This window comes from Hemicordylus capensis, chromosome 1 (assembly GCF_027244095.1).
Source record: "Hemicordylus capensis ecotype Gifberg chromosome 1, rHemCap1.1.pri, whole genome shotgun sequence".
Classification (NCBI taxonomy): domain Eukaryota; kingdom Metazoa; phylum Chordata; class Lepidosauria; order Squamata; family Cordylidae; genus Hemicordylus; species Hemicordylus capensis.
In genome coordinates, this window is record NC_069657.1 from 457,129,415 (window position 1) to 457,198,959 (window position 69,545).

Sequence of the window (69,545 nt, forward strand, 5' to 3'; positions counted from 1 at the left end):
TTTGATCCGGAGGGTGATAGCACGTCCCCAGTAGCACGTTCCCTTTCAGGCCTTGTAATGTCACCCACAGGATTTCTGTGGAGGACCCCGGTCCACTTCTTTCTATATTTGCTGGTATAGAAAAGGTTTTCTAGCTTGTGAGATTCTATCCCTTCTTTAACATACAGTGCTACTCCACCTCCAAGGCGCCCCTCCCTGTCCTTTCTATAGAGCTTATATCCAAGGATAACAGTGTCCCACCGGTTCTCACTGTTCCACCATGTTTCTGTTATGCCCACTATATCTATTTCTGCATTAGCCACCAAGCACTCCAGCTCACCCTTTTTGGCTCGGAGGCTTCTGGCATTGGCATATAAGTGTCAAGGTCTGGCCCAAGGCCAGCGAAGTACACGGCTCGGCTGCTTGCTGTGGGTGAATGACAATTGTTGAAACTCAGCAATGAGTGGGAGTCAGAGGCTCCAATTTATGGAGCCAGTCGAAAGCTCCCAGGTGTCAGGATTTACGGCTTGTCAGCCTTCGATAACAGGCGCTTGCTCCTCCGCACCGCCTCCAGTTGTGACCTGCGTTTGAAACACCTGCGTTGCCGTGGCGTCGGTGGAGCTCCAATGCCTAAATCATCCCCCGATTGGTCGCTGACATTTTCTGCTGGTTCAGGCTGTTGAGTCTGTTCTGAACCGTCAGCTAATTCCACTGCAGTCGGGCTCTGCCCTTCAGACATTCCAGACTCGGCTGAAATGCCGACAGCTTCCCTTTCTTCCTCGCTGTCAGAGCTAGGGGACATGACAATAAGCACCTATATGCTGAATCTCTTCGCTGGTGTGTGCTATCTTTCTTTTGACTTTTTGGCCATCTAGCACAGACTTCTGTCTGCTCTTTATGTGGTTCTGCTCTGACCCCTTCTGTTTTATCTGAATCCTTTGCACCCTTGCACTTTAAAGGATGGCTTTTGCCGAACGAGATACTGCCCAGCTCCCTTTGGTTGTTCCCCAGGTGTCATTTTAAAAGCTGCTCTGTAACCTTTTTTATTTTAAGCACCAGCAGTCTGGTTCCATCTTGGTTCAAGTGCAGCCCGTCCCTTTTGTACAGGCCTTGCTTGCCCCAAAATGTATCCCAGTGCCTAAATCTAAACCCCTCCTCTAAACCCCTCCTCCCGGCACCAACGTCTCATCCACGCATTGAGATCCCTCAGCTCTGCCTGTCTCACTGTACCTGCGCATGGAACAGGTAGCATTTCTGAGAATGCTACCTTAGGGGTCCTGGACTTCAATACGCTACCTATCAGCCTAAATTTGGCTCCTAACTACATTTCCCCACATTGTTGGTGCTGATGTGCACCACAACAGCTGTCTCCTCCCCAGCACTGCCTAGATAGGCTGTTAGACATACCTGCAACCTTCGCACCAAGCAGGCAAGTCACCGTGCGGTCAACACGCGGGTCACAAACCCCTCTCTCTATATCTCTAATGATCGAATCACCCACTACAAGGAGGCCCCCACACCCCAGAGGAGTATCCCCTGTGCGAGAGGATCTGGGGTCATCATCCACGGAAGGGGTCCCTTCTAAAGGAGCATTTCCTTCCTCAGACTGATATCCTCCTTGCCCAAGACCTTCATTCTCCCTGACAGCAGAGGAGCTACCAGCCCTGGAGTGGGATGCCTCTATCACATCCCTGAAGGTCTCGCCCACATGCCTCTCTGAGCTTCTCCAGATCCACCACCTTGGTCTCTAGGGAACAAACTTGTTCCCTGAGAACCAGGAGCTCCTTGCACCGAGCACACACCCATGACTTCTGCCCATGGAGCAAATAGTCATACATGTAGCACTCTGTGCAATACACTAGAAAGTGCCCCTTCCTCTGCTGACTTTCTATCTTCATACTAGTTTTGTTGGCTGTTTACAGGATTTAGTGATAGTCTATGTACATGGTCATCAGCAAAGGACCTCCCATTGCAACAAACCTAACAATCAACAACACCCAAATTGAAAGGGTTTCACATTATAAATACTTGGGAACATGGTTAAATGAACACAATGGCAGTATACAAGAAATAAACACTAGGATTGAAATGGCGAGAGTGGCTTTTGTAAAAATGAAGCATCTGCTCTGTAATAGGGATTCCATTACAGAATTGAAAATTTGTATGGTGAGGTGTTACATCTTTTCAGTCTTGCTTTATGGAATGGAAGCTTGGACACTTAACAAGCTGAATATGAACAAACTATAATCTATCGAGCTCTGGATATAGCTACGTATATTATAATGGGTAGACAGAATTACCAACGAGGAAATTTTTAAGAAGAATGGCAAAAGAGATGTCTCTTAACATCATTAAGAGAAGAAAACTTGTGAGAATATCTTGGCCATGTTATTAGAGGAGGGAAATACTCCTTACTGCAGTTAATCATGCAGGGAAAGAAGAAGTGTCAATGAATCAATCAATCATATTTATTACAGTCAAAGACCAGCACAGGACATAAGAAGAAGTGTCAAAAGACAAAGAACCTGGCTGAAAAATTTGCGGGAATGGTTTGGATGCACATCATCCTTACAGCCTTTTAGAGCAGTGGCAGCCAAAGTCACAATAGCCTTCATGATAGCTAACCTCCTAGTAGGAGATAGCACCTGAGGAAGAAGACTCTAAAAAGAACCCAAGGGGGACACCTGCAACAGCCACTGGCTGGAGGGATGCTGTGCTGGGGCTGGATAGGGCCAGTTGCTCTCCTGCTCAGGGGTGTAGATACTATTGGGCAACCGGGTTCAAAGAACCTGGGCTGCCGCACCTCAAGGGCCGCGCCTCGCGGCCCTGACACACCCCTTGCGTCTGACATCAGATGCAGGAGAGCTAGTTTCGCTGGGGCTGGATAGGGCCAGTTGCTCTCCTGCTCAGGGGTGTAGACACCATTGGGCAACCGGGTTCAAAGAACCTGGGCTGCCACACCTCAAGGGCCGCACCTCGCAGCCCTGACACACCCCTTGCGTCTGACATCAGATGCAGGAGAGCTGGTTTTGCTCCCGAGTGGGGCCATGCAGCCCCGTTCGGGACTTAAATAGCCATCGCTGCGAACGCAGCATGGCCAGGAGCTGATCTTCCCTGCCTTAAAGTTAGGGAGAGCCTCTCCTGGCTGCAGTGCGAATGCAGCACTGGCCTGAATTTAACTCCCAAATGGGGCCGCACGGCCCCGTTTCAGAGCCAGACCTCGCCCCCATGTCTGACATCAGATGCGGGGGCGTGGCTAACCCCACGTCTGATGTCAGATGTAGGGGGCAGGATGAGTGGGGCTGTGGCCGCGGCAGCTGTACACAGGCTGCCGCTGGTCTGGCCCTGCTCCTGCTCCTGCTGCTTCAGAAAAATAATTGCTACTTGGAGAGGTGCCTCTTTGTCCAGTTAGCAGAAGTTATAGGCTATTACTCTGGACCCAACCATCTAATTCCATTGACATGAAAACTCACTGGATATTTGTGTTCACATGAATAACAGTTCTTAGTGAGGTAAGATTCCATCACAGTTTTTAGAAAACGTGTGAAATCTTGGCGTTTTACCCAGGCTTTTATATGATTGTCTCTGCTGCTGCTGCTGCTGCTGCTGCTGCTGCTGCTGCTGCTGCTGCTGCTTTTTATCTTGTATGGTCATATTGTGCATGTATTTTAAATCTTTTTAGTCATATTTATGTTTTTATATTCTAGCTTAATATTTTAATTGTGTAATTTTTATAGTCTTGTTTTAATGTTCCTATGTGAACTGCCTTGAGATTGTTTTAATAAAAGGCAGTATACAAATTTAACAACAAAATAAAATAACAAATTTGATAGGTGTTCAGATTTCCCTTCTTCCTGCAAGCTAACAATACAAACTCTGACCAAATCCCACCTAACCTAAATGGCCACATTATTTTAACCTTCTCCACCTCAGACCTCCAACCCATCCTACAACCGTCGCTCTGAAGGTCCTCTTCGCTCCCACTCTCCTCATCCCTGAGCAGAAGACCCCCCTATTGGCTAGATGGGCCTGATCCAGGATAAGGCAGCTTCTTCCATTCTCGGGGGCGGGGGGGCCTGGGTCCCAGGAGGGATCCCTGCTTCCTGTGGGAAGGTTGCAAGGTCAGCCCCTGCCATCTCCCTTTAGGGCAGGGCTGAGGAAGACCCCAGTTCTGTGCCAGAGGGATGAGAGCTCGGGCTCAGGAGGAGGTCCCGTCCTTCTGCTGTGCACTGCCCTCTTCTGCTAGCAGCAGGTCAGCGCTTCCCAGCTTTGGCTTCCCGGGGAGGAGAGCCACAGAGCACTGCATGCCCAATGTCAACAGAACCTCAAAGGGCTATCGATGCTTCTGAACTCCTGGCTGGCCTTCAGCAGGAAGGGCCGTGGATGGGGCCAGTTGCTGTCCCAGTTTCTTCTGAGACGTCCTCCCCACCCCCCCATAACTCTCTCTTGCCAACGCCATGTCCGATTTAAGAGCATTCAATATATTACTGTTAGGTGAAATATGACTCCCGGGAGGGGGGTTGTAGAAAAGCCCCACCTCCCCCCAAAAAAACCTTTCAGTGGTGCCTATGATGCTGCATACATCTGAGGAGGCCCCCAACCTCACTTTGCAGTAGGCCCCCATATCCCTTTGTCCGGCCCTGCTTCGAGTGGGCAGGTGGAGCTCAGTTGCCCCCAGTCCAGTCGAAAGGGATGAATTCACAGGATCCATCCTGCTGCTGGCCAGAGCTCACAGAGGGGGGCCCTGAGCCAAGCAGGGTGGGCTGCACAAGACATTTGTGATGCAAGCATGACCTCGGGAGGGGAGCCCTGAGACCTCCCAGCCTGGAGGCTGTCAGAGCAGCTGCTGATATTCCAGCCTGGGCCCAGGACCATGCTGACGATCCTGCTGGATGTCATCCCAAACAGCTGCCAGTTGCTGCTGGTCTGTTTGCTCCTTCTTGTCGCTCACTGGACCATCCAGAAGTCTAAAGGATGCTCGGTAAGAGGCTGCTTTTGTACTGGGGCCAGCCAGGGTTTGGCATCCCGGCTTTCTGCACGGAGAAGAGCAGGCCACATCAAGAATACACACTGGCTAGGAAGGGTGGTCTGGATTCCCAACCTTGGAGGTCCAAATGTTGTTGGACTACAACTCCCAGCATCCTCAGGGGCTGACAGTCCCCCTGATCTCTTGCCTAGATGCAGATCCTTCAGCCTCAGGCTATAATAATTATAATTATAATACAATCATCTTTGTTTATTAGTCGCCTCATAACAAATTCTTCTCTGGGTGGCTCACAATACCACATTTAAAAATAAATAAATAACACATCACAACACGACACAAAAATACAAAATGCAATACAAAACATTTTTAAAACTAAAAAAAGCCCCCAATTTTAAAAGTCAATTATTAACAAGCCTGAATGATCAGAAAGGTCTTCAACTGGCCTCTAAAAGAACAAAGTGACGGCACCAGGCAAGCCTCGCTGGGGAGGCTTTTCCATAGATGGGGTGCCACCACCAAAAAGGCCCATTCTCTAATAGCCTCCACCCAGCCCACCTCGTTTGGCAGGGGCACTTGGAGCACAGCTTCTGAAGAAGGTCTTGAAGTTCAAGTTGGGACATCGGGGGCAAGGCACTCTCTCGGGTAACCTGGTCCCAAGCCGTTTAGGGCTTTACAGGTTAAAACCAGCACATAGGGTGGGTGGAAGGAGCTGCCCAGGGTTGCCTGCCCTCCACAATTAGCCTGGGGTCCCCAGGAATCCACATCAATCTCCAGGTAACTCTTGAAAGCAAATCTGGAGGTGTTCATGGCTTGAGATTTATTTTATTATATTTATTTATATTTATATACTGCCCCAAACCTGCGTCTCTGGGCAGTGTACAACAAAAATACAAATTAAACAAAATTAAAAATGATTAAAATGTTGAAATCATTTAAAACCCAACATTAAAAACTATTAAAACTGTAAATCTGGGTGAACAATTGTGTCTTCAGTGCCTTTTTAAAAGTTGCCACAGATTGGGGAAAACATTGTGGCAAGAATCTCCAGGAACAGCTTCGGCCAGAGGAAGCAACCCTAGACTGCCCCTTTCCTTCTGCTCCTTCTGCCAATTTGATATTTCTGTTGGGGAGAGAATGGCTTCTTGGAAAGGGTATTTGTGCGAAGATGCTTGCAGGCCAGTGTGGCATCCGCTCTCAAGTTCAGCAGACCCAGGGAAGGACCTCTTCATTCAGCAGCAGGTTCTGGGAGCACCAGCAAGAGGTGGTGGGCCAGTCCCTCCTGGGGAGCCTTTGTTTTGACTTTTCTGGTCTTCCTTTTATTTCTCTGTGACAGGTCCCATGTCTCAAGAGGAAGAAGCAGAAGAAGCACCACACACCATTGATAAGTATGCAGCCATGTATGGCTTTGTGATGAGGTGGCCTTCAGGAGCCCCCCTTCCCCCCACCCCCAAGACCCCCCTCTCTTTAATTACCTAACCTGCTGTAACCATAGGAACATAGGAAGCTTTGCTAACTGAGCAAAGAGGCGCCTTTATAAAGTGGCGATTCTCTTATTTTTTAGCGGGGAGAGAGTCACTGGCCCTCTCCACCTCCAGCACAGCATCCCTCCAGCGGCTGTTGCTCTTATGCTTCTTTTTTAGATTGTGAGCCCTTTGGGGACAGGGGGCCATCTTATGCATGCATGTATGTATTTATATCTATGTAAATGGCTTTGGGGACTTTTTGTTGAAAAGCGGTATGTGCATATTCTTCTTCTTCGTCATATACTGAGTCAGACCCTTGGTCCATCCAGCTCAGTATTGTCTACCCAGACTGGCAGCGGCTTCTCCAAGGTTGCAGGCAGGAGTCCCACTCAACCCTGAGGTTCTGAAGGTTCCGCAGACTAACAGGCACCTTCCAAAGTGGGGATTCTCTTACTTTTTAGCAAGGGGAGAGCAAGTGTCCATGTTCAGCCCAGCCCAGCCTCCCTCCGGTGGTTGTTGCCAGGGGTCTCTTTTTAGATGGTGAGCCCTTTGGGGATAGGGAGCCATCTTCTTCTTGGTCTTTTTCTATGGAAACTGCTTTGCTTTGTTGAAAAACCTTTCAGTGTAGGCCTTAGCCTGTCATGCCTGACGCAGACCTTATGGAAAAGGAAACCATCCAGCATTATAAATGAACTACGTAAAGACTGGAACAAAGTGAACTCTCCACAGCCCCTTTTTAGAGAGCTGCAACATTTACAGTGCAATCCTAAACATGTTTACTCAGAAGGCCCTCTGGTTTCAGTGGGTCTTATTCCTGCTAAGTGTGTCTCTGGGACTGTAGCTTTAATTGGTTAGATCTGGGGTTTCCAACCTTGGGTCCCCAGATGTTGTTGGACTACAACTCCCAACATCCTCCAGCCACAATCGCCTTCCCAGCCATTGCAACTGGGGATGATGCTGGGAGTCCCAGAGGATCTGGAGACCCAAGACTGCGAACCCTGGGTTAGATTAATAAATTAAGATGGTTAATTGACTCAGTTAATTGGGCAACACATTTCAAAATAGACATATTATTTTTAATACAGGTATTTCTGAAAATGACTGTTGGCAATTAGCTCCTTAAAAGAGGCATTCCTGCTGTTTTCTCTCCCACTGGCAGGAAAGCCTCTCTTAAGGAGAAGTCTGCTGCAACACGTTCATCACCTAAAAGTCAAGTGCGGGGCAGCGGGTGGGGGGGGGGTGCTGCTGCTTAGTTCACAACCGTTGTTCTTCTTGCCCATGTGCAACTTTATGCAATTGATTACTTGCCTAAAGCTCATCGTGTAATTCATCCACCAAAGTTTCTTTGATCGGGTGCTGCCCCTGCCTTTCTCTCCCACTCACAGCTCACATCTCTCTTGTCTCATTTGCAGCACCTCTGGAAGGAGCAAAGGACATGAGCTCAACGTACACAGAGGAGAGGTGAGCGGCCCCCACCCCACTGCCCAAGGCCCCACTCAGTGTGCCTCTTCTGCTGGGAACACTCTGCATCCCCGGGAGCACGGAGTGGACCAGTCCTCTCCTCCTGCTAGAGACAAGGAACACACACACACCACAAACACCCAACTCCCTGTTGTTTTCTAGAGGAGCAGAGAGAGCCCACAGGGCATGCATGACAGATCAGACAGTTCAACATTTCAATAGATGGGACAAGATGAAGTCAGGCCCTGAAGCCCAGCTTAGTCTTGGGGACCCCTTGGGGGGATTTGCTCTTAAATGGGTTGTTAAAACCTCCTTTTCCTGCTGGGCTGGCCGGAGGGCTCCTCTCCTTTCCACTTTGGTGCTGCTGTGCCTGTGGCTTAGCTTGCCTGCTCTGTTTTGCTTGTTGATGTTACACGCTGAGGCTGTTCACACAACGGAACACTGGGTGGGTCAAGTTTCCTACCAGATTTGGGAGCTGTGTGGCTCTTCCAATTTTTGGCGGTGTGGGAGCAAACAATGAGGGAGAAGTGATTGTGTGGGAGTCAGGAGCTGGGGAGGACAGCTTTTCTGTCTACCTTGGTCAAATGCTCGGCATGGAAGCTGGGTAGTCTGGGGCTGCCCTGCCCAGCTCCCCCTTCCTCCTTGTTTGCTCCCGCACAAGCAAGAATTGGGGTCACGCGCACAGCTCCCAAACCTGAGTAGGACACGGTTGTGTGGACAGCCTCACTGAAGACGTTTTGTTTTGCGTTTTGTTGCGCACCACCTTGAGTGCCTTTTTGGCAGGAAGGCAGTTTAGAAGTTCTTGAACAAACAAATAAAGCAGATGAGCAGAGGAAGGAAACCACAGCCCTGGGCATACACACTGTTGTACAGGTGTCTGCACACAGGTACACGTTCCTGTGTGAATGACTGAACATGCATTCATTTTAAAACTTGTGTACCTGGGTGCCAACCCTCTCAAACACAGCAGGTACATCTAGGGTGTACTACCCTACTGTACATGCATTGAATATAATGTGTGCATAACTGTACATGCATCCAGAACTGTACATGGGCACACAAATAGTACATGTGCTGAACATAATGCGTAAGGAGAGCTTATGAGTCCATCTAGATCCGTATTGCCTGCACGGACGGGCAACAGCAGTGGTGCTCCAGGGTTTCAGGTACAGAGAAGCGTCTTTCCAAGCCCTCCCTGGAGCTGCCACCAGGTGATTGAACCTGGGGCCATCGGATTCAGCACGCCCTTCCCCAGTGTCTAGAACCATCATCACTCCAGGCAGCTGGCCCCTGATAGAAGAGCTCTTGAGGCCCTCCAGCTCCAATGTGGTCTGACTCACAGGACTGCAGAGGAGAGGGGGCTGCCCTCCCCCCCTCCCTCCCTGGGGTCCCCAGTCACAGAGAATATAGAATTCTTGGTCTTTGAGGCTCCTCTTGGAGCAAAATCATGGCGCGCGCGCGCACACACACACACACACACACACACCCCGGCCAGGCTTCCCAGCTTACACCCCAAGTCTTGGTGAATTGGTGCCAGTCCAGCTTTGAAGGCTGTCTTGGGGGGGACCTTGTCTTTGGATCGCTCTCTTGGCTGGTGCCATCTGGGCTTTGGGCTCAAGCAAGGCAAAAGCAATAGTCGGAAGATTCCGGGGAGAGAATATGTATGTGAAATGGTGGCAGTGAGACACACACCCCAGATGAGTGTGCGTGTGCAGTTACCTTAGCAATGGGAGAGGGAGATGAATTTAGGGGAGTGGAGAAAAGCAGGGACGGTAGACACAGTCAAGTGGCAAGCAGTGCGATGATGCTAGCCCCCTAACCTGCCCCCCTCTCTCCCATGTCCCCTAGGCTGCTATCCGAGGACCGGAGCCTGCTGCTCACTCTGCAGACCCTGGACAGGAATATCCACTATCTTGCCTGGCAAATGCAACGCCTCAGTCACTCGTAAGGACACCGAGGGGGTCGGGCTGGGGGCTGCAGACACCCCCCCGACTCTTCAGCATGGTCTGGGCAGTGGTGGGCCAGTCCCTAGGGAAGAAAGGGGTGACCCCAAGAGCCGCGGGGTTTGGACAAGCTGCTAATGAAGGCACCTTCGGGCTACACCCACGCCCACCAATTTTCACATTAGGCGCTTGCACCAGGCCCTGCCCGTTTGCCCCCAAGTAACGCTTCACAAAAGAGGCACGAGGCTTATGGCACTTGCGAAAACCGTTTGGGCAACCTTTGGTGACCACAGCACTGTCCCACCCTCTCCCCCTCCTCCCAATTTAGCAGTGTTTTTCTAAGCCCAAAACATTCGCTCCGTGTACATCCACCCACCCAACCTCTTGTGCTGGTTTTGCACACAGCTGCCTATTTTGCAGCCCTTGGCAGCCGTATGGTGGCCCCCTTTTCCGGATTTTGCAGAAGTGAACAATGTACCACCCTAGAGAAGCCTGCACTTCCGTTTGGCCCTTGGGCCTGATCCTGCAGAGCCCTTTCTAGGTGCTGAGGACTGAAGGGCCGCATCTTCCCAGGAGGGCCAGGTCCCCACATGCTGCTTTGCTCACCTCGTGCTCGTTTCAGTGGGACCCTCATAGATCCCAGGAGGCTGGATGCTCTTCAGCAACACATGGACGTTGTGTCGGTCCCAGAGGAAAAGCAGCCGAGTGCGACGATATGAAAGTGGAGGGAGCCTGTGTGTGTTTTGGAGCTACACAGAAATCTGGGGGACAAAACTGGCTTTGAACTTATAGATATTCTGGGGACCTGAGTCTGTGCCGTCCAATGCCAGGGCTCTGAGCTCGTCAGTAAACAGAAAGTGCCTCTGAGCCTCACGCACAAGGGCGGATTAAGGCAGAGGCAGAGGAGGCATCTGCCTACAGTGGCAAAATTGGGAGGAGCAGCAAGTTTGCCGCTCCTCAAATTTTGCTGTGTCTCTCTGGGGGCGGCGGTAGCTGTGGGGAGGGGGGGCACGAGGGGAAATCGCCCCCTTGGCCTCTAAATTTTGTCGCTGCTGGTGGCAGGATGAGGTGGGGTGTCGGCGGCTGGCTGCAGGGAGGGGGGCGAGGAGGGAATAGTGCCCCCCCTTTTAACCCTCAAGCCCCAGGAGCAGCGGTGGCCTGTCTCTGGCCCCACCAGTGGCCCCTCCAGTAACACCCCATGCACAGGGGCATGGCTTGGGCTCTGAAGCCAAGCGAGCTCTCCCCCGGTCTTGCCCAAGCCGTGCCCCCACGCCCCCTCCCTGCAGCCAGCCACCGACACCGCACCTCATCCTGCTGCCAGCAGTGAGAATATTGAGAGGCCAAAGGGGGGATTTCCCCTCGTGCCCCCCCCCCCCGCCCGCCCGCAGCGGCAAAAGCCTGTTTGCCTATTGGCAGCAAAGAGGTGACTCCGTCCCTGCTCCCGTGTAATCTGGAATTAGGGGGCAAAGGTTTCTGAAGCAGCAGCAGCAGCAGCAGCAGCAGGCGTCCAGGCAGCCTTCAACCCTGGCCCGGCCCAGTCCGCTTCGAGACCCAGCACCGGGCGGGCCAGAGGGCTGCTTTCTCTGGGCTCCGTCCCCCCCTTGCGCACACAGCAGGCCTGCGGCCGTGCTTAAGGGGCAGGAGGCTGGGCTGGGGCTGAGCTGCCGTCCTGAGGATGTCTCCCCGCTTCCTTTTCTGCCTCCCTGTCCAGGACGCGGCGCTCTGCCTCCAGCAGCTCGGCGGAGTCCGTCACCTCCATCTGCAGCTGGACCCGCACCTCGGCAGGAGGAGGCAGCTCCCCCAGCCGGCCCAGAACGCCCCCCTCGCCAGCGCCCGGCTCCCCGGCAGAAGCAGCTCCCAGGAGGCCGGCGGCACCCCCGGCGACTAGGCCCCAGAAGGCGGCCCACCAGGGGCCCCCCGCTCACCACAAGGCGGACGTGGGCCTGTGCCAGAAACGTCAGCAGCCACGGAGGGGGGCCACAGCCCAGCGGGGGTGCCTGAGCCCCCCGGCTCCTTCCTCGCACCCACCAGCACCCCAAGGCACCCGCGCCCGCTGCCCGGGCGGCAGCAGCAGCAGACTCGGCTTCCTGGATTACAAGAACCAAGAGCTGCTCGACTGGCACATCCAGAGGAAACACCGGCACAAGGAAGCAGCCCCCTCCTCGTGCCTGGCCGCTGCAGCCCCCCCTTGCCCGGAGCCGAAGGCCCTGGTGTGCAGCGTCAGGTCTCCCCCAGGTGGGACGCCGCTGCCTTGGGTGAGCCAGCAGCCCCCTGCAGGGCAGAAGTCACGCAGCCACACACCCCCTCCAGCCGCCCTGCAGGGCCGGTGCTCGCCACCCAAGCCCCGCCCTGCCCCGAGCTCCCCAGAGCCCCTGGCCTGCCTCCCCTTGGCTGCCTCCGAAGACTCGCTGCTCGCCCCCCTCCTGGTCTGCAAGAACGAGAGCCCCAGCTGTGCCCAGGGGGGCCCGCCGGAAGGCAAGACGGGCGGGGTGGCGCCCAGCAAGGAGCTGGCCCAGATCCTCAGCCTCTTAGGGCGAAGCAAGAGTCCGGTGCGGCCCGCCACCCCCAAGGAGCGAGAGAAGGGGGCCTGCAGCAGCAGCAGCGGGAGGCCCAGCACCCCCAAGGAGGGCCGCTGCAGCGCGGGGAGAGCCGGGAGCCCCAAGGCCAAGGGGGAGCCGCTGGAGGCGGCCAGCGTGCTGCCGGACCGGAAGGTGCGCAGGCTGAGCTGGGCCGACGCCATGCCCGAAGCCCAGAGACCGTGCGGCGGGGCCCGGGAGCAGCCTGGCGCCGGCCACTGCCAGCCCAAGTTCCTGGAGCCCTCCTTCATGTGCCAGAACCAGCTGGAGCTGCCCTGCCTGGCTGCGGCAGCCCAAGCGGAGCTGCCCCCCCAGGGCTGCCCCCCGCCAGCCAAGGCCCCCCGTGCAGGAGCCCCCAAGGCCCAGTGCCTGGCCCACTCCATCGTGCATTCCCTGGACCTGGAGCAAGCCCGGCAGCAGCTGCACCTGGTCCTGGCCAAGGGGCTGGAGAAGCGGGGCAGCCGGCCCAGCGTGGAGTACCCCGTGTGCCTGCTGTGCGGCCGCTGCACCCCCTACTGCCCCCACCACCCCCGCCGGCGGCACAGCCCCTGCCTGCTGGTCTACCCGCGGCTGAGCGTGCAGGCGGGCGAGGTGCGCATGAACCTGGGCTTCCTCCTGAAGATCAAGCGGTCCGAGGCCGAGGAGTGGGGGCTGGCGCAAGGCCTCCCGCTGCCTGAGGCGCGGCAGGGCAAAGAGCCGCCCCCCCGCAAGGAGAGGAGCCGCAGCAGGAGCCGGCGGAGAAGGGCTCGCGGCCGTGCCGCTGCTGGGCACCACCAGTCCCCCGCCCTGGAGCAGCCCCGGCAGCAGCGGCCCATCGAAGGGGAGGAGCCGCGGAGCAGGGGCCGGCGGCGAAGCAGGGGCCGGGGGGGCGTCCGCAACAAGCGCCCCGCCACCCCCGCCCCAGCGGCAGCAGCAGCAGCCACCTCCCCACGCGCCCCCAAAACGAAGCCTCCCTACACACACCCGGGCAGTCCGCCCCCGCCCACAAGCGCCAAGCGAGCTGGGGAAGGCAAGCCCCTGCTGGGCAAGCAGGCCTCCTCCCTGCTGAAGCGGGTGCTGTCCTGCCTCAAGCACGTCTGGGCCAAGGTGCGCGGGGCCAAGGAGAAGGAGGGCGCCACCACCGCTTCCCCCAGCAAGGGGCGAGGGCAGCCCCCGCCCGCTGCGGCTCCTCCGCCGGCCTCCCCAGCCCCTGGTGGGCTCAAGAAGAAAGTGAGCATTTTGCTGAAGAGGCAAGACTCCTCCCCTCTGGAGGTCACCACCATGCCGGGGACCTCCCAGCAGCCGGGGACGCCAGCGCCCGGCTCCAAGAAGGGCTCCCCCAAGGCCCGCCGGAGACCCACCCTGCACTTCACAGAGGCCGAGCCTCTGTGGGGCCCCAAGAAAGAGGACGGGCGGCGGAAAAAGCCCGCTTCCCCGGGGACGCCCAAGAAGCCGCCTCGCCCCCCCTCCCCGGCCTGGTTAAAGAAGAGCCCCTCCTGGCAAAGCAGCCGCCGCGGCTCCAAATCGAAAGGCTTCGACTAGGAAGCCCGGCCCGGCTGCCTTTGGGGCGCCCTCTCCGGCAGGCTCCCCCCACCCCTCCACCCGTAGCGCACAGCCGGCCTGTGTGGCCTCCTCCCTTCCCAGCTGCAAATAAATTGGCTGGACTTTTCCATCGCCCTGTCCTGTGCGCTTCCATCGCCGCCCATTTCGCTCAAGTCTTCCCTGGCACCGGGGTGGGAGCACAAACTAGGGCCGTAGGAGGGGGGGTAACTCCTCAACTCCCCCCCGGTCTTTATCCAGCTGCTTCTGGATGATGTAAGGCTGGGCTGCTCCAGTTTGGCCCTCCTGCAGATGTTGGCCTACAACTCCCATAATCTCTGGCTAGTGGCCACTGTGGCTGGGGTGATGGGAGTCAGGGCTGTCCTTCAAGAGCCCGGGCTGGGTATGGGGCCCGGGGCAAATCAGCCACTGCGGGGGCTCCTTCCAGTTAATTCGAATGGGGGGTTAAAAGAGCAGGGCCCGGGGCGTTCGCCCTGCTTGCCCTGCCCTAAAGACAGCCCTGATGGGCGTTGTAGTCCAAAAACAACTGTGGGGCCTAAGTTGAGCAAGCTTGGCCTAAGGGCTTCAGAATGTCCTATGGAGGAAAAGGAGGAACCTCTGAGTGGAGAGGAAGGCAGGTTGGAGGCAGAGGGAGGGAATGGGGGCTCATGGCAGGAGATCAGGGAAGCTTGGAGGGTGGAAGGGCAGAGCCACTGTGAGCCACTTTGGATCGGTGACTGATAAAGGTTTAAAAATGTGTCCCATTTCCCAGCTGGTGGCTCCCAATAAAAACACAATCTGCCTGTTTCCCACACAATGCATAATCAACCTATGGAATTCTCTGCCACAAGATGTGGTGACAGCCAACGGCCCTGGGTGCAGGTGGCTTTAAGAGGGGTTTGGATAACTTCATGGAGAGAGGTCCATCAATGGCTACTGGTCTGGCGTCTGCAGGCCACCTCCAGCCTCAGAGGCACGATGCCTCTCAATACCAGTTGCAGAGGAGCAACAGGAGGAGAGAGGGCATGCCCTCCGCTCTTGTCTGTGAGCTTCCCAGAGGCATCTGGTGGGCCACCCTGTTAAGCAGGATGCTTGGGCCAGATCCAGCAGGGCTGTCCTTATGTCCTTAACCGGGTACCATGAATAAACCCAGAATGAAATACATTTAAAAACATCTGCAAAAAGCCCGATTATGCAGTTTGTCAAAACATAGTCTAGAAATCTCTGAAATAAATATATACTTTCTTGGCCCCAGGAAAAGCCTCCCTAGATAGATCTTAGCTGCCATTCTTCTGAGGGCCAAGAGTATGTGAGGCTGCCGGCTGCCCCAAGCAGGGAGTTCTAGCAGGAGGGAGGGAGCCACCACTGAGAAGGCCCTTCGTCTTGTGCAGACCTGTATGTCAGGTAACATTGCCACTTGGAGCAGGTTCTGTATTTATTCAGTGCCATCTATAGGCATGCTGCTTTGCAAAGAGTGAGAAAAGAGGCCTCTGCCCCAAGGCGCTCACAGTCCAAAACTCACACAAGGTGGATGAATGTGGAAGCAGGGATAGGCCGGGGCAGACTCTGCAGTCACTTCATTGACAAGGGCTTTGAGCTAGTTAAGACCCCCTTGGAAGATCTTAAAGGCTGCAAGGGGGTGAATGGTCCCCTAGGCATTCAGGTGCTTGCTCTGCCATCCCAAGGGTGGCTCTTTCGTGCTGCCAGCAAGGACGGTGCATGTCTTCTCCCTGAGCCAAGGTGGGCTGCGTTGCTCGTGCACGTGGCGCCCAGGTGCTTGGGCCAGCACTTTCTGGTGCCTGTAAGCCGCCTGGCAATCTTTGGATGATATAGGAACATAAGAAGCTGCCTTACTGAGTCAGACCCTTGGTCCAGCTAGCTCAGGATTGCCTACACTGACTGGCAGCGACTCGGGCAGGACAGATGGATCGCTCGCTCCACCCGTTGTGAAAGCCTGCACGAGCACCTGCGCACACGGCCCAACATCTAGAAACTACAGTTCCCGAAAGGCATTGCGCCAGCCAGGGAGCGCACGTGCGGGTTCTTGCCGGAGGCGGTTCTCTTAATCCTCCTATTGGCACGTCCAGACTGGAACTTATCGTCTGCATCCTCCTATTGGCCGGGAGCCAAAGGCGGGTTTCTTTCCTTCCGTACCTCTGAGGTGACTAGCTCAAACATTGGTTAATACCGTAGCCAATGATCGTTGGGGAGCCCAGAGTGGCGGGAGAGCTGGCCAATAGCGACGAAGGCGCGAGCGGGGAGCCCGTTTGACTTTGAACGCAGCCTCTCTGGACTGGAGCCGTGAGGGGCAGAGAGCGCCTGAGAGGTGTCGAGGAGCCCCGCAGAGCCCGCGCTTGGCCGCCGCCCCGCTGAGGTAAACCAGGACCGGCCTCTGCCGGAAGCGGAGGGCGGCTGAGGGGACGGAGGGATGGGGACGCCACCCGGCTCCGGGGTCCTGGCTGACGCGCGTCTCCCCGCGCTGGGCGCCCGAGGAGGCAGCTCGGGGTGCGCCTCTCCCTCCCGCCCTGCGCTGCTCGCAGGCTGGCCATTCGCCAGGGAGAGCTGCGCTGCTTCGCTAGCTGAACCTGACGAACGGCCAGCCTGCGAGAAGCGCCGCTCGAGGGAGGGCGAGGAGCCACCTGGGGCGCCCCCACCCCCGACTTCCTGGGAGGAAAACCCCTGGAGCGGGCGAGTCTGGATGCTCCCCTTCTTGGATCAGGCTCCCTCCTGCGGGTAGGAATGGAGCCAGGGGGCTGGAGAGAGGCCCTCCTTCCTGGCGGGGGGGGGGGGCTCCTGGCCAAGACCGGGCTGGCGAAGGCACAGCGCTGGGGGCATGTTCCCCCTCGCGGGGATTCCCAGTTGATGTGGACTACAACTCCCAGCATCCCCCCAGGATCGCCAAAGCCATTGTTAGCTGGGGGTGCTGGGAGTTGTAGTCCACAACATCTAATCCCTGTGAGAGGGGACCCTGGCTGGGGCTGCTCTCTAGTCTAGGGGGAAAGAAAGGTGGCTGAGTCATGAAGACATGGTTGAGGGTCAGACTGCTGTGATGAATGCTCTCCTGCTGCTTTCCAACGAGGAACACTCGAAGCAGTCTGCGTGAGAAATGCAGAAGAAATAAAACAGCACCCTGTCCCAAGAAAGCTCACCACTAAAACATTAGGAGGCAGAAGCCAGCAACAGCCACTGGAGGGATGCTGGGGTTGGTGTGCGGAGAGATGCCATTTGGTGCTCAGCACACTGGTTTTGTTGGCTGCCACAGGATGTGGCAATGGATGTCGGCTTGGGTGGCTTTAAAAACTCCTGGATACATTCATGGAGGACAGATCTAGTAGTGGCTACTAGTCTCGGTGGCTAACATGGAATTTCTAGATTGAGGGAAGATTATTTATTATTTATTTATTTATTTACTGTATTACATTTTATTTCTGGCTCTTCCTCCAAGGAGCCCAGAGCGGTGTGCTACATACTTAGATTTCTCCTCACAACAACCCTGTGAAGTAGGTTAGGCTGAGAGAGAAGTGACTGGCCCAGAGTCACCCAGCTAGTATCATGACTGCATGGGGATTTGAACTCGGGTCTCCCTGGTCCTAGTCCAGCACTCTAACCACCACACCACGCAGGCTCTACACCAGATACCTCTGGATATCTGCTGCAGGGGAGCAAAGGTGGGAGAGGAGTGTTGCCCTAAACCAGGCCAGCTCAAGTCTAACATCTCTAAACCAGGCCAGCTCAAGTCCATCATCCAGCTTCCACAGTGCCCCCCCAGCTGTTTTTGGACTACAACTCCCATAATCCCCAGCCACAGTGGCCAATAGCCAGTGATAATGGGAGTTGTAGGCCAACATTTGCAGGAGGGCCGAAGCTGAGCAGCCCTGCCCAGTAGGCTTTCCAGAGGCATCTGGTGGGCCACTGTGGAAGCAGGATGTTGGACTTGGGCCCGATCCAGTAAGGCTGTGTTCTTAAGACCTGCTCCAGAGCTTCTGCTCCACGGCAAGCCATACTCATCGGGTCTGATCTGGACATGTGTAGGCATGGTTTGATCCTAGAGACACTTGTTTTGGGGATCTAAGCTATATACACACACACGCACACACTAGGTTTACAGCTCAATCCTAAGCATGTTTGTTCTGCTTACTTCATTGCCAGTATCTGCCTGGGGAAAGTGTTTTAGACTTTGGGTGTAAGCTTATGATTATATTTAGTACTTGCATATCCCACACTTTCTCTAAGCAGCTCAGGCCAGCATGCATGAGGGTTCTCCCCCTGCCCTATTTGGTCATCACAAGAACCCTGTTAGATACTGAGAGACCATTATTGAGAGAAAGTTACCCAGTGAACTTTGTGACTGAGTGAGGACTTGAACATAGGCCTTGCTGGTCCCACTCTGACAATTCAACCATTATACTACACTAATCTGTTCAGTATTGCATAACTAAATACTGTTGGAACACTAGTTCACACCATACTTCATAGGAAGCTGCCATATATTGAATCAGACCCTTGGTCCACCTAGCTCAGTATTGTCTACACAGACTGGCAGTGGCTTTTCCAAGGTTGCAGGCAGAAATCTCTCTCAGCCCTATCTTGGAGAAAGGGAACTTGAAATCTCAGATGCTCCTCCCAGAGTGGCTCCATCCCCTAAGGGAAATGTCTTACAGTGCTCATGCATATTTTCTCCCATTCATATGCAACCAGGGCAGACCCTGCTTAGCAAAGAGGACAAGTCATGCTTTGCTTGCTACCACGAGACCAGCTCTCCTCCCACTAGGCCAGTGGGATATACAGGTGGACCTTAATATTTGCAAGGGATTCATTCTGCGGCTGTGCCATAGATATGGAAACCGTGAATATTGAAGCATTGATCCCTATGGGATCACGGGGGTTAAGTTCCTGGTCAGCCATTTTCAGCTGAAAATCGACCAGTTTCCTTACCAGTCTCTGCTGTTCCCTGCAAGTTGCACTGTGCCCCCCAAATGGCTGAAAATCGACCAATTTTCATGGGGGAGCTTCTTACTTTGCTGCTTCCCCCAAGTCATGCTGTGCCCCAAACTGGCCAAAAATGACAGGATTTTTGCAAGGGTGGGGCGGGAGCCATTTTGTGGCTCCAATTCCTAAAATGGTGGCTGGAAATGACCTCCGTGGTCATTTCCAGCCACCCCTGACGCATGGATAAGCAAGGTTGATGTGTTTTGTTTTGTTTTTTAAATTCCCCGTGTATGCCGAGGTTGGGTGACATCTTCCGTACCACAGATAATGAATCCGCAAATAAAGGGGTCCACCTGTAGTTTCAGGCCATACTTCGGGCCTTCTTGTGGTGGAAAAGTGATGCCTCACCTTCTCCCAGCCAGATAACAGATGAATGGAGACCTCCCGTGCAAACATTTATTTACATAAATTCCCTCCTTTAAAAAATCATTTTTTTGCAGAAAAGAAATTGAACATGCTGAGAACCCAGTTCATACAGCTATTCTTTGTGTGGGTTTTTGTTTGGAAAGACAGTGTATATACCTATGAGAGTACGTTATATCATCTGTGGTGGAAAAGAGGGATGTGTGCTATTTCTATACCACATAGAAATTCAACATATGCATAAACCATGAATCCATATAGGCCCACACTCTGTTAGCCATACCACTCTAAGGTAAAGAGCTTAGCAGTGTAAGCTAGTATGACAAACAGGACTATTAACTAAGCAAAGATATATGCATGTTATGCAGACCTGTTTTTCTAACCCTGATATATCAATATTTCTGACTTCAGACACTTTAATAAAGGCATGGCAGCTGTTACTCCAAGAAAAAGAAAACGCAGTTCTGATGGGTGAGACTTTATTACAAATTTCCAGAACCTTCTTACTACCAAGTCTGCTGTTTGTAAGCACTGGGTTTGTATCCCACCCCCACACTTTTTTTTTTCAGGGGGTGGGGAAGGATCACTAATAAGTATTTGGAGACCTTTATGTTCGCATTAGGATACCTCAAAACAGCATTTTATGTAACTGTTTTGTTGATGACACTAAACTATTTAGGATAGTGAAATCCACAACTGATTGTGAGGAGCTCCAAAATGATCTCTCCAAACTTGGGGAGTTGGTGACAAAATGGCAAATGTGATTCAGTGTAAGCAAGTGTAAAGTGATGCAACTAGAAAAGGTGCAGAAGAGGGCAGCCAAGATGGCCAATGGCCTGGCGCACCTTCCTTATGAGACTAGGCTTCAGCATCTGGGGCTCTTTACTTTGGAAGAGGCAACTTAAGGGGAGACATGATCAAGGTATTTATAATTGTGGAGAGAGTAGACAAAGAGAAAACTTTCTCCCTCTCACAACACTAGGGCCAGGAGTCATCCCATGAAACTGAAGGTTGGGAAATTTAGGCCCAACAAGAGGAAGTACTTTTTCACACAGTGCGGAATTAATCTATGGCATTCTTTGTCATTTGATGGCCACCAGCTTGGATGGCTTTAAAAGGGGCTTAGGCAAATTCATGGAGGACAGGTCTATCAATGGCTACTAGTTTGGTGGTTGTGGGCCACCTCCAGCCTCAGAGGCACACTCTCTCTCAATACCAGTTGCAGGACAGCAACAGCAGGAGAGAGGGCATGCACATACCTCTTGTCTGTGGGCTCCCCAGAGGCATCTGGTAAGCCACTGTGTGAAAGAGGATGCTGGACTAGGTGGGCCTGATCCAGCAGGGCTGTTCTTATGTTCTTATGATTGTATTTTAAAATGCAATCAACATTGCAGGATCTTCTTTTCATTCTTCACTTTTGAAATTAAGTGCTAGACAAATACATAATCAATGTCTTTCCTGTTTAGAGGGGCAATGATGAAATATCTGAGAATCAATAGTGGCATATTTCATTCCTATCTATTCTAAATGTACTAGAGTACACTCAGCTGTACTCTAGTAAAAATTTTATCTAATAATGGATAAAAAAATTATCCGTATTATTCCATGACCTCTGAAGCTATATTCTTTTAGCTTTATTCCTTTATTTATTTTACGTAAATAATGACATTTTGCTTTTTGAAATAATAAACTTTACTTTTCATAGTCTGCAGTCAGTAGATGGAAATCTAGTGAAAAAACTGATGATGGAATTCACTGAGAAACGGCCTGCAGGGAAGATGCTTGCAAGTGATCGTCTTGCGTCTCCAGTAAAGCAAATGTCTAGTTCTCGAGGAGAAGATAAAGAGAATCAATCCTTGCCCCAAAAGTCAACCCGATCACAGAAGTTTGATGTGTCTCCGTTACAGACAGCCAGTGTGCCAAAAGAAATGCAAAGGGCGTTCCCGCAGAAAATGTCCCCAGAGTCTGGCATCACATACACTTCCATTGTTCCCACCAGCTCCTTTTACAGCAAAGGGAAAGCATATCAAAGTCCACTGGAAAGGAAGCTGGCAAATGAAAGCCATCCTCTTGGTCCAAGAAATGAGGGTGGAAACCTGCCTATTGCCAACAAGACGGAAACAGCACAGATAATGGTGATGTCAGCAAGGCGCATAAACTCTAAAGTGTCAAATCGCCCTGCTGCTTCCAGGAAGACCAATACTTTGCCAAGGAACACCAAAAAAGCCAAAATGGAAATGGCACCTCCCAAGTCTGTTACTGGGAAAGAGAATGTGAAGTGTGCTGTTGAAAAGAAAATGGAGGCTCCTTACAGAGTCCTAAGCATGAGGTTCAAACCAGTGCTGAAACTCCAAACAGGAGCAGCATTTTTTGCCTCTGGCAAGAAATGGCACTCTGGCTCCAAGAAAGTGCTTTCCATTCCACCATCCCCCCATAATGTCAGCAAGCCCATGGTCAAAGAGAAGCAGGACATAGTACTGGTGCATGCAGATCTCTACTTGTCCACTGAAAGCAGGGCAGGAAATTCTACAAAGGGGTCCCAAAAGGAGGAGAAACATGGCCACATGGAAGCGAGTGAGAAAGTGAACCATAAAACTAGCCAAGATATGGTGATTACATGTGAATCAAACCTGTGGCAAGAAACTGGGCCTCTCCAAACTTCTCATTCTGGTTGTTCAAAAGCCCCAGCTCGAAAGGAAACTGACACTGGGGCCCAGGTAGGTTGAATTCATGAAAGCTGGCAGCATGTCTGGTGTATATCAGTGTTCACACGGCTTATTTCTACAGTGAGGCACATCTTTATCACATTTGTGTATCCTTCAAAGAATATTTGAATGTTGCAATATACTAGATGTGAAGACAGACTGTGTAACTTGCAGCTTACTAAGGCTCTTGTAGCTTTAGATCTTGTTTGCATTTGGTTGGGTGACTACATGTGAGTGCTGTCAGCTGTAAGATATTAACCCGTTTGTTTGTTTAGTATAAAAATCTCTAGGCGGTGTACAGAATTAAAATATAAAATATAACATATTTTAAAATCATAAATAAAAACACATTAAAATTCTAAAAAATGAATCTCAGCTGAAGGCCTGGGAAAACAGGTACGTCTTCAGGGTCCTCCTAAAAGTAAACCGAGAAGGAGATGCTCTTATTTCAGCAGGGAGAGTGTTCCAAAGCCCTGGGGCAGCCACGGAAAAGGCCGGTCACGAGTTGCCACCAAACGAGTTTGCGGCATCCGTAGTCGGACCTCTCCAGATGATATTAATAGGCGACGGGGTTCACGACAGAGAAGGCACTCTCTCAAATTCCCTGGACCTAAGCTGTTAAGGGCCTTATGGTAATAACTAGCACTTTGTATTTCGTTCGGAAACCTATCGGCAGCCAGTGCAGTTCTTTTAGAATCGGTGTTATATGGTCCCTTCGGATAAACCCAGAGACTAGTCTGGCTGCTGTATTCTGTACAAATTGCAGTTTCCGAACTATGTACAAAGGCAGCCCCACGTAGAGTGCATTACAGTAGTCAAGCCTAGAGGTTGCCAGCATACAAACCACCGTTTTAAGGTCACTACTCTCCAAGAATGGATGTAACTGGTGTATCAGCTGAAGCTGATAAAAAGCACTTCTGGCCACAGCCTCCAACCTGAGAAAGCAGGGAGAGTTTAGGATCCACGAGCACTCCCAGACTATGAACCTGATCTTTTAGAGGGAGTGTAACCCATCTAGAACAGGGAGATCTAAACCATTTCTCAGATCCTGACCCCCTACAGACAGTACCTCCGTCTTGTTTGGATTCAACTTCAGCCTATTATCCCATATCCAGCCTAATATTGCCTCCAGGCAGGCACTTAAGGGGGTCATGCCATTTCCTGAAGAAGTTGGTATAGCGAAATTGATCTAGGTATCATCAGCATATTGATAGCATCCCAGACCAAACTTCCTGACAATCTCTCCCAGTGGTTTCATGTAGATGTTAAAAAGCATTGGTGACAGTTTGGAGCCCTGTGGAACCCCACACTTTAGCTCTCGCTTTTCAGAGCAATAATCTCCAAGCGACACCGCCTGGAATCTGCCAGAGAGGTAGGAACAGAAAACAGTGCCACTCAATCCCACCTCCTTCAAGTAACCCAGCAGGATACCATGGTCAATGGTATCGAAAGCCGCCAAGAGATCCAAAAGGATCAGCAGAGTCACATTCCCTCTGTCAATTGCCAATTGGAGATCATCCATCAGGCCGACCAAGGCAGTCTCCACCCCATAGCCTGCCCGAAAGCCAGTTTGGGTCTAGATAATCAGTTTCCTCCAAGACCGTCTGTAGCTGAGAGGCCACCACTCTCTCAGTTACCTTGCCCAGCCACGGGAGGTTAGAGACAGGCCTATAATTGCTCAACTCTGAGGGATCTAATGCAGGCTTCTTTAGAAGAGGTCTAATAATTGCCTCCTTAAAACAAGGAGGCATCCTGCCCTCCCTCAGAGAAGCATTTATGATTTCTACCAGGACCTCTCGGCGGCTTTAGATACTATCGACCATAGTATCCTTCTGGAACGTCTGAGGGGGTTGGGGGTGGGAGTCACTGTTTTAATGTGGTTCTGCTCCTATCTCTCACACAGGTTCCAGATGGTGTCGATTGGAGATTTTTGCTCTTCGAAATCTGAGCTTAAGTATGGTGTCCCTCAAGGCTCCGTACTCTCTCCAATGCTTTTTAACATCTACATGAAACCGCTGGGAGAGATCATCGGGATTTGGAGCTGGGTGTTATCAGTATGTTGATGACACCCAGATTTACTTCTCCATGTCAGCTAGGGGTGTGCACGGACCGCGGAGTAGCGGTCCGGCACTGGGGTGGGGGGTTCCAGTAAAGATAGGGGGGTCTTTATTTAACCCTCCCAGCAACCGTGCCGTATTTCTTTGAGTAATCGGGCGGCAGGATAGCTCCCTGCCGCCCCCTTCAAAGCCCCGCTCGGCTGGCGGCCGCCCCCATGAAGACCCGTTGCTCCAAGAAGACCCACCCGTGCCGCTCCGTGAAGGAAGACCCTGCCGCTCTGTGAAGAAAGACCCCTGCCGTGAAGACCCCTTCTTGCAAGATCGAAAGGCTTCCTAGAAGCCATTTGCAGCCAGACCAGCAAAGGGGAAGGGCACGGCAGGGGAGTTCTCCTGCCGCCCTCTTGCAATGGGAGGGATCTTGCAAGCAGGGGTCTTCACGGCAGGGGTCTTTCTTCACGGAGCGGCAGAGTCTTCCTTCACGGAGCGGCACGGGTGGGTCTTCTTGGAGCAACGGGTCTTCATGGGGGCGGCCGCCCGCCGAGCGGGGCTTTGAAGGGGGCGGCAGGGAGCTATCCTGCCGCCTGATTACTCAAGGAAATATGGCGCGGTCGTTGGGAGGGTTAAGTAAAGCCCCCCTATCTTTATTGGAACCCCCCACCCGAACCAAAACCACCCCGTGTCCGGACCGGTCTGGAGGCCTTTAGAATGGCCTCCAAACCGGTCCGTGCACATGACTAATGTCAGCTTCTTCAGGTGACGGCATATCCTCCCTAAATGCCTGCCTGGAAGCAGTAATGGGCTGGATAAGGGAGAATAAACTGAAGCTGAATCCAGATAAGATGGAGGTACTTATTGTGCGGGGTCAGAACTCTAGAGATTATTTTGATCTAACTGTTCTAGATGGGGTCACACTTCCCCAAAAGGAACAGGTTCGCAGTCTGGGAGTACTCCTGGATCCACACCTCTCCTTGGTTTCTCAGGTTGAGGTGGTGGCCAGGGGTGCTTTCTATCAGCTTCGGCTGAGACGCCAGCTGCGTCCATTTCTTGAGATCAACAACCTCAAAACAGTGGTACATCTGTTGGTAACCTCCACACTGGACTGTTGCAATGCGCTCTACTTGGGGCTGCCTTTGTACGTAGTCCAGAAACTTCAGTTGGTTCAGAATGCGGCAGCCAGGCTGGTCTCTGGGTCATCTTGGAGAGACCGTGTTACTCCTTTGCTGATGGAGTTACACTGGCTGCCGATAGGTTTCTGGGCAAAAGACAAAGTGCTAGTTATAACTTATAAAGCCCGAAATGGCTCAGGTCCTGGGTATTTGAGAGCGTCTTCTTCACTACGAACCCCACCCCCCATTGAGGTCATCTGAGGAGGTCCGTCTCCAGTTACAGCCAACTCGTTTGGTGGTCGCACAGAGACGGGCCTTCTCGGCTGCTGCCCCAAGATGGTGGAATGCGCTCGTTGCTGAGTTACGCTCGTCCCCATCTCTGGCTGTTTTAAAAAAAAATTGAAAACCTTTTTTTTTTTTTTTTTTTACCCAAGTCTTCTCAGGTTTTTAATTAAAAAATACTGTTTGTTAATTTTATGGTTTTTCAGTTTTTGTATTGTTTTAACTTTTATATATGTGTTATATGTTGCATTGTTTTAATTTTTATATATGTTTTAATTGTTAGCTGGCCAGAGACGTATGTTTAGGTGGGATATAAATTTAAATAAATAAGACTATCAGGTGAAATAAGCCAAGTTGGGCAAGGGTCAAGAGAGCAGGTGGTGGGCCATACAGACCGAAGCAGTTTGTCCACATCATCAGAAGTAACAAACTGAAAATGATCCAGTTCAATCTTACAAGAGTTGTTGCTGGGCATCTCTACAATAAACTCTGCAGTAACTGTGGAGTCTAGTTCAGTGGAATACAAGATATTTTATCTGCAAAAAGGTTGTTTAAAACATCATAGCGATGTTTTCTTCTTCACAGGGTTCTGAAACAATCTCGCAGAGATCACCCAGAAACATGGACAAGCATGAGAATAATGAGGCTCTTCATGGTAAGTAACACTGGGACTATGTTAGAATCTGATAGTTGGTTGATTAAGTGCCGTCAAGTTGGTGTCGACTCTTAGCAACCACAAAGATTCTCTCCAGGATTAGTTAGAATCTGAGGTACCCATCAAAAGTTCTTTGGCCATTGTATCTTGTTCCTAAAATAATGTTCAAACAATATAATTCTGGGTTTTGCATTTGGGACCTGGAACATATTAGAACACTGCACATGTTCATTCATACATGCATACATTAAACATGCATAAAAGCAGTACATGCATGCAGTCAATCTGCTGTATATTTGAGAGATTCTGTCCCCAGGTTGACATTGAAAATTAGCCCAGGAACAGTTATTCACAAAGAATGTGTGTACATTTTTGACTGTGTTTTTATTTGATGTAATTGTAAGCTGCTCTGAGTGCTTTATTGTGGAAACATGCCCTGTAAGTTCCAGTATAAATTAAGCCTGACATGAATAATCCTATTTGTCAAGTACACTGTATTTGGAATGTAGGATAGAAATCTCAAAAACTTGTTTTCTTTTCTTCCCACCTCCTTTGGCAGATGACATCCATCCTTTGTTCAGTACACCTTCTGGCAACAAAAGAAGGTATGCCAATGTTGTTGTAATATTCATAAATAACATAGTGTAGGTGCAGAGCATATTTAGGTTGAAAAACTATGAATCTGTTTTTCCTCTGGGTTTAAGAAAATATTTTATAGAACTGTGAAAAGACTACAAGGATGGGCTTAATTTGTAAGTCCCTGTTTCCCCAGTGTCTTTCTGTTGATCCTGGAATAAAAAGCAATGCCAGAGCTTCCACCTCATTAGTCCCAGCATTGATGTTTAAAATGCAGGCTAGTATGGGATGTAGTAGGACCCTTAGAGTGTGTGCGTGTGCACATGCTTGAGTAATGCCTATCAAAATGGCTGCTTCTCGGAGGCTTTGCTTGTACAACATGCTGTACCCTCCCTCATAATGTTGGTTTAGCCCCCAATTTGTCTGCAGGGGATCAGGCTTGTTGATCAAACACTATTACTTGCTTTCATTTAATAAGCCTAATGTTCCAGCTTCTTTACTGGTTCTTCTAGCTTGCATTCATCTGCATAACATAGTTTTTATTTCGGTCTTTAACCAGACAAAAACAGTTCAAACAATCTACTCCTACAAAATAATAAAAAGTCTCTATAAAATTACTTAGTATGCTAAGTAAAAGAAGCTAGAAGTTAAAACTATGAACGTAAAACTATATATAAAAGTTAAACAACACTAATATCAGAATGACACTGAGTATAACCCTCAAGGTTGACTCAGCCTTCCATCCTTCCGAGGTCGGTAAAATGAGTACCCAGAATGTTGGGGGCAATATGCTAAAATCATTGTAAACCGCTAAGAGAGCTCCGGCTATAGAGCGGTATATAAATGTAAATGCTATTGCTATTGCTATTGCTATAAAGGTAGCAAGACAGCAGCATTCATCTGGAATACGGCAGGCAATTCTATCAGTGTATCGTATGTAATACGATTCTACAAAACCTCAGGATCCATACTGTAGCTTTAGGTTATCTGTATCAAGGCTCTGTCAGAACTTGTGGTTTAATCAAGCATCCCTTGGCCTTTACCTTTTGGGGTCAGTCATTATCCATCTGTTCGCGTTCTGGAATCCTGTGGACTCTGAACCTATTCTCACAACCACATGTATGGATGGGTGAAGTATATTCTAGCTGGTATTTATTTATCTATTGAATTTGTGCACCGCCCCAAACTTTCATCTCTGGGCAGTTAACAATAATCACCCATTACTACATATGGGGAAGTAGGAATTTGGTCTTCCATTGCTTTTAACTTACACTGGAGTTTGAAAATGTTGCCCCATCATGTGCTGGTGGGCAGAGTGATTGGCTCTTGTGATTAGCTTGAATAAGGGTTTCCTACATCCATATCACATGTGGATTTGTGTCACCCCTGTAGTACGTGACATTCATATCTGAAAAAGAAGTTGTATCTTTGGTAAAGAAGTCTTTTGGGGAGCCAGTGCAGACTTTGCTACCCACCCTTGTAAAAAGATGAATCATAAAATGTAGAGGTGGTGGGCAGTATTCCCTCTAATTTTTATCAGCAGTGAGTGGAAACAATTTTCTTCTGGGCGGCAGTTTCAAGGCAGTGTGCACATAACGATCTCTCACACAGACATATGTATAAGAACACTGTGCCACCTACAGCACAGCATGCTAAAATTATCTCCCCACTCCCTCTTCTGCAGCTTATTAATCGACACATATTTTTTAAAAATAAACTAGTTCAGTTAAGTCAACTTTCAAAAGTATATATTAATTTCTATTGGGAGGGCGGGGAAGGAAAATTCCCTTTCATTCCAGATTTGGCATGCAGGTTCCCCCAGAGACTCTGTATTCTTTCCATAGCAGCAATTATTAATTAGCAGCAGTAATAATATTTATAAATTAATATTATAAGTAATTCATTAGCAGAACTGTCTCCTACCTCTGACTTGCGGAGTTCTTTGAGAAGGTTAAAAAGGTGGATTCTGAAAGATTCAGTTGCAGCCAGGCAGCAATGTCTGAAATGCTCCCTGTCTTATGCCACCATGAGGTCCTTCCTCCATTTGGAGCCTGTTTTGTCTTGGGCCACACAGTTTCCCGAGGTCACTCACCATGACTTGTAGCACTGAAGCTGCATTCCCGCTCTACACCTCTGTGACCAGCAGGACGCAAGCACAGATAACAGCTTTTATCTCCCCCACCCCACCCCCAAGTTCACTTCTGTAAAACACATAACTTCAACTTATTGGGGGGAAAAAAGCCCTATGAAGCCTCTTTTTTTAATTGTTTGGTCAGGATAAAGTTCACTTTTTGTACCTGTTAAAAAGCAACTCTGCTTCATACAGCAGGGAATGATTATTAGGAGAAGTAGCACAAGAGCCCGCCTGCCTCTTCTTCTTAAGAGCCCAAGTGAACACACATTTAGGCTCTTCTTAAGGGAAACTTCTCCCTCCATTTGCTGCCACCAGCGTCAATTGGGCTCTCCTGAAGGAGAGAATCGTCTCCCTCCGAGAGTCCCACTGCAGCGAATGGGACTCTTGGAGGGAGACAATTCCCTCCTTCAGACAAGCCTGAGCCCTCCCGCCACTTGAGCTCAGGTGGGGAGACGTGGAGACTAGGTGGCAATGGGGAAAGGTGGGTGGAGGGGGAAGCAATAGCCCTCACCGCAGCCACAGCGAGCAGCAGTTTAAGGAAGCTGCGCGGAGGGCTGGGGGTGTGTGTGCGTGCGCACGCGCGCAGAGCTGCATGCCTTAGAGGGAAGGCTGATGCTGGGAGTTTTCTCTTAAGGTGTGTGTCGACTGCTCTCCTCTGGGGATATAGCCATCGGTACCAACTCTGACCGCTACATGGAATGACCAGTCAGAAGAAAACAATGAAAAGTCCATGAAGCCTCCATAAAGTCATGTTAGCAAGATCCATATATCCTAAATAAAATACATATTACATTTCAGGCCCCGGATTCTGCCAAATGAGCAGCCTTCCCAGGTGGAGTGCATGCCCAATGTACAGAAGGTTACTGCCCTACTGAAAACCAGCAAGAAGACAAAAGAACTGAGCAAAGACTTAAAAGGTCAAATGGTCATTGTGAGTATATTTCTGTGTGGGGTTCTTGCAGCAGCTGTAAGGGCAAGCAGGCTTTCATTTAGAGTAGAAATACCTACCTTGCAGCTAGCAGATACCATATCTTGTTTCCTTTATGTACAATCTTTCTAGAACTCCTTCCTGATGCCTTAAACTGGCAAGGATAAGGTAACATAATGTCACACTCTAAGGCTGTTCTCACGAGCAGCCTAACCCGGTTAGGATTAGCACCCCAGCCTGGGTTAGCCTGCTCATGTGCAGTGCTGGGATCTCATGGATCCTGGTGCTGTCTGCCCCCTTAACCCCAGTCTGTCTCATGGGGGTATCCCCCAATGCACTGCACTCATTGCACGGTGCGTTGTGGGATACAATGCATCCCAGCCTCCGGAGAGCTGCACTGCATGTAGTAGTGCAGATCGTGTGGGAGCATAGTCCACGCTCACACCAGTGTTGCAGGATCATCTGGGGAGAAGGTTAGTTTTGTGCAGCTTTCCCCCACACTCTGCCTCCTGTTCGTGTGAAAAGCCTTTCTGTTTGCTTTGACAGGATGCTGGTCAGAAGCATTTTGGTGCTGTTGCCTGCAAATCATGTGGCATGGTCTACTCGGCTGCCAACCCAGAGGACGAAGCACAGCACATCCAGTATCATCAGAGGTTCCTTGGAAGAATGAAATATGTGGTAAGCCTATGAGTCACACCTAGTGCGATGGGCCACATTCCTGTTGAGCCTGGTTGCCTCAATTTCAAGCCTACTCTACAGAAGAGGCGGTAGCCAGGAAGATTAGTGACCATGAATTAGCAAACAGGTATCACAGGAGTTTTGTGTGGAGTTTAGCAGGGAAGTGTGTGGGAGTGTTTGAAGGGAGCCTCTCTTGATTTCATGGAACCCAGCAGGAAGAGAAGGTAAGAACTACTCCCTCTTCTATATTCTATATTCTCAGGAAAGAAAGTTCAAACAGTTGAATAGCTGACAACTTCAGCTAAGACCTAACTTTCAGTCAAACAATCTCCAAATACTCTAAATGGCAAACAAAACCAATTGTGAAGGTTGGGAGCCAGCAGGGGAGGGGGTGCTTCCCAGTGTATTGCACAGAGTGTTACAGTCATGACTATCTGCTCAGTGGGCCGAAGCCGTGGGTGTGTGCTTGGTGCAAGGAGCTCTTGGCTCTTGGAGAAGAGGTTTGTTCCCTCAAAGCCTAGGTGGCTGATCTGGAGAAGCTCAGAGGTATGTGGATGAGACCATCATGGATGTGATTGAAGCATCCCACTCCCAGGCTGATGGCTCCTCTGCCATCATGGAGAATGGAGGTCTTGGGGAAAGAGGACTTCAGTCTGGGGAAGAGGGACCCCTTCCATGGATGATGAGCCCATATCCTCTCGCACAGGGCATACTCCTCCAGGGGGTTGAGGCTTCCTACCATTAGGGGTATAGAGAGATGGTTCTGTGACCTGTGTGTAGACTGCACTGTGATTTGCCTGCCTGGTGCAAAGGTGTTGCATGGCATCTAGATAGGTTGTTTTGGGGAGGAGTCAGCTGTCGTGCACGACGGCACCAATGAAGTTGCGAAATGTAGTCGGAAGGTCCTGGAAGCCAAATTTAGGCTGCTAGGTGGCATATTGAACTCCAGGACCCCCAAAGTAACATTCTCAGAAATGCTACCTGTTCCATGCACAGGGCCAGGGAGTCAAGCAGAGCTGAGGAGTCTCAATTCATGGATGGCAATGCTGGGAGGAAGGGTTTAGATTTGTTAGGCACTGGAATACATTTTGGGACAAGACAAGCCTGTATAAAAGGGATGTGCTCCAGTTGAATGAAGATGGAATCAGACTGCTGGCACTTAAGATCAACAAGGCTGCAGAACAACTTTTAAAATGATGCTTGGCAGATAGTTGACAGGAGCTGGGCAGAATCTGGTTAGGCAAATGCCATCCCTTCAGGTGTAAGAGTGTAAATGCTTCAGATGAACCAGAAGGGGACAGTGGTACCAGGTAAAGAGCAGACAGGAGTCTGTGCTAGCTGGTCAAAGAAAGAGATCAAATGGCCAAAAGAAAGATAGCACACACCAGGTAAGAGATTCAGTGCATAGGTGCTTATATGCCAATGCCAGAAGCCTCCGAGCCAAGATGGGCGATATTTGGGCGACAGTGGGCATAACGGAAACATGGTGGAATAGTGAGAACCAGTGGGACACAGTTATCCCTGGATATACACGGAGAGGGGCGCCTTGGAGGTGGAGTAGCACTGTATGTCAAAGAAGGGATAGAATCCAACAAGTTTGAAAACCTGGGTGGATTGGAGTCCTCCACAGAAACCCTGTGGGTGAGAATACACGGCCTGAAGGAAGTGTGATACTAGGGACATGATATCACCCTCCGGATCAAAACCCTGACAATGACTAGGGGTTTCATGGGAAGAGCCCTGGTTCTAGTGTTATGAGAGAGAGAAATTTCTCTCTATCAGTTTTCTCCACACAATGATGATTTTATAGACCTACATTTATACAATGTCCTTGATATAAGGTGACCAAAACTGCACACACTACTACAAATGTGGCCTTGCCATACTTCTGTATAAGGGCATTATTACATTAACAGTTTTACTGAAGAGGGGGGGACCCTTCCTAGTGATTCCAAGCTTGGAATTGGTCTTTTTCACAGCTGCCGCACATTGACTCGACACTTCCAACGAGCTGTTAACCATGACCCCAATATCCCTCTTCTGGTCAGTCACCAACAGCTCAGATCCTATCAGCGTATACTTGAAGTTGGGGTTTTTCATCCCAATGTGCATCACCTTACACTTGCCAACACTGAACCACAGTTGCCACTTTGTTTTCCATTCACCCAGTCTGGAGAGATCCTTTTGGAGCTGTTCACAATCCGTTTTGGATTTCACTACCCGGAAGAGTTTGGTATCAGCTGCCAATTTGGCCACCTTGCTGCTTACCTCTGCTTCTAGATCATTTATGAATAAATTTAAAAGCACTGGTCCCAGTACAGATCCTTGGGGGACCCCACTTCTTACTTCCCTCCATTGTGAAAACTCCATTGATCCCTACCCTCTGTTTCCTGTCTTTCAACCAGTTAGCAATCCACACATGTACTAGTCCCCTTATCCCATGACCACTAAGTTTCCTCAGGAGTCTTTGATGAGGAACTTTGTCAAAAGCTTTTTGGAAGTCCAGGTATACTGTCAACTGGAAGTCAACTATGTCAACTTTTGGAAGGGCGGTATAGAAATACAATTAAAAAATAAACTGGATCACCTTGATCCACACACTTGTTGACACTCTCAAAGAACTCCAAAAGGTTGTTGAGGCAAGATTTACCTTTTGTGGAAGCCATGCTGGTTCACTCCCAGCAGGGCCTGTTCTAGGTGCTTTACATTTTTATCCTTGAGGATCCTTTCCATCAGTTTGCCTGGAATGGACATTAAGCTAACCGGCCTGTAATTTCCTGAATTGCACCTGGATCCCTTTTTGAAAATCGGTGTTACATTTGCTACTCTCCAGTCCTCTGGTACAGAGCCTGATAGCAGGGATAAGTTGAAAATTTTAGCAAGGAGGTCGTTTTTGAGGACTCTTGGATGGATGCCATCTGGCCCTGGTGATTTGTTAGCTTTCAGTTTTTCCAGACAGTTTAGAACATCATCTCTTGTCACTTCTGTCTGACTCAGTTCTTTAGCCTCCATCCCTATTTAACTATTTGACTTTAATTCAAACTGAGAGGTTCTCTCTCTGCATAAGCGACTGTTAGTCTGTTTTCTTAGCCTATGTTTTAGTTCGTAATATCAAATTTCTTATTTCTCACTTAAAGTTGGTTTTGTTAAATTACTCTGCAATACAAACATATTGAATTTTGTTCTGACCAATAGAATTCCCTGCACTGTACCTCCATATGTGTGTAACTAGGCATCATTAAGAAACTGACCATAAGTGCTGCCTAGCAGGGAGTGGAAATTTCCAGGTGATCACTTTTTTCAGCAGTGTCTCTGAAGTTCTTTGGTGTGTTTCCATAGAAAACTGCTGAAAGTGTCTCTCAGTTATTATGCTCCATATTGCTGCAGAAGTTTAATGATGGGTAACCAGCAGGAGGGATGGGGCCATTGTTGTTGCTTTATATCATGGTTTTAATATGGCTTTCAATTCTGTACTTCAAACTGTTGGAAATCTACATCCTTCCCCCCACCCCCACTGTTTTCTTCTCTTGGTAGGGCTGGAAGAATGAGCGTGTGGTTGCAGAATTCATGGCTGGAAAAATTGTTCTGATCCTGCAGGATGATCCCAAATATGCCATCAAGAAGGTACAATTGCAGAGTCCTCTCCTAGCTTTGTTCATCCTTGTGGGAAGTAGTGCTGCTTATGTTTGTCTCAAAGCTGTTCCTTGTCACTTTCTTGAATGATACAAGATTCTTATATTTTGAGTGAATACCTCTTCCCTATTCACACAATACTGTGTGTGATTGTGGAAATATCTGCCATGCTGCTGTCCTATATTAAGTGCCCCAGTTTTTTCTTCATAAAGAAAATTAGGGATTTCTTTCTGTCTTTTCATTTGTGTTCTTTTAATATCACAAAATAAGACTGTGTTAAATTTTAACGCAGTTTTCCAGCCATATATTTTTGTTATCAAATAGACAGACAATAATTTTTTTATCCTATCATAACTGGCACCTAGGATTGAATCAAGCATCCAACACAGGAAGCTGCCTTATACCAAGTCAGACCCTTGGTCCATCTAGCTTAGTATTGTTTGCACTGGCTGGCAGCAGCTCCAAGGTTCCAGGCAGAAGTCTCTCCTGGCCCTGCCTGGAGATGCCGCCAAGGGTTGAACCTGGAAACTTCTGCACACCAAGCAGGGGCTCTACCCTGGACCGGCAACCCCCTCCTTTCACAGCTAACTGCTCCAAGGAACAGTAGCTTGATGCAGGCCTGGTCCCAGGCCTACACGTCATGTGGCCACCTTGCAGAAGTTAAACAGGGCTGTGCCTGGATGGGAAATGGCCTGGGAACCCTAGCTCTGCTGTCTTGAGTTTCCACCATGGACAAAAGATGGGATATGAATATAATCTATAATCACTGGCTGTTGTGATCTTTGCCATGGGATGTGGTGATGGCCACCAGCCTGGATGGCTTTAAAAGGGGCTTAGACAGATTTATGGTGAACAGGTCTATCAATGGCTACTAGTCTGGTGGCTGTGGGCCATCTCCAGCCTCAGAGGCACAATGCCTCTCAATACCCGTTGCAAGGGAGCAACAGCAGGAGAGAGGGCAGGCACATCCCTCTTGCCTGTGGGCTCCCAGAGGCATTTGTGAAACAGGATGCTGGACTAGATGGGCATCAGGCCTGATCCAGCAGGGCTCTTGCTATGTTCTTATGACCAGTTTAATAATGGAGTTCTGTGTGTCTGCTTTTCCTTGCATAGGCAGAAGATGTACGGGAGCTTGTCGATAATGAACTGGGGTTTAAACAAGTGGTGCTGACCTATCCAGCCCAGACTCAAACATACCTGTTTGTTTCCAATGAAAGGAAGATCGTTGGCTGCTTGATTGCTGAGCCAGTCAGGCAGGTGAGCAACTTGCAACGTGGGAAGTTTGGTCAGGGCTTTGGGGTGCTTCTCTCTTGCAAAGGGCATGGGCAATCCAGTTGTGCCATCTGCATCACTACTTGGCTGTGGCAACTGGTGTTAGTGTCAGTAACAAGGTCTTGCTGGGAACTCCCACTGCACTGAGAGCAACAGTTTGGCACTGGCACCCTTTGACAGGATGGGGGGCATTTAGGGGGGTTTAGAGTTGGGAGAAATGATTGCTAGGCAAATGACACACATCCCCTTTCTGCTAGTCTGTATGATCAGAATAAATCTACTTTTCGTCTTCAGCTGGCATCTCTGGTCTAAGAGCCTTTCTGATGAGTTGGAGTTCTGTGAGTTGGCACCCCTGAGGCTTTGTCTTAAAGTTACCTACAGAGAGAATGAGCCTACTACCACATTCCCATATCGAGTATTTTGGATAAGAATTCTAGAAGAGAATTATTATTATTTAAAATATTTATACCCCGCCCCTCCAGTATGCTACTGCTCGGGGTGGCTCACAACAATAAAATAGATACAATTTTATTTTTTTATTTATTTCTCTGTGTAAACCACCTTGAGCCATTTTTGGAAGGGCAGTATAGAAATCGAATTAATAATAATAATATACAGCTAAAAATTGAGAATTATAAAAACTAAAGAACCTACCAGATATAACCACAGAAGGGGCATTAAAAAGTCTCTTTAAAAAGATGTGTTTTTAGTTTTAGAAGCTCTTCAGGGAGGGCGTTCCAAAGCTGAGGGGCCCCATCTCTAGTCCCCGCCAACTGGATCTCTGTTAGCGATGGGGCTATGTGCAGGGCCTGAGACGATGAACGGAGGGCCCTGGCAGGTTCATATGAGCAAATGCGGTCCGACAGGTACCCCAGCCCCAAGCTGTGTAGAGCTTTAAAGGTCAAGAACAGCACCTTGAATCTAGCCCGGAAACCGACCAGTAACCAATGAAGCTGCCGCAGGATGAGTGTGATATTGTATTTATTTGATTTCTATACTGATACTATACCGATACTCACAAAGCGACTTGCATGAAGCGAGTAGCTGTTCTAGTCTGGTATAGCAAGAGTCATGCGGTCTCTTCACAACTACAAAGTCTCTTGTGGCATGAGTTGTTGTTGGCAAGACCTTTCCATCAGATGTAGCTGGGATTTGAATGACTCACCAACATAATCAGGGGTTTTGCATCTTTTATAAACACACCCGCAATAACATGTATTCCAGCAATATTGGGCATCATCGCCTTGCCCCACAAATCCTATGAGGCAGCTTTTTGGTATAGACTTGTTGCTGTTGACTTTCCCCACCTGTTTGGACTAATCTGCCAGAGTTTCCTTCCTAGGCTTTCCGGGTGCTTTCAGAGCCACCAGCAACCTTGGAGTCTCCCACCAAGAACAGCCTGGAGCATCATCGTGCCTGGTGCTGTTCAGCAAAGCCAGAGAAGGTAGTCTGTGGGATCAGCAGAATTTGGGTGTTCAGTCCGATGCGGAGAAAGGGCATCGCCAGTCGTCTGGTGGACGTGGTCAGGTAAGGAAAGGTGGTGGGCCAATTCTGCAACTCAAAAAATGTATTGAATACAGTATGAAATAGTTTTCTGGGGTGCATAAACTTTAGCTTAGGGTAAGGGAGGTGTGCCAACAAGGATGAAATTAAGCCTCATTTACAGTTGGGGTTGGTTCACGCATACAACCCATGTGGGGTGGGTGGGTGGGTGAGTGTGTACTCTGCATGTAGCAGGATGTGAAGCGACTCTTAGGTGCACAGAAGGCAAGGGGTTTAGGCAGACAAGTTCAGTGCCTTCCATTTTAGACACCAAGCATTGAGTGATGCGGTGCTATAGTGGGTCTTTATCCTTGATTAGCTCTCTTTATTAACGTAGATATTAAAAATTGGATACCTCTTTCATTGCATCTATCTCATGTTAGTGTTGGTGCCTACCACCAAAACAGGCCCAGTTCACACTCAAGATCCGCACCCCTCTCCACCACGTCTGTCTGCATCTCTCTCTCTCTCACACCCCTCCACTTCTTTTACAATCCAAAAAAATAAGCCTCTTGCCTAGTATACTTGCTGCTATAAGTACCCAAGGGCCCAGACTCTCATTGGTTTAGTTCTTAAATTTTAAAACAAATTTAACAAGGAGGATTAGCTTATACTGCATTGGTAACAACTTGTGTTTTCTCTTCCAGGCATACGTTCTTATTTGGTTCTTACCTAAGCACTAATGAAATCGCCTTCTCAGACCCTACCCCAGATGGCAAGCTATTTGCCACCAAGTATTGTCAAACGCCAAGCTTTCTCGTTTATAATTTCATTAGTCAGGGCCAGTTCTCTGCAACTGCAAAATGAGTGTGGGAGCTTGTTCAGCTATATCTCCAGCTTGTCTCTTCCTGCCGTAAGGACACTATAGGGATACAAAGTAGTGTTTGTGGTTTTCTTGTACTCCCATATTGTTTTCATATGGGACTGTAAATAGAAAAGGCTGCAAACCAAGTTTGTTTTGCTTTTATAAGGGTTGATTCTGGAAGTTAAAACTTCTGAAGCTGATTGTATGAAAAAGAAACCTTAGCCATGGCTAACGTCAGTTTTAGCAGCTCAAATCTTCAGCCCCTTGGGTTACCCAATCCTTGTTTTCTTTGCAAAGCTGCTGTGTTGCTTGAAAATAAGTCTAGGATAGATAGGTCTGAAAACACTCTCCAAGTCAGTTCTATGCTGAGGGACTGAATATAAGCTGCTTTACAGAAGGATGGCAAGAGTGGGGTATTTAATGTTGCTATGGACCAGTTAATAATATATAATTTTGCACTTGTTAATGTTCAGCACTGAGATTAGTTCTGTAACAGTGAAATGTTCAATGTAAAGCTAAAGGCTATATCTGCACACCACTGTAATTCTTGCATGAAACGTTTTGATCACATTTGTTCAAATAAATGCGTGAGTTAATGGGGGCTGTATCATCAAGTACATGTACATTTAAGCTTTACAAGTACATGTGAAGGTCTGGAAAACTGAAAAAATGTAGAATTATAGGAGAACCTCAATCACAGGTCCAACATCTGCAGTTTTGTGTATATGCAGTTTTGTGTATATGCAGTTGTGTAATAGACACCTGGTATACATGGGGTGGGGGTGGGTGGCAGGAAAAGGGCTAAACCTGCAAGCCTGGGGTGGCTGGAAATGACCTCGGAGGTCATTCTCCCTCAGTGCGGGAGTGTCTCCTGATTGATGGGTTATTTATGGGTCTCAGTGTATGATGCCCACACAAGATGGTACTTGTGTTGTAGGCTGAAATGCCAGCCCATTACTTCACGGAGTGGCAGACTAAGAGAAGTGAGGGAGGAAGATCCATGCGGGAAAGCTGTGGGGATGGGCACTTGGGCTTTCCTTGTCTTGGTGACGCTGTCAAGCCCTGTGCCTTGCTATCCCACCCACCAACATAGAAATGTGTGCCCTAACCACAGCCCCCTGTGGGCGACTCAGCAATGGAAGCTGGAGCTCTCTACTCCTGGGAATCACTGTGCCTCAAGATCCTCATATGCCGCAATGTAGGCCCTGGCCCAGGAGTTTCAAATAGCTGGGCTAGCAGTGGTTTGGATTGTGGCAGAATTGCCCATTTGCCCACAAACCACACTCTCACAAGAGTGGCAGACTACAGAAAGTGAGAGAAGATGCTCCATGCAGGAAAGTTGTGGGGTCAGTCACTGAGGCAAGTGTTATCCTGCTCTCAGCAATGGCCACCAAGCCACTGTCAAACCCTGCCCCCTGCCAAGGTGAAGATGTGTACCCCTATCTATGGCCCCCAATGGGCAATGAAGCTGTCCTAGTGGGGTTGGAAATTGGGGCTCTCTACTCCCAGGAACCACCACATCTTGAGAACTACATATATATACCAGAAGCTCAAAATGGCTGGGGCTGCTCCACATCTAGATGCCCTCTGGGTGCTTACAGGTCCACACAGCAAGAGTGTGAGGAGGTTTCAGGGGATCTGCTCTCTCTCCCCCACTCCATATATTTATATTTTATTTATTTACAAAGGGGGGGGGGATTGGGGCCCAGGGAAGTTACTACTCATGAGCAAGGCCTTGGTTACTCCTCATCAAAACATGAGCATGGCTCAATCACAAGAGTGTCAGTCCATGGGTGCTCGAGTAGAGCCGTGGGTGGGGATATCCAAGGGGATCTCCCAGGGATGTCAACCAAGTTACCTGGGGAACCAGCCCCGTGCCTGGCCATTTGCACCTATGAACAGATATGCCATTGCAAGTGTCCCCTGGGGTTGGGGGAGCAGAGCCCTTTCCCACAATTCCCTGCACACAGATGGACTGGACTTGGGATCTTTCGAACTTGGTTGTCTGGCTATGGCACATGCAGTGTGGGGATGTCCTATGGGGTACATGGAAGGCTGCAGAGGGATTTGGGGAGAGGGAAGTAGAGGTCCCCCTTTATTTTACAACAAAGAGTTGGGGGGCCCATTAAAGTGGGTCCACCTTGGATTCCCTGGTGGTGAAGTGGGCTGCTCGGATAGTGAGCTCACAGTCCACAGGGGGGAATAATGCCTTAGCATGCACAGGCACAACCCCAGCACACTGGCCCTCGCATGAGAGAGCCTACTGGGCAGCAAGTTGTTTGCAGCAGCTTAGTGGTGGGTCTGGCTGGAGTGCTTGACTGGGGTCTCCCCTGATGATCTTCTCTGGTCATGGTGAGATAGACTGCCACCCCCAGCATCCTTCACCCTCCTCATCTGCATATCCCATTCTCCCTCAGAAGAGGATGGCATCCGAAGTCTTATGGGTTGCCACGACCTCCTGCTCCGAGAGGGGCAATCCCCCTAGCCTCAGTCTTTGCCCTGTCTCGCTCCAGCAGGTGTTGTGTGACTTTGCTCTGGCTAGTTGCTTTGTTCATGGTTTTTTAATAGCTGTCTCTGGCTCTTTGCCCTCTCTCTGCCCTGAGCTGCTCCAGTCAGGACAAGTCTCTTCTGTGTATTGGGAGGACTATTTGCATTGCGCCAGCCACTTGCGGCTCTTCTCCCACAGCAGTTAGTGTTCTTTCGGCCAGAATGTCTACCGACGTTGCCCGCTCCGAGCGGGGGGCTTCTCCCTCCCTCTCGGAAGATTCTGTGGCGCCGGCTGTTTGCCGTGATGAGTGGGCTGTGGCTACCTCTCCCGCGCCCATCACTCATCCTCCAAAGAGAAAGAAAAACAAAAGGAGCTCAAAGGAAAAGGGGCCGGCGGTACCAAGAGCAGCCAGGGGCAGCAGTTCTAAAGCTCCCGTGCTGGCTGCAGAGGAGGGAAGTCGAGCGATCGTTCTTCCTGAGGGGCCAGGCAAGCCGTCGACTGCTTCCGTGCAAGTTTCTTCTGACCCTGATTTCCCGCCCTGTTCTCCGTCTTCGGAGCCTCCCGCGAAGCACTTATGTTCCTCCACTAGCACGGCTGTGCCCGAGGAGGAGATTCCCCCTAGCTTTTGCGGCGTGTTGTTGCGGAGGAATTCGGAAGACTATTGCCCGCCTTGGCAGAGCAGTTTCCCGCTCAATCTAGCGCGTCCACCATTTTGGGCATGAGGGAAGGTGGGTCTGTTGCCGCGGCTGCCATTTTGGGTCCGCGGGAGGTCATTTCGGGTGCCACTCCAGCTGCCTGTTCTAAGGATATGGGGCCTCCAAATCTGAGCCCATGTGTTCTGGGCAGCGCTGTCCCTGGCGGTTTCCAACCCCTCAGTCCCCCATCGGGGGGGGTGTACCCTCAGAGGACTCTGAATCTGACACGGAGGAGGGCGAGCTCTCCCCTGTTCTCGCCCTCTGATTTTTCAGTGCTTCTGCACAAGGCCCGTAAAACCTTAAGGCTGGGAGGGGTGGTGCCCATCCCTCAGGATTCGCCCGAAGGGGACCCCGCTGTCTTACCATCCTTAAAGGCGCCTGAGGTGGTGGTGCCCTGTCCCCCGATGCCCTGTGCAGGTCTCACGAGGCCTCTTCACTGGCTATGCGAGCTTCCATGGCTAATTCCATTTTTGCCCGTGCTTTGGTGCTATGGATCAAAGAGCTCCTGCCCCTAGTGCCCCATGAGCTGCTGGCCCTGAGGCAGGGCCTCAACAAATTACACAACGCTTCTGCCTTCATGGCCGACAGTTCATTGGATGCGACGCAGCTTTTGGCTAGGGCTATGGCCTCGGACGTGATGGTCAGACGCCATTTGTGACTAAAACATTGGAGAGTGGACCAGAAATCTAGATCCAATCTGGCTAACTCAGCATTTAAGGGGAACAAGCTTTTGGGGGACATCTTGGAACCTGTATTGGTTGAAGGGAAGGATAAGAAAAAAGCAATGCCTTCTTCTTCCGCACAGCGTCAAGACCTCCTCTTCCTACAGGGGTTTCCGCTCCTCCTTTCGTCCCCGTCAGGATAGGCAGGACAAGTTTTCTTCCTGGAAGAAACCACAGAATTCCTTTCATGACAACTCTCAGTCCAGATTCCATCAGTCTGGGCAACAGCAGAAGTCCGGATTCAAGCGCCCTACGGCACAATGACGGTCCTCCGGAATCCCAGGTGGGAGGCAGGCTGCAATTCTTTGCCCAGGCTTGGGCGGAGACTTGCAGGGACACCTGGGTTCGCCAGACCGTGGCTCACGGTTACCGATTGGACTTCCTATTACAACCCCCCGACCGCTTTCTGACGTCTCCACGCTCCAGCAGGCGGAACAAGCATGTCCTGATGTTGTCGGCCATTCGCCATCTGGCCGACATTCGGGCAATGGAGCCAGTGCCTCTCCAGGAGGACGAGTGTGGCGTTTACTCTATTCACTTCTTGGTGCCAAAGAGGGGTGGAGGGTGAAGAGCCATACTCGATCTCAAGTTTGTGAACCGGTTCCTCCGAACCAGGCACTTCCGAATGGAGACCCTCCGTTCCATCTTGATGGCTCTCCAGGGGGCTTCCTGTCCTCAGTGGACCTGAAGGAGGCCTACCTCCACGTCCCTATCCATCCCCAGGACAGGAGGTTCCTCCGGTTTGTCTATGCGGGGTCTCACTTCCAGTACCAGGCCCTCCCCTTCGGTCTGTCGACTGCACCACGCGTGTTCACCAAGATTATGGTAACACTCGTGGCACACTTGAGGACGAAGGGGATTCATCTTTACCCGTATTTGGACGATCTTTTATTAAGATTGCCGTTCTACCAGAAGGCCCTGGGGGATGTGGAGGAGACCCTATCGGTTCTCCAGGCTCATGGGTTCCTAGTAAATTGTCAGAAAAGCTCCCTCTCCCCCCCAGACCCGAATCCAGCATCTCGGGGCCGTAATAGACTCTGTCACGGGCACGGCGTCCCTTTCTCAGGAGAGAAGGGGGAGGTTGTCCACCGCGTGTCGGAGGGCGCGTCGTCGCGACCAGTCCGACGACCTCTCCCTGAGTCAGTTGCAGGGGATGATGGTGTCGACCATAGGAATAGTCCCTTGGGCCCATCTGCACTTGCGTCCGCTTCAGTGGCTGCTCCTGCCTCTTCATGACTTGGTAGCCTCCCAGTCCCATTCCAGGGTTCGGAAGTCTCTGGACTGGTGGCTGTCGCCAGCTCTGAGCAGGGGTGTCTCCTTTCTACCAGTGAGCCGGATTCTGGTCACGATGGACGCCAGCCTGCAGGGGTGGGGCGGTCATTGTCTAGACCAGGTCGCGCAGGGTCTCTGGTCTCCAGAAGAATGGCTCGAATCCATCAACTGGCTGAAACTCAGAGCCATTTGTTACTCCCTGATCCAGTTCCTACCCCTGATTGTCGGCCGTCATGTTCTGGTAAGGACCGACAGCGCAACCGCCAAGGGGGGACAAGGGCATGGTCCCTGATGTGCGAAGCCTCGGTGCTCCTACACTGGGCGGAAAAGAACCTGAGCTCCCTGGAGGCCGCGCATGTCAGCAGCGTGTCCAACATGTTAGCGGACTGGCTCAGCCGGATGCAACTGGACCAAGCAGAGTGGGTCCTGGACGAACAGATTTTCCAATCGATCACGGCAAGGTTCGGAAGTCCTCTGGTGGACTTGCTCGCAACAGCAAAGAATGCCAAAATCCCCAGGTTCTTCTCCAGGTACCCGTCGCCCAGAGCCGAGGGGGTAGACGCTCTGTTAACGCCATGGCCGCAGGGCCTTCTTTATGCCTTCCCTCCTCCACCCATGCTCTCCCAGACTGTCAGATTGGTCCGTCAACAGCGTGTGGAGATCATCCTGGTGGCCCCACATTGGCCGCGCCGCCCTTGGTTCTCAGATCTAGTCGCCCTGTCTCTCGCTCCTCCATTGTCGCTTGGCTGTCATCCCCAGCTGCTGCATCAGGGACCGCTGTTCCATCCAGATCCACGGTGGCTGAACCTCTACGCGTGGAGATTGAGCGGAGCGCGCTAGTTGCCTGCGGTTACTCTCCTGCAGTTAGGAACACCATCCTCGCGTCCAGATGCCCGTCCACCCTCAGGGTATACCAGTCCACATGGCAAGCGTTTGCGGCCTGGTGCGCTTCGATCGGAGCCGACCCTCAGACTGCCTCGGTCGGCCAAGTCCTGGGGTTCTTGCAGTCCGGCTTGGATAGGGGGCTCAAGCTGGCCACCCTCAAATGGCAGATGTTTACCATCTCCTCTACCCTTCAGGTCCTGGGTGCTCCTCCTGTCGGAACATCCCCATGTCCAAAGATTTCTTAAGGGAGCGGTGGCCCTCAGCCCCCCTCCGGTCCATCATTTCCCTACCTGGGATCTGAATTTAGTCCTTCGAGCGCTGGGCCTCCCTTTCCACCTTTGTTAAATTCTATAAAATCCATGATTGGGCTTCTGCTGATGCTTCCTTTGGCAGACGCGTCCTGCAGCAGGTAGTTCCTACATAGAACCATACTCACGGCTCCCACCCTTTTTCCGTTAGTGGCTATGGTATGTCCCATAATACTTCGGATGCCATCCTCTTCTGAGGGAGAATGAATCGTTGGCACTCACCTGAATGGTCATTTTCCTCAGAAGTATGGATGGCATCCGACCCACCCGCTTGTTCGTACGTAGTTCTGTCTTTTTCTTGACTTTTCCCAACCTTCTCCATTCCCTGTGTAAATGGGGGGAGGCTCTGCTCTTCCGCGGCTGTTTGTTTGCCTAAAGGGAGGGGTTTTTCACGAAGGAAGGTTTCTGATTCCTCTGTTTCTCTGTCCTAATTGTTAATTCGTGATTCTGCTGTGTCTTTTTGCTTGGTGCTGTTTTCTTCTAGCCGGAGCTTCAGAGGGATAGTAATAGGCTGAGGCTAGAGGGGATTGCCCCTCCCTCCTGTAAGGAGTGGAAAGCTCTCTGATTGGCCCTGTCTCGGAGCAGGAGGTCGTGGCAACCCATAATACTTCGGATGCCATCCATACTTCTGAGGAGAATGACCATTCAGGTGAGTGCCAATGATTCATTCTTGCAAATGTGGGTTCTCCCCTCCAAACACTCCCCTGGAAATAGGAGTTTGTGTGGTGCTTTCAGGTTGTGGGGCCACTTGGGGGAACAGCACTGGCCTTGCGAGGCAGTTAAAGGGTTTTCAATACCCTCCCCTGCCAAGGGTGGGCAGGGCACTCCACATCATGCCTGGCACACCCCACTGGAGACTGTAGCCAATCACGCCACATATGCGCAGCTAAGCAGTTAGCCTAACTGGAGTAGGAGAAGAGGGGAGCCCCACCCTGCCGCTTGACCTCCCAGCCCGATCCTAGCCAGCACCCATGAGTCACCCCTCCCCTTTGCATGAGCAGAACATCTTCTGCTTGGGCAAGTCCTGGTCTGGATATTGCCCACCGCTCTGCCCCCACCTTACTGCCAGAACATTGCTTCTGGAAAGAGCCATCTTGGAGAAATGCAGTAGCAGACTTGGCTGGCCTATGAAACAAATGGCCGACTGTTACATCTTGTAAATTAGATTATTTACCCTAAACTGACAGAATACTCTGAGGTTTATTTTAACAACAACAATTAAGGTTTCTTTAAGAACAAAGTCAATTAAAAAAACCACACAAACACACTTTTTGATGAGCATGCAAAACAAGAGGAGCAGGAGGAAAAAGAACAGTTACCCATGACTAAGTTGCTTTATATTTACAATACTGAAGTTCTAGTCTATGAACAATTCCTCAGCATCAGTTTAACAAGAAGTCCATAAGAAAAAGAGTTGGCATCCCTGAAGACACTACTTAGAGCCATCTTTCTAGACTATAAAATATGTACAGTGTGGCTATGCTTAGTAGCTTATATGGAATGGTGTGAAACCCACCCAGTTCTATATATTATCAAGGAAGTCTGAAAATTCAGTTTCCCTTTGCAATATAACTATATAATATAACTATGCACTAAACACATCCAGTCTCAACTAAAATACTTCTAAAATGAGATGGAGAAGCTGCCAGAGTAGTGCAGGGATTGGGAAGACACTTATTGTACAGATGCCTCTGTCTCGAGGACAACGACAACTTGTGCAGCTGCTGGACGTTTCCTTGGATCCTCAATGGTGCAGAGAGAAAACAGCTCAATCACTTTCTGGTACGAAGGGCCCAGCAACTCCATGTTGAGAGGTGGCCGGGTCCCGAGAGCTGCATAATAGGCATCCTCATCAAAGTCCTCCTCATCAAAAGAAGCATCTAGAAGGAGACATTAAAGGTGGGCCAGTATCCAGATGGACCATGGTCAATAAACCAATCAGGTGATTGCTATTTAATAGATTTTTATCCCACCTTCATGGCACAATGAATATTAAGTTAAACACAAAAATGATAAAAAAATAGAAGCAGATTAGAGACCACACACCAATATACACAGTTTTTAAAAGCTCAAATAAAAGAGCAATGTTTTTACAGTCCTCTTTAAAGAGGCCGGCAACTCTGGTACAGTTGCACCGCCACCACTGAGAAAGCCCCCTCTCTGATCACTGCCAGCCAGGGAGAGGAGTGGGCCAGAAGCAAGGCTTGAGAAAGTGACCTCGGGGTCTGAGTAGATTCAAAGGGCTACAGGCTGTGAAGAGCTTTAGCCATTAATCAGCATATCAACTGTAGTCCAGTAAAGAGGAGAAATTAAGGTTTAAATCAAGATCCAACCCTTCCATATTAGAAGCAATGACAACTTGGGACATAATGGAAGAGCACAGCCTTTATTTATTCAATGTATTTTTATACTGCCCAAAACTTGCATCTCTGGACGGTTTACAATTAAAATCATTTGAACATTAAACTCCTTAACATTAAAATCAGTTAAAATCCAACATTAACAATATTAAAACTATAAATCTAATTAAAAGTCTGGGTGAATAAGTGTGTCTTCAGTGCCTTTTTAAACATTGCCAGAGATGGGGAGGCTCTTATTTCAACAGGGAGCGCATTCCCAAGCACAGAGGCAGCAACGGAGAAGGCCCGATCCCGTGAAGTTGCAGGCAAACCTCTCCTGATGATCTTAGCAGGCAGTGAGGCTCATGGCGAAGACAGCACAATCTTAAATACCCAGGGCCTATGCTGTTAAGGGCTTTATAACACTTTGTATTTTGCCCAGAAACTTATCAGCAGCCAGTGTAATTCTTTCAACACAGGAGTGATATGGTCTCTCCTAGATGACCCAGAGACCAACCTGGCTGCTGCATTCTGGACCAACTGCAGTTTCCAGACTACATGTAAAGGCAGCCCCACATAGAGCACATGGCAGTAATGCAGCCTAGAGGTTACCAGCAGATGTTTTGAGGTTGTTCATCTCAAGAAACGGACACAACTGACGTATCAGTCGAAACTGATAGAAAGCACCTCGGGCCACCGCCTCAACATGGGACACTAGGGAGGGGTTTGGATCCAGAAGCACCCACAGACTGTGTAGCTGGTCCTTCTGGAGGAGCGTGACCCCATCCAGAACAGGCAGATCAAAATTGTCTCTGGTTACAACCCTGCACAATAAGTACCTCCGTCTCCTATGAGGTAGGAGTGGAACCACTCCCCAGTCCCCTCAGACATTCCAGAAGGATACTATGGTCAATAGCATCGAAAGCTGCCAAGTGAGCCAAAAGGACCAACAGAGTCACACTTCCTCTGTAAATTCCCAATTGGAGATCATCAATCAGGCTGACCAAGGCAGTCTCCACCCCATAGCCTGCCTGAAAGCCAGTTTGAAATGGGTCTAGATAAACAGTTTCCTCCAAGACCACCTGGAGCTGGGAGGCCACCACCTTCTCAATCACCTTGCCAAGCCATGGGAGATTGGAGACAGGCCTGTAATTGCTTAACTCCAAGGCAGGCTTCTTCAGAAGCAATCTAATAATGGCCTCCTTAAGACAAGGAGGTGTCCTGCCCTCCCCCAGAGAAGCGTTTATAATCTCTACCAGGCCCTCTACAACAGTCTCCATACCCAATAGTATAAGCCATGTTGGACAAGGATCAAGAGGGCAGGTGGTAGGCTGCACCATTCCAAGCAACTTGTCCACATCCTCAGGAATCATGAACTGAAACTGATCCACGGTCATCACATAAGAGGAGCTGCTGGATTCCTCAGCATCAGACTCTGTAACAATTGTGGAGTTTGAATCCGTCGGCCCAAATATGAGAGATTTTGTCCACAAAAAACTCATTCAAAATGTCACAGTGAATAATTGTTGATTCCAAGTACTGGTTCAAGATGTGAACTTGTGGGCAAAATACGGCTGGAAAAAAATTGCTTCTTTGTTGCACGTATTGCCTGAGCATAGGCCTTCATAGGAACATAGGAAGCTGCCATATACTGAGTCAGACCATTGGTCTATCTAGGTCAGTATTGTCTTCACAGACTGGCAGCGGCTTCTCCAAGGTTGCAGGCAGGAGTCTCTCTCTCAGCCCTATCTTGGAGATGCTGACAGGGAGGGAACTTGGAACCTTCTGCTCTTCTCAGAGCGGCTCCATCCCCTGAGGGGAAGATCTTGCAGTGCTCAAACATCAAGTCTCCCTTTCATATGCAACCAGGGCAGACCCTGCTTAGCTAAGGGCTACCACAAGACCAGCTCTCCTAACCTTGTGCTCTATGTAACAATTTGTCCAATTCAAGTCGAGTCTTTCTCCACTTGCGCTTTAGTCATCTACCTCGCCACTTCAGCCCCCATGGTTATTCCGTATAACCAAGGGGCCAGTTTTAAAGTGGGCCAAAGTGGATGCTTAGGAGTCATCGTGTCCACTACTCTGGTGAGTGGATTGTTCCAGTTCTTCACTAGAGTGTCAACAGGGCCACTGGCAGAGCCAACACTAAATCCCTCCAAGGCTTCTTGGAATCCTATTGGATCTAATAACCTCCTCGAGTGGACCATCCTAATGGGCCCCCCACCCCTGCGGAGGTGGGATGTGGTCGTGAGTCCAGTCTTAACCAGATGGTGGTCCATCCATGACAATGAGCTGGTCTTGTGGTAGCAAGCATGCCTTGTCCCCCTAAGCTAAGCAGGATCTGCCCTGGTTGCATATGAAAGGGAGACTAGAAGTGTGAGCGCTGTAAGATAGTCCCCTTAGGGGATGGAGCTGCTCTGGGAAGAGCATCTAGGTTCCAAGTTCCTTCCCTGGCATCTCCAGGATAGGGCTGAGAGAGATTCCTGCCTGCAACCTTGGAGAAGCCGCTGCCAGTCTGTGTAGACAATACTGAGCGAGATGGACCTATGGTCTGACTCAGTATATGGCAGCTTCCTATGTTCCTAATGAGGAAAACACAGGAGTCTCCGCCCACGGAACACCACCCTGTTCAGAGTGAAAGACCAGATCAAGCGTGTGACCAGCAGTATGTGTTGGTCCTGAGACCAATTAGGATAGGCCCATAAATGTCATGCCCTCTATGAACTCCTGAGCTACCCAGGACAAATTGGTCCCAAAGTGAACACTGAAGCTTCCCACCACCACATGCCTGATGGTCTCGGGCTTGGCATTGGAGTCTAAGTCCAGCAGCTCAGTTAGGGATCTGTTGGGCAGCAGGGCAATTGGTACACCAGTAGAAATCCCAGTCTATCCCTGGTACCACAACCTAAGTGCACACATTCAGCTATAGGCAGTTTTGGATGACACAGGCTATTTAGATCCTTTCCAGACTGGCTTCCAGGTGGGCTATGGGGTTGAGACTGCCCTGATTGGCCTGATGGATTATCTCCAATTGCAAACAACAAAGAGTATGACTTTGCTGAGCCTTTTGGATCTCTCTGCGGCTTTCGATACAATTGACCATGGTACCCTGCTGGGTTGCTTGAAGGAGGTGGGATTGGGTGGCACCGTTTTACAGTGGTTCCGTTCCTACCTCTCTGGCAGATTCCAGATGGTGTTGCTTGGAGACTTTTGCTCTTAAAAAACAAGACCTAAAGTGTGGTGTTCCACAGGGCTCCATACTGTCGCCAATGCTTTTTAATATCTACATGAAACCACTGGGAGAGATTGTCAGGAAGTTTGGTCTGGGATGCTATCAATATGCTGATGACACCCAGATCTCTTTCTCCATACCAACTTCATCAGGAATTGGCATGACCCCTTTAAGAGCCTGCCTGGATGCGATACTGGGCTGGATGAGGGATAACAGGCTGAAGTTGAATCCTAACAAGACAGAGGTACTGTCTGTAGGGGGTTGGGATCCAAGAGATGGTTTAGATCTGCCTGTTCTGGATGGGGTTACACTCTCCCTAAAAGTTCAGGTTCGTAGACTGGGAGTGCTCCTGGATCCCAAACTCTCCCTTGGTTTCTCAGGTTGAGGCTGTGGCCAGGAATGCTTTTTATCAGCTATGGCTGATATGCCAGATATGTCCATTTCTGGAGACAAATTACCTTAAAAAGGTGGTACATATGCTGGTAACCTCTAGGCTCGACTACTGTAATGAACTCTACATGGGGCTGCCTTTGTACGTAGTTCAGAAACTACAGTTGGTTCAGAATGCAGCAGCCAGATTGGTCTCTGGGACAGTATGAAGGGACCACATAACACCAATTCTAAAAGAACTTCACTGGCTGCCAATATGTTTCCAAATGAAATACAAAGCCCTGGTTATTACCTATAAAGCCCTTAACGGCTTAGGCCCAGGGTAAAGAGAGTGCCTTCTCTGTCATGAACCCTGTCGCCTATTAAGATCATCTGGAGAGGTCTGGTTATAGTTGCCACCAACTCATTTGGTGGCAACTAGGGACCAGGCCTTTTCTGTGGCTGCCCCAGCTCTTTGGAACTTGCTCCCTGCTGAAATAAGAGCATCCCCTTCTCTGTTTGTTTTTAGGAGGACCCTGAAGGTGTACTTGTTTTCCCAGGCCTTCAATTGATACAATTTTTTTTAAAAAAAATTTAAACCTATTTTATCTTTGTGTATTTTAAATGTTTTATATTTTATCCTATGTTTTAATTCTGTAAGCCTAGAGATTTCGATATTAGGTGGCATATAAATTCAACAAATAGATAGATAAATATGGCCAGACACTTCGACAGGGCTCCTGGCAAGGGAGATGTTGTTCTTATAGACCACCTCCCCTCCATTTCCCCACCCACATCCCCTCCCCTACTCGTCAACAGAGTACCCTGGAGGGAGAAGCTGGGACCAGACTGGGCCACCAGCCTCCCCCAACCAAGTATCTGTAATACATACCAGTTCTGTCCCTTCACCCAGAATCAAATCATGGATGATTTCAGATTTATTCTGAACTGACCTGGCATTACAGAGGAGCGAGACGAGGCTCTCTGGGTGGTTAGCATTGCTTTTCAAGGTCAAAGAGCTGGCAGGTCAGCCGGAAGGGAAGACAGCAATTACGTTTCTAATCTCCCTTCTCCTGCAACGGCCTGCTGACCTGTCAATGTTACTACTTCTGTTCCCCACCACCACTGGAATAGCTGCCCCATAATCAGTGGATATACCTCATTATTATTATTATTAAATTTATATCCCGCTCTTCCTCCAAGGAGCCCAGAGCGGTGTACTACATACTTGAGTTTCTCTTTCACAACAACCCTGTGAAGTAGGTTAGGCCGAGAGAGAAGTGACGGGCCCAGAGTCACCCAGCTAGTTTCATGGCTGAATGGAGATTTGAACTCTGGTCTCCCCAGTCCTAGTCCAGCACTCTAACCACTACACCACGCTGGCTCATCTCCAGATAGACCCAGGCACATTAAAACTGAACTCACCCAGGGTTTCAAATGGAAGCCAAATTAAAATACTCACCTACCTTTACACACCCACGAAGAATCTTGAGCCAAACAGCCTGGCCCTCACTGTCCCCCAGAGGGACAACCCCCTTTGGTGTCACCCCTTCAGTGGCGGGCCTGCCGCCACAGACAGTGTTCCTATAAAGGCCTAGAGCTGGGCAGATGGTACCAGGAACTGCTGAGTCACTCACTGCTGCCCCCAGTCCTGCACACACTCCCCAAAGATGTTCTAAAGAAGCAGGCTGCAGTCCAACAGGGGAAGCAAGGAGCAGGCAGGCAAGAGCAGAAGGAGACGACAGTACACACACACACACACACACACACACACACGTTCTCTCTCACACCGGGCAGCACTGAATGGGAAGCAGATAGGCTCTTCCTCTCCTCTGCTGGGCTTCTACAGGTATTCATTTACAATGGCTCACTGAACCAGAGGCAGCCCCAACCATGCCATGTTGGGTTCAATGGCCAGCAGGCTTCACCAGGAGAGGGTAAAGTGCCACAACAACAATCCCTGCCCAGTGGGATCAAGGAGGACCCTAGTCCAAACTCACCTTCGTCCGACTCTTCATTGTCACCTCCAAGCAAGTTGAGGTGGGGTATGGAGAGCGTCATCATTTCCCACAGAGTCAGACCAAATGCAAAGATGTCAGCCTTGTCAGATATAACGCCGTCTTCCACCAGAGCTTCTTTGGGCTTCCAGGGTTCGGTGCCAATATAATGGGCTTCTGGGTCACTCACTGTATGGACAGAGAACACCCAAATGAGAGGCCAAGAGAGCTTTTGGGTACTTCCCAATCCCCAAGGCCAAGCAGAAAGGCCAAGACACAGCTGCAGAGGTAAGACACACAAAAACCAAAGGGAAGCCACGGCAGACTCCCACTGGAAAATATCCCATTGCCAAGAACAGGCAGGAAGTCATGGAGAGAGAGATTGCTGGAATACTTATGCAAGGTGGAGAATTCATTATCCAAAAGGACAGCAGACTGCCTTTACCTTGCTGTTCCCAAAAGTCTATAAACTGACCAGTTAGACCTGAAAGAAGGCCTTAGTACCTTGTGGGGTGGGGTATTTCTTGTTGCTTAGGGGAGATGGGGCGGGCCCAATATGAGACTTTTTTTTTTTTTTAACTGTTTTCAAGACAGACAATACTGAGTCCTAGATAGAATCATAGGCTGACTTGGGTTCAACATACCTATCATATTCTCATCCAGAGGCAGTGAAACACCCACGTCACAGATTTTGATTGATTCAAAGTCACCTTTAATGACAATATTTGAAGATTTGATGTCACCATGAAGCAATTTCTTGTCATTGTGTAGATACTGCAAGTAAAAGAAGAGGTCAGGATGAGCGCCTTGCTCCCAAAGGAAACAGGACAAAAAGGCCATTTCAAGAACAAGTGGGAGGACTTTATGGAGGCCCTCTTCAGAAAAATGCACCATGAGGCTTCAGCCAGCTCCTGGTTCCCAAGGGTCAGGCGCTGTAAGCCAGGCAATCCACAGACAGGATCAGATTCAAGAGCCACATACAGGTGAAACTCGGAAAATTAGAATATCGTGCAAAAGTCCATTAATTTCAGTAATGCAAATTAAAAGGTGAAACTGATATATGAGACAGACGCATTACATGCAAAGTGAGATAAGTCAAGCCTTAATTTGTTATAATTGTGATGATCATGGCGTACAGCTCATGAAAACCCCAAATCCACAATCTCAGAAAATTAGAATATTACATGGAACCAATAAGACAAGCATTGAAGAATAGAACAATATCGGACCTCTGAAAAGTATACAGTGTACTGTGCTTGATTGGCCAGCAAACTCGCCTGACCTGACCCCATAGAGAATCTATGGGGCATTGCCAAGAGAAGGATGAGAGACATGAGACCAAACAATGCAGAATTGCTGAAGGCCGCTAATGAAGCATCCTGGTCTTCCATAATACCTCATCAGTGCCACAGGCTGATAGCATCCATGCCATGCCGCATTGAGGCAGTAATTGCTGCAAAAGGGGCCCAAACCAAGTACTGAATACATATGCATGCTTATACTTTTCAGAGGTCCGATGTCCATGTCAGTTTCTGCATCAGCTGCAGCCTTTCTGGCCTTGTTCCTAAAGGGTATTCTCTCCCTCTCTGTTTCTCCTTCCATGCCTTTTCCCGTACCATCACCCAATTTTTCATTCCCTCTATAAGCCTACCATCCCTGCCCACTTCTACACCCACTTGACCATTTTAAGTTTATTTGGCATATTTATATGGCCCAAAACTTACATCTCTGGGAAGTTTGCAATAAAACACAGAATAAAACACAGAATAAAACAAAGTTAAAACTTTAAGACAATGATAGTCCAAATTAAATGTGAATTGTGAACATCTGAAGCAAGGACTCTGTTCCTTCTGAGTTCCATAGTGCACCTGGCACTGTTGGCACTACATAAATATTGACACAGTAAACCAAGAAGCCCTCCCCACGCCTTTCAGCAGGAGATGCTGCACCTCCCCATTCTAAGAGCCCTCCTGTCTCTGCCTCAACCATCTAGCCATCTGTCTCTCCCAAGGCCTGCTCAACTTTGGCCCCCCAGCTGTTTTTGGACTGCAACTCCCCAGCCACAGTAGCCAATAGCCAGGGATTATGGGAGTTGTAGGCCAACCTCTGCAGGAGGGCCAAAGTTGAGCAGGCCTGGTCTATCCCCTCTGGAACTCCCATGGACTACAGCTCCAGTTCCACAGAACAATGTGCTTCCCTCACTGCTCCCGAGATCTCCTGAGAATAAAGCCCCTGCCACCCCACCATGCTAGGTAGACCCAGCTGTGCAGGTGAACTGATCCGTTTGTCTCCTGCCAGACCGCGCAACCAGCAAACTCCACTGCTACCAAGCATTTGGTGCTGGTGTGCCTCCTGGTGGCCCTATGCAGCCACAACAACTCGAGTAGAATCGAGTCAAGGGCATCAGAACAAGGCCCAAAGGCTGGTTCCCACCAGTCATGCTCAGGCAAGGGGACTCTTTCCTCGGCTACAGAGCCAGGGGGCCACTTGAGCCAAGCCTGTGTTTCCCATCCTGCTGGCTTCCCCCTTGGCCAGAGCAATGCCCATTAGTATACCAGTCACTCACAACTTACCTTCAACCCCCTTGCCATGTGCAAGGCAACTTTGAGGATGGTAGCAGCTGGAAAGGGCCCCTGCTGCTTTGAGTTCCTCTCTTCAATGAGGTCATTGAGAGACTTCTCTCCCCCGTACTCCATGGCAAGGCACATGCTCCCATCTTTGGCTTCGGCAAATGCACGATACCCTTTGAACACACACAAACACACACATCCCACTATCACAGGGGCTAGAGAAAGGTGATCCCCAAACCAGTGACTGTCAACATGTTCTACCCCTAGAGCAAGTGTAAGTTTTTCTTAAACAAGGTTGGAAAATAGCCAGGAAATGCCTGACTTTGATCCTTAATAACAAATTTTCCCACAACTAACTACTTTAGTGTCCCAACTCTCATTCTGTGAGGTAGATCCTTTTATTCCTACATTACAGTTGAGGACGTTAAGAAAACCCTAGGTGAGTGTTGCTTGCCCAAGGACTCCCAACTCAGACCACAGCAGAAACATTCACAGGAACCACCAGGCATCCCTTAGAAAAGTTCCTCTCTCCACACACCTATCAGTGAGTCAGCCAGCCTCATCCCTGTGCGTCAAAACATGATGCGCTTCCAACATGCTGCATCCTGACAGGCCAATGGTTAAAAATGCTGCCTCCTGCAGCCTATTGCCTTGTGATGAAGTGAGGAGGGAGCAGCAGCTTCCCAGGGCAGCAGATGGAGGAGGTGGCAAGTGGGCACACTCCTGGTACACCAGCATTGCCTGGCCATGCCACATCACAAGCTCTTGCTTCGTTCAGCAGCCAGAGGGACCTGGGAATGCCAGCCTCTTTAGCTAGCTGGGCCGAGAAGGAAACTCCCCAGTTTCCCACTCAGACTCACCCACAATGTTTGGGTGCTGCAGATGTTGGAGAATCTTGGCTTCTTCATTCAGCCGCTTTTGATATGTACTTCGCTGGTTGGAGTCACATTTGGGGTTGATTTTCTTCACAGCCCAGGGAGACTGAGAGGTGCCTTTGGGAGATCTAGAAACAAATGTGGTTGGATATGAAGATCTGAACAAACCAGACTGCCAGGACAAAGCAGAGCATCAGGTTTGGGGGTTTAAATCTGATACTATATTACTATAACCGACTTCAGGAAAAACTCCTTTCTCTTGCCAACCCAAAAGTCATACTGAATCCAGAATGAATTTATGCTTAGCATGTTACCTCAAGAAACATACTCAGATCCCCCTGGATAGGCCACTTTCAGGTTTCCAAAAAGGCAGGCAAGGGGCATGATCCCCAAGTGCCAATGCAGCCGAGGTGTGCTTCCTTCCAACAAGAGGGCCAAACTACAAGGCGAGGCATCCTACCCCAGTCCCACCCTGTTCTGGATTACTAGACAACTGAATAACCCAACCCCCCATTCCAAACCTGGCAATCCACTAGACCCAACATGAACACCAATTATTCACTCCTTCCTGCCCACCTTTCTGAAATATCATCCAGCATAAATCCATTTCATTCAGCAATCTCTCTCTAGCTAGAACACATTCCCGATACCCTGTAAGAGGACATACCTTTTCATAAGGTAAACATTGACTCCAGTTCCATATCCAAGCTTCTGCATGAAGGGAGAGGCTGGGATAGTTATTAAGGCTGGGGAGCTATCTTGTCCTGTATTTAAGAATAAGGAGACACATTTTTATTCAGGCCTTTGGCCAATGACAGTCTGATTTCCTTTGAATTGGTTGTAGCTGTGTTTGTGTCACCTTAAGTGGCGCAGCGGGGAAATGACTTGAGTAGCAAGTAGCAACCAGAGGTTGCCGGTTTGAATCCCTGCTGGTATGTTTCCCATACTGTGGGAAAATACCTGTATCAGGCAGCAGCGATATAGGAAGATGCTGAAAGGCATCATCTCATACTGCACGAGAGGAGGCAATGATAAGCCCCTCCTGTAGTCTCCCAAAGAAAACCACAAGGCTCTGTGGGCGCCAGGAGTTGAAATCAACTTGAAGGCACACTTTACCTTTAGCTGTGTTTGTATATTTTCTGAGATATTATTGTTTTTAGTTTGTTCACCACCCTGGAGTCTCATGATGAAGAGCAGTACACAAATGCAAACAAACATTCCCATGATATTGCTCTGCAATCTTTACAAAAGCAGCTACAATAATAATTTTTCCAAGATCAGGTTTTACCAGAGGCACCCCATATTATCACAAGCAACTTACTCCAGTATGAGGAAACCATGAGTATACCTATACCAGTCTGTGGTCTCTCTTTCCCTCATCACCACCAGGGGAATGATTTTGAACAGTGCAAATTCTCCCACCTACTATAATTTCTCAAGGGGAATCCACAGATTTCTCCAACCACTATGTTCTTTGCCAAGGAGGAAGTCCAAAAGAAAAACTTATAGTAGGGCTGCAATGTTTAAAATATTAATTGGTTCAACTAATTGGTTAAAAAAAAGTTTGATCCTGATTAAGTCCAACAGATTATCTTAATAAAAATACTCCAAATATGTCAGCAGGCTAGCCCCATCTTGAAAGTGGCATTCCCCTTTGTCTTTCACACACAGGAAGAAATGCGTCTGCTGAGAGGATGCCTCCCCTGACACAAAGGTGCATGGTCAAACAACAACAACAAAGCTGCTTTCTATTCCAGAGTTACTGGTTTTGCTCCTTTTCAGATTTAATCAGTCAACTTAACTCATATAGTTAATTGACTAAGATTCTTTAACTATGCAGGAACTCCAATTTCCTTGGGTGAGGGGAGTGACATGCACACCTACACATCCTGCTCATCATACATCTCAGCTATTTTTCCATCAGGACCCAAGGGGGCATGGCTCTGAACACCAGGGGCTGGTTGCCCTCTTTTCTGTCTAGCCATACGCTAGACTAGATGGGCCTTTGGCCTGATCCAGCACTGCTTATCTTATCAGCACCGGCTCACCTGATTTCTTTCCTTCAGAGAGCTTACTGGGAGTCTTGAAGGCAGTTTCTGTATTCATGGTGGACAATTAGCCTGGTGGGGAGAGAGTCATGATTACAGGATAGCCAGATCCCCCCCCCACACCCAGCCACCCTCCCTCCCTCCCTTTACAGTGCCTCCCTATTCCCAGGGCTTTGCAAACAGAGGCCAGGTGGAGGATGCTGCAGAGTTCCATGGCAGGAAAAAGGGCCCAAGCTAGAGGGAGCCTTCCCTGGAAGAGGGCTCGCCTGCATGCCTACCACACACTCCCCACTTTGGCCGAGGGAGGGAGGCAGCCATTGCTGGGGCTGGCTGCGCTAGGCCAGGGCGCCTTCTCCACCCGGTGATGGTGGCGGGATCCTGAGCCAAAGACGACCACCCACCCACCCCCCTCACCAACCCGGGCAAACGGGCAGGCTGCTGCTGCGCCAGATTGCGCCCCACGACCGCCCCTCAGCAAGCCAGCCGGGGCGGGGGGAGCCTCCCCTCAAGAGGGAGCGCCTGGAAACGAGCCAGAAGAGCCGCGGGGGGGGGGGGCTGCGAGCTTAATGAGGGCACTTCTAGACGGGCGGGGGGGGGGCGCCTGAAGCCGCCAGGGACGAAGCTTCAGGACCTGCAACCATGGGGGGGGGGGTGGAATTCCCAGCCAGGCTCTTCCCCACGGCGGCCTAGTGGAGGGTTGCCAAGGGAACCCGGGGGGGGGCATCGTCTAGCCCTCGGGGGGGGGGAGGCGGTTGGCGGTGTGTCCCTCCCTCCCGCCCCCCCAGTCCTCTTCCCGGTGGGGTAGGGTGGGGTCCTTCCCTCCTCGCCCACCCTTTCGGAAGGCGCAGCTGGGCGGCTCCCCTCGCAGGACTCCGGGGTTCTTCTCTCGCCCTCAGCAGCCGTTTTTTGAATTCGGCGCGCGAGGGGGGCGACGGCGGCTGGCGAGGCTCAAAAGGGGGCGGGAGCGAGCGCCGGAGGAGGAGCAGCAGCAGCAGGCGCGCGGTGGGCGGGGCTCCTGCACTGGGCGCATCCAAGCGGCGCAGTGCGGGGGGGGGGGGGGACACACGAGACGACCCTCCTGGGAGGCTGCTTGGAAGCCTCCTGCCAGCCCCCCGGGAGTAGCTATAATTGAGGGAAAGGGTTCAAAGAGCCCGACCCCCGCTCCTGAGGGCCCCCCAGCTGTACCCCTCCCCATTATCTTCATTATCTCCCTCATTCTGCCCCCCCTCCCCTAGCTACGCCTCTGGCTGCCTCGTGGTTTTATCAGCTGGAAGGAGTCCGCTCCTTTGCTGCGATTCCCTACTACACTATCAGTGACTGCTGCGGTAAAGTGCTGCTAATTCGTTCCAGGCAATCTGGCGTGTTTCTGGGCTGTGGCTTTCTTTGGAGCAGCAGCCAAGACGCACAGGAGGAGCCCCGGGTTCAAATCCTGCAGGGTCCCCCATGGAGGGAGTTGAGTTGAGAGGGGGACCCACCCCCAGCAACTGCCTGTTTCCTGGGACAGCTCAGAAGCAGACCCAGCCAGAAGGAGAGGCGATGGATGGGCCAGCAGCAGGCCCTGGCTGGTCCCTGCCGGGGGCTGCAGGCTGGCTTGCTAACCCTAACCCCCTTAGCCCCCTCCAGCCACCTCTCCTTGGAGTCTGTGGGGTAGTGGCCAGGGCCGGGCCAGGCCAGCACCCCTGCCCCGAGTGGGGGGCTTGTGCTTACGAATGTTGGGATACAAAAGGAAACTCTCCAAGTGGGGTACCTGGAAGGAAGTGCAAGGAGACGGTTTGCTCGGATGGCTTTAAAAGGGGGTTTAGGGGGATTCGTGGAGGGCGGGTTTCATAATCATAACTGCTTCCCTTGGCAATAGGAAGAAATATTATGCCGGGTTAACTAAGGCTTTATTCACAAGCAACTGCATGGTTTTTTCTCCTCCTCCTTTCTGACTCCCCCCCCCCCCCCCCACGATCCCCACTGGGACAAATGTCCAAGCAACAAAAGAGAAGATGACTAGAGAGAATACAACAACAGATCTATATCAGTGGCTCCTAGTCTGCCTCTGAATCCCAGTGGCAGGGCAGCAACAGCAGGAGAGAGGGCAGGCCTTTACCTCTTGCCTGCGGGCTTCTCGGAGGCATCTGGTGGGCCAGTGTGGGAAGCAGGAGGCTGGTCGGGATGATCCTAGGGGTGGGGGTGGGAGCTGATGCTGCAGAAGGGCAGGACTGTGATTCATCCATTCATTCCATTTCTATACCGCCTTTCCTAAGGCGTCCCCCAAGGCGGTTTACAAAAGTTAAAGTACAATAAAACTCCACAAACCTTAAAATCATTTAAGCAGTAAAAAGCATAAAACACCAAAAGACAACAAGCACAGAAAACAAACAGGAGCAGCGTGGTGTCGTGGTTAGAGTGCTGGACTAGGACCGGGGAAACCCGAGTTCAAATCCCCATTTGGCCATGAGACTAGCTGGGTGACTCTGGGCCAGTCACTTCTCTCTCAGCCTAACCTACTTCACAGGGCTCTTGTGAAGAGAAACGTAAGTATGTAGTACATCGCTCTGGGCTCCTTGGAGGAAGAGCGGGATAAAAATGTAATAATAATAATAATAATTTATTAATTAATAAAAAGCTCTCTCCTTGCTGGTCAAAAGCAGCCACAGACATCCAAGAGCGGCCGGTGGGCCTTCTCGTTCCGAGGGGACTGCTGGTCTCTGCCCCGAAAGGCTTGCTTGCCAGAAGAAGCAGCCAGAGAGAGACCAGAGCGAAGGCAGCGAGGTGGGTGACCTGTCGGGAGCAAGCAGGAGGACGCGTTGGGCTCAAAAGCGCCAGGGGGGCGGGCAGGGGCATAGCTAGGGGAGAGGGGGCCGTGTTCATCCCTCTCTCTGGTGGCCCCCCAGAGTGAGGGAGATAATAAAGAAAATAGGGAGGGTGGAGCTGGGGGGCCCTCACGAGTGGGGAGCCCGTGTTCTTTGAACCCTTTCGCTCAATTATAGCTACGCCCCTGAGGCAGACAAAGCATAAACAGCAGAGAGAAGACCCCACAATGTCATTCAGATAAATCCTAATTTGAAGCAATTCTTCCTCTTATATTTGGGGGAACAGAAGAAGCCAAAATGTACCATACTATCAGCAGCAGGGAGGCAATGGGAAGACAGAGGGGGGTTTAGCAACCCCTCAAGTACAGAGACAGGATTGTGCTAGTAGACAAACCTGGATATGTGGCTGGTTTAGTTCAGCAAGCGAAAACTCCTAATACAAAAGAGAACCACAATGCAGAGCAATTTATCCAGACAATCTGCTATGAATGACAAAGAGCAAACCCTCTCCTCCAGGCTGGCATCTCTCTTCAGCACTTCTTCTCCAAAGCTCTCCAGCTGACTCCCTCCCTCCTTGATGCTTTTTAATCCCCTATCCTCCCAATACTCAGGCAGGCCCTCAATATTAATTGATTATATGGATTAATCAATTATATTCTCTATGGGATTGTTTCCAAATTGTTACACTTGGAAAAGAACTAAGCAATCCCATGATTGATTTCCATATTTGCCGCTAAGGGCTTAGCTCGAGAAGGTGGCCTGTGAATCATATAGTTGTGTTTAGAACCCAACTATATAGTTTATAAGCACATACGAAGAGCCCTGCTGGATCAGGCCCAAGGAGGCCCATCTAGTCCAGCATCTTGTTTTGCACCGCGGCCCGCCAGATGCTGCTGGAAGCCACAGGCAGGAGTTGAGGGCATGCCCTCTCTCCTGCCATTGCTCCCCTGCAACTGGTACTCAGAGGCATCCTGCCTTGGAGGCTAGAGGTGGCCCACAGCCCTCCAACTAGTAGCCGATGATAGACCTCTCCTCCATGAAGTTATCCAAACCCTTCTTAATGCCATCCAGGTTGTTGGCTGTCACCACATCTCATAGCACAGAATTCCACAAGTGGATTATGTGCTGTGTGAAAAAGTACTTCCATTTGCTGGTCCTAGATTTCCTGGCAATCAATTTCATGAGATGACCTCTGGTTCTAGTGTTATGGGAGAGGGAGAAGAACTTCTCTCTATCCATTTTCTCCACACCATGCATGCTTTTATAGCCCTCTATCATGTCTCCACACAGTCATCTTTTTTCTAAACTAAAAAGCCTCAGGTGTTGTAGCCTGGCCTCCTAAGGAAGGTGCTCTAGGCCCCTGATCATCTTGATTGCCCTCTTCTGCACCTCTTCCAGTTCTACAATGCCCTTTTTGAGATGGGGTGACCAGAGTTGTACGCAGTACTCCAGGTGTGGCTGCACCATAGTTTTGTATAAGGGCATTATATTTTATTAGCCATTTTATTTTCAATCCCCTTCCTAATGATTCCTAGCATGGAATTGGCCTTTTTCACAGCTGCCGCACATTGAGTTGACACGAGCTGTCCACCATGACCCCAAGATCCCTCTCCTGGTCAGTCACCAACAGCTCAGATCCCATCAGCGTATACTTGAAGTTGGGGGTTTTCATCCCAATGTGCATCACTTGACATTTGCCAACAATGAACCGCATTTGCCACTTTGTCGCCCACTCCCCCAGCTTGGAGAGATCCTTTTGGAGCTCCTCACAATCGATTTTGGATTTCACTACCCAAAAGAGTTTGGTATCATCTGCCAGTTTGGCCACCTCGCTGCTTACTTGACTTCTAGATCATTTATGAATAAATTAAAAAGCACCGGTCCCAGTACAGATCCCTGGGGGACCCCACTTCTTACTTCCCTCCATTGTGAAAACCGCTAAGTTTCCTCAGGAGTCTTTGATGAGGAACTTTATCAAAAGCTTTTTGGAAGTCCAGGTATACTATGTCAACTGGATCACCTTGATCCACACACTTGTTGACACTCTCAAAGAAGTCCAAAAGGTTTGTGAGGCAAGATTTACCTTTGCAGAGCCCATGCTCGTTCACTCCCAGCAGGGCCTGTTGTTCTATGTGCTTTACAATTTTATCCTTGAGTTGTGTGTGTCTGTGCACACCTGTCTTAGCTCACAAAGCTAAACTTGTTACCATGTATCTGCCTCAGTGCGCACACTTAGAGGTCAACACTTAGTGCAGGGGCAAAACTATAGGGGGGCAGGGGGGGCACGTGCCCCGGGCGCCACCCCCGCAGGTCACGTGGGGGGCGCCAAAAAGTGGCTTCCCCTTCCTGAGCCTGCCTGCTGGTGCCTGTGCCGCAGTTGGGAAGCGGTGCCAGGCCAGCAGGCAGGCTCGGCGCCGCTCTGCAGTAGTCCTCGGCGGGCGATCTGCCGCGCCGCCGCTCGGCCCGCTACAGACCATGCCAACGCCGCGGGCGACCTGCTGCACCGCCACTCAGCCCGCTACAGGCCATCACCAACGCCGCAGGCGACCCGCCGCGCCACCACTCAGCCCGCTACAGGCCATCTCCAACGCCGCTGCCGAATCACCGCCGCCAGGTATGTGGGGGCCGAGGGGGCGGCGGGGGGCCACCATTTCAGGGCCAGCCAGCCCTGGGCGCCGTTTCCCCCCGATACACCACTGACTTAGTGTAACCAAAACACCAGCATTACTACATTGATTGATTGATTGATTGATTGATTGATTGATTGATTGATTAAGTGCCGTCAAGTCGGTGTCTACTGTCGGCAACCACATAGAAAGATTATCTCCAGCATGATCTGTTTGTCTGTAACATTACTACATAAAGCGTGTTAATACAGAAGAATTCTTCACAGTGGTGGAACTGCAGTAGATCATTCCTGCCAGTGTATGATGGTGATGATGCAAGTTGCTAATGAAGCTCTTAAGCTGCAAGAATTCGTAGGGAACCCAGAGTTAGTGTGGCCAGCCAGGGAAAGGTTTCTGCCCTGGACCTTCCGCAAGTCTGTTAAAGTTCCTCTAGCAGAGCTGCCACCTTCTCTTGCATGAGAAAAAATAACCTTAAAATCCTCCCTGTTCTATTTAGAACCAGGGTGAATTCAAAATATAGCAAAATGCCCCCGAAACTTTTAAAGAGTGTGTAAGCCAGAGCAGGCATGTAGGGAGGCAGAACAGAGCATGTTTCCAGCCCAGAAAAAGTTTAAAACAATCAAAATCTAGTTTAAATATGGACAGTAAACAGGCAAACAAGGCAAAATGGTTAAAATGTGCAAGCGAGGTACTTTTCTTCCTGTACGGTGTTAGATGGGAAGCTTAGTAGATCTTGTCTTAAGCTGCAGTTCACACACACACACACACACACACACACACACACACACACACAGAGGCATCATGCACTACAGACTCAGCTAATCGGGGTGTGCACTAACTGTGGTTAGGCCTGATTTGAAATAGAACCACCAAACCACGAACCAGGCTGTTTTGATCCCAACCAGTCCATCAAACTGCTGTTCAGCTGAACAGCAGCTCAACAAACCGGTTTGCCTCCAGAGCCCCTCTGACTACACCCAAAGGCTGGTGATGTGTTTTAGAAAACCAAAGTAACTCCATTTTACTTAGAATACCAAAGCATCTCCAAGTTTGCTTAGAAAACCTAATTCTAACTTAAAGTAACCCCAGCCAAGCTCAGAGACATACGGCCAATGTCATTATCTCTCTCCACTAAAATGTATCTATGAAACTTGGTTCTCACAAGATTCTCATTGTTCTTTGCTGACAAGTTAATAAAACAGGATGTAACCAAATAAGGAGTGATCACCAGATGAACAATGAATCATTCGCATGCGTACTAGATACTTAGTCCACCATTTTACTGCCACGTATACTATGTCAGCATCATTCAGATTGTCTGTATAAATGTAAGATGCACCTCTAACCAATTTGTATTCAATGTGGAGCGTGAGCCCCATTGTCTACCTGCTTCTGCAGAGCATTAAACCAAGCCTCTAATTGATTCCCACTGTGTCTGTTTGATTGGCTTAAGGCGGACCCAGGGACGAACTGAATTCACATCACTGGCTTTTCCTTTATAGGGAAGAAGTTTGCAGATTTATTTATTTTATTGCTTATTTAATGCATTTATATACCGCCCCATACAAAAAGGTCCATGGGCAGTTCACAATATAAACCATTAAAACATTCATATAATTAAAACAATTTGAAATACAATAAAACTCTAAAACCAAAGCTTTGAAATTTTAAACTAAAAGTCTGACTAAACTGGTATATCTTTAGGTCCTTCTTAAAAACATTCAGAGAAGGGAAAACTCTAATTTCGTTAGGAAGTGCATTCCAGAGTCCCAGGGCAACCCTAGAAAAGACCCGTTATCGAGTCACCACCAACCAAGCCAGTGGCAACCATAACTGGTCCTCCCCAGATGATCTTAATAAGTGGAGGGGTTGATGAAGAAGAAGGCGCCCTCTTAAATATCTCAGACTCAAGCCATTTAGGGCTTTATAGGTAACAAGCCAACCCTGCACAGAGCATCTGTTCGCTCTTTGGGGCCGGCTACCTCTCTCTCTCTCCACCCCCCGTCTGCGGCGGGGCTGAGTGCGGCCACCGCCTGCGGGCCGAGTGCGGCCGCAGCAGCCAGCCACCGCCTCACCTCCGCGGCCTGTCTGGGCCCACCAGCCGCCGCCTTGCCTCCGCGGCCGGGCCAGTCCCGCTGCCTCGCCTCTGCGGCCGGGCCAGGCCAGGCCCGCCACCGCCATCTGCCCAGCCAGTCAATTCTCCTGGGTGCGCCTTACCCAATCAGGTGCCCCCGCAGCCCAGCCAATCAGCTGGGCTGCCGGGATGCACGTTCGAAAGGCACACCCAGGAGAATTAGATAGATAGATAGATAACCAGCGCTTTGTATCTCACCTGGAAACTTACTGGCAGTCAGTGTGGTTCCTTTAAAATGGGTGTAATATGATCTCTTCGGGCAACCCCGGAGACCAGCCTGTCTGCTGCATTCTGTACTAACTGTAGTTTCAGAACTGCATACAAAGGCATCCCAAGGTAGAGCGCATTGTAGTGGTCAAGTCTGGATGTTACCAGCATACGCACCACTGTTTTAAGGTAGCTTATCTCTAGAAATGGAAGTAGCTTGTGAATCAGCTGCAGCTGACAGAAAGCACTCCTGGCCACTGCCTCAACCTGAGAAATCAGGGAGAGGTTTGGGTCCAGAAGTACTCCCAAACTATGTACCTGTTCTTTCTGTGGGAGTGCAACCCCATCCAGAACAAGCAGATCTAACCCACTTCCTGAGTCTCGTCCTCCCACAATATGTATTTCTGTCTTGTTTGGATTCAGCCTCAGTTTGTTCTCCCTCATCCAGCCGGACTGTCCATTGGGCACTGCAGTCCCAGTGAAACTGTAGCATCCCCCATGGATGCTTCCACTGTGGCCATCTCTGGTGCAGTTCACATCGACCTTTTGCACCAACTATCCTAATGACCACGAGGGCCATTGGGAGTAGAGACAGTGAGTCAGGGTCTCTGTAGCTGCCCCTACTCTATGACCCCTGATCTGACTCTTCCGCACTTCCTGGGCTGAGTCACAATCCTTCCTTTCCTCCTAAAGAGCAGATGGAAACCTCTCTCTCTCTCTCTCCTTACCTCTTCATTATGTACTCCTTTAGATTGGGATTAGGACTTTCCTATCCATGTGTACTTAACCAATAAATACTTAGTACTGAGCTCTAAAGGATCTCCATGTGTTTTCTCTAAATAGCTGCAACAACTAAACCATTCTCTGCTACCTACTCTGTAACTGGAGTGTGTCCGCTCTTCCTTAGTGCTCTGCTCATTACTTACTGGGGGCAAAATTAACAACCCCCCCAAATTACATTGCCACGTCTACTGGAAGCCGAGCCTACGGGGCTGAGCTGAGGATTCGCACAGCAACATTGGGAAAGCCCATCGGGATGTCTCAGAAGTGTATTTCCTCCCAGCACTATTTCCATGCCTGTGATGGGGTGTGGATGAGGTTGCGAGGGAGTACAAGGAGGTGGCAACCACTAGTGCTCTCTTTAATTTTTTTCATCTGTGTGTGGAATACGTTTTGTTCTGGGCAGCAATATCAAGAAAGGATGACATGTGAACAAGTCCCGCAGGCCGAAGAAAGCCCTGCTAGATCAGGCCCAAGGTGGTGTAAAATGGCCCAAGGCCGATCTAGTCCTGCATCCAGTTGCACACAGTGGCCCAGCAGATGACTCTGGGGAGCCCACAGGCAAGAGTGGAGGGCATGCCCTTTCTCCTGGTGTTGCTCCCCTGCAGCTGGTATTGAGAGGCATCATGCCTCTGAGGCTGGAGGTGACCTGTAGCCTCCAGACTAGTAGCCATTGCTAGATCTGTCCTTCATGAATTTGTCTAAGCCCTTTTTCAAGCCATCCAAGCTGGTGGCCATCAGCACATTCCATAGGTTAATTGCGCCATCCAAGCAGGTTCCAGTTCACACCTGTGGTGGCAGTTTCACAGCAGCTACTTCTCTTTGCCTGGGTGGTTCCAGATTGTGAGCTCTACAGCGGTTGGAGGTGGTGTAAAATGCTTTGGCTTGGTGGGATCATATTCAAAATGTAACAAAGGGTTGAAGCAGTGTTTCCTCTAAGAGAGATTCCCAGATGCTGACTACAACTCCCAGAATCCCCAGCTGCAACAGCTTTTGCTTGGGGATTATTAGAGTTGTAGTCAACAATATCTGGGATTCCCTGTGAGAGGGCACACTGGGTGGAAGCTGCTCATTGCATAGTTTGTCACAAAGTTGTGGCCGTTCATATTGCCACCCATAACAATGTGTTTTCCCAGCAAGGACTGTTCATATTGTTTGTAAGACTTGCTCTCCATGCCCTCCTACTGTCCCATTTTGGCCTTGGGGTTGCAAATGAGGCGAGGTGATTATGAGGTGCTTTGTGAGTGTGGGGGCTTTTTTCCCTTGGTGTCTTTGCACAAAGCCACCTGCAGGGGGAGCAATCTTTTTTTAGCTTGCGCAAACTTAACTATCCCTTGTCATGGCTGACAATTAGTTTTTTAAACTAATTTAAAAACTCACTGGTAGAGGCTGAAAGAGGAAAGGAAGAACACAGCTGGACAGAAAGGAACATAGCCACTGAAATATAACAATAAATATAATCACAATAGATTTAACATTAACAGAGGAGGGAGAGGGGCAAAAAGCAAATAAAAAGGAAATTGCACTGATGCACGGTTGCACAAGAACACCCAAGAATTTTTTTTAAAGGATCTTTTCATAAGCTGAGAGAAGACTAAGGTATTGAAACATCAAATTGCTGAATTAACCCCCCACGTTACACCACACTGCATCGCGGAAACAGCAGGATAGCCATCCTAAAATGGGAAAATACAGCCATTTTTTTGGAATGCACATGCAGCATTGTAACACTAAAACGTAAAGATAAATCCCAGAATAAGTATTCCATCCAATGTGCCAAGAGCACCTTGCTGTCATCGCATGCATGAGGGTGTCAAAACACAGTTAATACGGACGCACAGTTGGCAGATACATAGTGAAACAATTCTAACTAGCTGGGCCGGGCGCAGAGCATCTGTGCCTCTAGTTCTCGGTGCCTCTTGTTCTCCCCTCCCCTCTGGCCACCCCCTGGCTGTTTTGTTCCCCCGCTGCCCACCACCATCTTCTTCACACATACACACACTCCGCCACTTTCCCTGGTGCTGCTTTCTTCACACACACCCAGCGCCTTCTCGCTTCACCCGGTGCCACTCTCTCGCCCATCCGTCCATTTCTGCCCGTTCACTCCCCACCCCCCGCAGCTCACTCACAAACCCTTGTGAGAGCTGCCACGCATGGGATTAGTGACGGGTATGTTTAAGAGAAATATATATAGAGAGATGTGTAATCTGGAAAGGGCCCAGGTGGATAAGGGCCATGTAGAGAAGCCCCCCCCCCACCAACAGAAAGGTAGCACTGCTGGCGTCAGCACCAAGGAGAGCGGGCCATGAAAAGCAGGCTCCTCCCAGGCCTGCTGCACATATGGGCCACGCCTCCGCCCTTCCTCAAGTGGACCAGCCCACACCCACCACCTCCCTCCACACACGCTTTTGTGCTCTTTTGCGCTTCGCTGGCCACCACAGGTGCTGTGCGCTGGATTCAAATGGCTATTGAGGAGAATAAACCCAGAAGTCCTGTGAAAGTCTCCCTCCTGTCCTTCTCCAGGGCACCCCACGGACCAGCTGTGCCTTCTTAAAGGGTGGGGGAGAATAAAAAATATCCCGGGGGGGCTGGTGTGGGGGGGGCTGGTGTGTGTGTGGGGGAAGTGAGCCTCCCCCTCCAGACCAGGAGGGATGGGAAGGGCCCTATTCCCCAGGGGGTTGTGCTGGCAATGCTTTGCTGGGTCGTATTGTTCTCATGAAACTTGTATTTATTTGTTTTCAATGGGGAAACATCCATGAGGAAACTCTTGTTTTTTGTGGGGGTCCTCCTTCAGTGACTATGGGTCCTTGGGCTGCCTTCCTGGGCGTGGGGCAGGGGGCAAAGGCCACAGGGAGGCAGTTCCAGGTCTGATGGAGGCAAGGCGGAGCTGGGGGCTGCAGGCGCTCCCCCAGACCCCGCTCCCAACTGGAAGGGGCCAGAGCCTCCTCCCCAGGCAGGACGTGGTCTTATTCAGCCCCCAGCCCACACCTGTGTTGGCACCTCCCCATTACTCACCTTGCCTCTTTCCAGGCTCTCCCTCTTCAGGGAACCTTTTCCACCCAGTCTGGGGAAGCGCCCCCTGCCCTCCCCCCACGGTGTGTGGGGCACGGTATTCCCAGGCTGGTAAAAGTGGCTAAGACCTGAAGTCGCAGAAGGAACAAGCCAGGTAACTGCAGACCAGTTTAAGTTAGGTTAGTGAATGTGTTTCCCCCAACTAATATTTATTCATTCATTTATTTATTTATCTAACATATTTGTTTGTATACCACCCAAAATGCAAGTCTCTGGGTGGTTTACAACAACATATAAAAACAACATATAAAAAGGTGAGAACATTACAGCAATTTAAAACTTAAACCATTAAAACGATTAAAAACACAATTAAAACAGCATCTAATTAAAAGCCTGGGTGAACAAATGTGTCTTGACTACCTTTTTAAAAGTTGTCAGAGATGGGGAGGCTCTTAGTTCAGCAGGGAGCGCGTTCCAGAGCCTCGAGGCAGCAGCGGAGAAGGCCCATCCCTGAGTAGCCACTGGACGAGCC

General features: G+C 50.0%; 3 protein-coding genes across 7 annotated transcripts; 2 read left to right on the top strand and 1 right to left on the bottom strand.

Moving 5' to 3' along the window:
• The first annotated feature begins 4,836 nt into the window (after positions 1-4,836).
• LOC128325012 (nascent polypeptide-associated complex subunit alpha, muscle-specific form-like) lies at positions 4,837-14,058 on the top strand. Of its 2 annotated transcripts, none has more exons than XM_053250346.1 (5): positions 4,837-4,960; positions 6,300-6,351; positions 7,842-7,890; positions 9,739-9,834; positions 11,545-14,058. In XM_053250346.1, the coding sequence occupies exons 1-5, from the start codon at positions 4,853-4,855 to the stop codon at positions 13,928-13,930; spliced, it is 2,691 nt and encodes an 896-aa protein (XP_053106321.1). In that variant the 5' UTR covers positions 4,837-4,852; the 3' UTR covers positions 13,931-14,058. The 2 variants fall into 2 exon arrangements, with proteins under 2 accessions (XP_053106321.1, XP_053106330.1); XM_053250355.1 differs by lacking the exon at positions 4,837-4,960 and adding an exon at positions 6,007-6,205.
• Positions 14,059-16,144: 2,086 nt separating this feature from the next.
• On the top strand, positions 16,145-38,248 carry ESCO2 (establishment of sister chromatid cohesion N-acetyltransferase 2). 4 transcript variants are annotated; one of them, XM_053250423.1, is made up of 11 exons: positions 16,145-16,301; positions 19,691-19,750; positions 20,985-21,996; positions 26,015-26,084; positions 26,644-26,689; positions 29,593-29,725; positions 30,269-30,400; positions 33,935-34,024; positions 35,147-35,290; positions 36,648-36,832; positions 37,495-38,248. In XM_053250423.1, exons 2-11 carry the CDS (start codon positions 19,707-19,709, stop codon positions 37,652-37,654), a joined length of 2,016 nt encoding a protein of 671 aa, XP_053106398.1. In that variant the 5' UTR covers positions 16,145-16,301; positions 19,691-19,706; the 3' UTR covers positions 37,655-38,248. The 4 variants fall into 4 exon arrangements, with proteins under 4 accessions (XP_053106398.1, XP_053106385.1, XP_053106391.1 ...); XM_053250410.1 differs by lacking the exon at positions 16,145-16,301 and adding an exon at positions 16,340-16,660; XM_053250416.1 differs by lacking the exon at positions 16,145-16,301 and having other exon boundaries at positions 19,691-19,814.
• A 6,955-nt stretch (positions 38,249-45,203) lies between these two features.
• On the bottom strand, positions 45,204-58,430 carry PBK (PDZ binding kinase). The gene is made up of 8 exons (XM_053250653.1): positions 58,284-58,430; positions 57,453-57,524; positions 56,072-56,168; positions 55,390-55,532; positions 54,533-54,702; positions 52,604-52,733; positions 51,963-52,148; positions 45,204-45,902 (listed from the first exon to the last, which is right to left on the bottom strand). The coding sequence occupies exons 2-8, from the start codon at positions 57,508-57,510 to the stop codon at positions 45,697-45,699; spliced, it is 990 nt and encodes a 329-aa protein (XP_053106628.1). The 5' UTR covers positions 57,511-57,524; positions 58,284-58,430; the 3' UTR covers positions 45,204-45,696.
• Positions 58,431-69,545: the final 11,115 nt, after the last annotated feature.

Excerpts from the sequence above, each read along its gene's own strand:
- LOC128325012 (XM_053250346.1), top strand. The coding sequence starts at position 4,853 with ATGCTGACGATCCTGCTGGATGTCATCCCAAACAGCTGCCAGTTGCTG. Across the intron at positions 4,961-6,299 it reads AGAAGTCTAAAGGATGCTCG|GTCCCATGTCTCAAGAGGAA; the intron begins GTAAGAGGCTGC and ends TCTCTGTGACAG. Across the intron at positions 7,891-9,738 it reads TCAACGTACACAGAGGAGAG|GCTGCTATCCGAGGACCGGA; the intron begins GTGAGCGGCCCC and ends CATGTCCCCTAG.
- ESCO2 (XM_053250410.1), top strand. The coding sequence starts at position 16,356 with ATGGGGACGCCACCCGGCTCCGGGGTCCTGGCTGACGCGCGTCTCCCC. Across the intron at positions 19,751-20,984 it reads AGAAAACGCAGTTCTGATGG|TCTGCAGTCAGTAGATGGAA; the intron begins GTGAGACTTTAT and ends TACTTTTCATAG. Across the intron at positions 30,401-33,934 it reads TTGGAAGAATGAAATATGTG|GGCTGGAAGAATGAGCGTGT; the intron begins GTAAGCCTATGA and ends TTCTCTTGGTAG.
- PBK (XM_053250653.1), bottom strand. The coding sequence starts at position 57,510 with ATGAATACAGAAACTGCCTTCAAGACTCCCAGTAAGCTCTCTGAAGGA. Across the intron at positions 52,734-54,532 it reads ACATGGCAAGGGGGTTGAAG|TATCTACACAATGACAAGAA; the intron begins GTAAGTTGTGAG and ends TTTTACTTGCAG. Across the intron at positions 45,903-51,962 it reads CAATGAAGAGTCGGACGAAG|ATGCTTCTTTTGATGAGGAG; the intron begins GTGAGTTTGGAC and ends GTCTCCTTCTAG.